The sequence below is a fragment of the Seriola dumerili genome, unplaced genomic scaffold (assembly GCF_002260705.1).
Source record: "Seriola dumerili isolate Sdu_G_001 unplaced genomic scaffold, Sdu_1.0 BDQW01000226.1, whole genome shotgun sequence".
In the NCBI taxonomy this organism is placed as follows: Eukaryota; Metazoa; Chordata; class Actinopteri; order Carangiformes; family Carangidae; genus Seriola; species Seriola dumerili.
Genome location: NW_019174481.1, coordinates 3150528 through 3214383, shown reverse-complemented (window position 1 = coordinate 3214383; position 63856 = coordinate 3150528). Strand labels below are relative to the sequence as shown.

At 40.9% G+C, this 63856-nt stretch overlaps 2 protein-coding genes across 2 annotated transcripts in view; both read left to right on the top strand.

Moving 5' to 3' along the window:
- The first annotated feature begins 6929 nt into the window (after positions 1-6929).
- Positions 6930-42286, top strand: LOC111229061 (CMP-N-acetylneuraminate-beta-1,4-galactoside alpha-2,3-sialyltransferase-like). Its single transcript, XM_022755222.1, has 13 exons — positions 6930-7149; positions 8932-9079; positions 14035-14097; positions 14591-14632; positions 16429-16471; positions 17851-17943; positions 21428-21522; positions 27328-27391; positions 27481-27576; positions 27725-27911; positions 37884-38030; positions 39516-39662; positions 42197-42286. Exons 2-13 carry the CDS (start codon positions 8971-8973, stop codon positions 42284-42286), a joined length of 1176 nt encoding a protein of 391 aa, XP_022610943.1. The 5' UTR covers positions 6930-7149; positions 8932-8970.
- Positions 42287-53286: 11000 nt separating this feature from the next.
- Positions 53287-63856, top strand: part of LOC111229091 — an 18330-nt gene continuing 7760 nt past the window's right edge. The window contains exon 1 of the mRNA XM_022755264.1: positions 53287-53599. Within this exon, the coding sequence (XP_022610985.1) occupies positions 53479-53599 (121 nt within the window). The 5' untranslated portion in view covers positions 53287-53478. The remainder of the gene's footprint in view (positions 53600-63856) is intronic.

Here is a 63856-nt window from a genome sequence, read left to right as displayed (position 1 = left end):
TATATTTCAAGTATTTCTGCTCATCTCACACCACCTTGCTTGCTGCTTATGATGCTGATATCAAAGTGATGGATTTTAAGTATCCTTCCTGTTTGAAAAAAAAAAAAACTGTGCCTAGCCATACAGATGCCATTTCTGTACAAACTATGCTGCATGAACTGAGCTGCTATTGAGATCATGTACAGCACTATTTCTGTTATATTCTAATGGGACTCCCTCTTGTTGCCACCTCATTAAGCAGCAGACAGCAACAATCTAAGCCTATAGGTTTCCTTAAGGCTCTACTTTGGCCCCACGCTCTCACATGATGATCGAGCCCATAATCGTCAAAGCAATCTTGTGTCTGCAAGCACGCAATCTTTCCCTGTTTCTAGCACAAATGAAACACCAAAATTGCCTTGTTTTTAAGAAAGAGAAAGAGACAATGTTACAAGGAGTTTTCAGTCAGCAATCCTAAATCGATGTAGAAACCCTCTGTGGTTAATGTGTGGTCTGCATGACCCAGGTATTTTGACCTTATGCATGCTGTTGTGTGTTGTGGTCTGTGGCTTTATGGCTGGGAGGTAAATTATTTGCCATTTTATAATTGGCATAAGAACCAACATAGTGTTCTTGCTGCAACAAACATTAATTTTCATTGCAGAGGGACTTTAGACGAATAAATTATAGGTAATAATGGCTAGAGGTGGTAACCAAGAACACAGGAGTCACATAGAGCTTTTTATAATCTTTATATGATAATTAATTGATTAACTATTATTAAATAATAGATGCAAATGTGTTATGTTTTTTCACAAAATCCTGTTGTTTAGACAAATGTCCGAATAATTTGGAAAAGATCCAAGTCCCACAAAATACCTTTCACAATATAAGCTGATTTAAACAAGCTTTCAGTTTGCTTGCTACCTTCTGGTACAAAGGTCAAACCAAATTTCCCCTTTTATCTGGACCCAAGATAAGTTTAAAATAATACTTTATAGCCAAATAACAGCTATTTCTTTACATGACGTGTCAAAAATAGCCTGCTGTATTTTTATGGTGTAACTCACCACATAGATTTTGCTACCCATCTTGTTACTGGGCAACAAGTGTTTGCATACAGAGATACTGTACTGTGCTGCATTTATTTAATTGGAATAATCTGGGGCACCATTGTTTTGCTATTCAAATCCCCCCTGTTAATGGTACATTGATATTAGATGAAAGGGCACTATGTGAGTGTTTGATCGTTTAGTCATTCACTGCTCGTGCTCGTCTGTGTGATACTTTGGATTAAGAACTTTAGAACTGCATCTGAAAAGGTATTGTCTGTTTATACCTAAGTTAAAAAATAGAGGCAAGGTTGTTTAGCCACAAAATTTCAAAACCAAAATATGTTACACAACTTAATATTTAAAAGCAAATCAATATCTATGTTAAAAGAAGTTAACTGTAAGTCACATCCATACTGCAGAGGCCCCATTCGGCTGATAGTATGGATAACATGCACTGTCATGCATGATTATGGTGAGACAATTTTAGCAGCCTAAATGTTTTTATATCATCCAAATATGTAATATTTGTTTCTCTCTTTATGTGGTAATGTTTTTTCCCACAGATACAGTATCTGCACTGGCATAGATAGAGGCTCGAAACAAAAACAGGAATTATTCGTGGGTCAAGGATGAATTCATGACCTTGGCCTCGTTGGGCTTAAAATAAACTCTGGTTCACTCCAGGAAGGTAGAAGTGATGCTGTAAGCAGCGCAGTCGATAAAAAAGCCATGTATATTCTACTCATTTAGCATGTTCAATATGCAGATTATATATTTCACAGTTTTTAATTTTTTAGCTTTCTACCCATTTCTAGTCTTCATGCTAAGCTAAGAATACCATCTCCCGGCAGTAGCTTCATATTTAACACAGACAGGAGAGTGGTAACGATCTTTTCATCTAACAAACAAACAAACAAACCATGAAGCCGATTTTCCAAAATGATGAACTATTTGTTTTAAAATGGTTGTATTTTCCGATGATTAACTATCTGGACATGGCACAGAATCCTAAATCAAAGCTCAATATGGCTGTTTCTGAATTTATTTTATCTGCTCAGTCATTACTGAATAACCAGAACCCTTGCTTTCTTGTGTTTATTTGAATTGGAAACTTGAATAAGCACATTACATGTGTTTAATGAAGTCATGCATGGGAGAGAGAGATAAAATTCAAGTGCCTGAATGGGAGAAAATAGATAATCTATGAGACAGATAAACAGAGAGAGAGAGGAAAGAATGTGAACGAGATCACTGCCAGGCTCTACTTTTTTAAGTGTTTACTGGAATGGTGACTACTGCTTTGCACATCACCTCACACTCTCATCTCTTTGACTGCCATTTTTAGGTGCCTTTACATATTTCATTAGATGCGAATCATTAGTCCAAAGAAATCAGGACACATGCGGCATAGTGTTTTACTGTCTGGTGTATGAGATAATGCTGACTCAGTCAACTGCCACTGAAATAGTGCAGCAAGAAGGAATGAAAGGTAACTCAACCCAAACGCAGACAACTAAAGGTGGTAGGTGCAAAGAAGGAGTTTTAAATAATACAAAAGTCCAAAAATGTACAGGATGCTGGTGTAAAAATTGAAGTACATGCAGGAACACAAAACCCAGAAAATCCAAACGATAGGCAAAACTAAAGAGCAATCACGGGAACATGAGGAAACATCAGGGAAACTCAACAGACAAACTGACAAAGACAACTGGGAGCACGGAGAGTGAATACACAAGGGAGGCTGGGATAATAGGACACAGGTGAAACACATTATGGTGGGATGGACAATCACAAAAGTGTGAAAAGAAAACAAAGCGAGGAAGTAAAACAACCATGAGGCCCACAAGGTAAGTGATTTCAAAGTAAAACAGGAAATAAACAAAAGTCCAAATATAAAGATAATAGAGGCAGATCACAACATTTTTTCCTTATTTTCCCCTATTTTCTGTAACTTTTTTTGCTATATTGTTCTGTCATTCTATTAGGTGCTCCTGTTATTACAGCACCAGTCATTCAGTCAACATTTTGAGAAATATGCCCGTTCCTTTTCCCATTCCCTCTCATGTCTGTACGCTAAATACGAAGCTACAGCCTAGAGCTTATTAGCTTAGCTTAGCCCAGAGACTGCAATCAGTGGAAAACAGCTAGCCTGGCTCTGTCCAATTATTTTTTTTTTAAAATCTCCTTACCAGCACTTCAAAATTTCACTTTGACGACATGTTGATTTGATCTGTATGAAAACTGAAAAGTAAAAACCTTAAGTTGTAGTTATATGTGGGAGGTATGCCCTGGAGCTACTACACAAAACCCAAAATTTGTCTTTTTGCTGCTGCTAACTGCTTGCTAAGATAAGCTAACCACCTCTAGGTTCATATTTCCCATACAGACATGGTCATTTAACTTTTGGCAAGAAAGCGAATACGCATATATACCAAATTGTCAACTTTTCCTTTGAGCACTAGACAGCAGCTGTACACACTGTAATTTCTGTGTCTAAATTAGTTTAATTTGCAGTTCCAATCCTGACAAAATATTTTCAATTGCTGTTGTGTAAAGGCAGTCCAAGTTTCTAGACATGACAGTCACTGATAATAATGACTGTACTTATGGAACTTTCATTCCCACAAAAAAGATTATAATTTTTGTGTGATTTTAGCGTAGCGACACTGTCTGCTTACATTAATGACTTGGATGAAGCTCAGATTGCATTTTATGATTAGTGAGTTAATGAGTAGAACCAATGAGAAAACCAATGAATTCCAATTGGTTCACATACTTCTCTTGCCACTGTGAATAAGTAGCTGCAGTCAAGATGGTTCGTAGCATGGTAAATAAATAAAACAAATGAGAAGCAAGAGTGTTGTTCATTCAGACACAGCCACTCTAGACTTATCATTTTCCTAAGGGATCTATTAGAATGCCATTAGCGCTTTCATTTCCTGCTGTCTGCCCATTACAGCAAAAGCCACGCCATTAAGCAGGTGGTTAATCTATACTTCAGATGATACAACAATCAATTATTTATTTTGCCACATTAAAGTTTGGCTCTACTCATGTTGGAATTTCAATAATTAGTGATTCTATTGAGCAGTGAGTACATTGTAAATGCTTTTCTTTTTTCTTTTAACGAAAAATACAGTTGTTAATGGTATGGCTCACTAGATTTTGGTGATTTACAGTAGTTTGCAACAGAGTTGAAGGAAAAGAACACAGATTAAGGTCCTTTGAAAGGGTATTCATTACTCAGGAAATTAGGAGTTAGATGTTACAGTGAACACAGATTTTGTGATAAGGTTCACAATATCTGATGAGCTTCTTCTTTGAGGTTGAGCTTTTGCACAGCTGCTACCTCCCACTATTATCAGTTACATGTAAACTATACGGTATTATTAAATGACTCAACCTGATTTCACTGTTTCCATCACCCACTGATCTTTTGTACCTTTAAGCCCTTGGAGTGGGTTTAAATGTGAGCTTGTGCACAGTGGAAACTGTCTGACTACACACAAAGAAGATAAAATGTTAATTCCAGTGATGGACCTCATGGTATCGTTGCTAGTGGCACTGATTCTGCAATATGCACTGACTGAAAGATTTGATTTTTAGTGTGTATTTTCATTATCATGACATGTCACTCAAGACTAAACTTATCTGTTACTTATACCCTTGCCAGTTTGACAATAATTAGAGTAATGGAGCATGACAGAGTAGAAGGAGGAAAACCACATTGTGAAATTACTGAATCACGTTTTGAGGCCTGGAGGATCTAATTGTTTTGATGTGGCTACATCTTGGCAGCTAGACTTATGATTTACCGTGAAGTAAATGCATTACAGTCTGTGGATGTATAAAACAAACAGTGCTTTCCCCTTCAGGAATATGGCTGTATATCCTGGCGGACAAATAGATAACAGTGCCCTTCCCAGGCAGGATCAGAGAATGGAAACTGCCATTGTTTTCTCTGGCCATTGATCATTCCCTCTTGTAAGTGTGATGTAAACAAATGGTCCGTGTGCCAAAGGCCATGAAAGTGCTGCCAACTCACCAGGAGTCCCACTAGCCTCCGACTTCTACAGGCTACGTGTGTGTGTGTGGTTGTAGTTGCTTGTGTATATATCTTATTCTCCCAGCTCCTGCTAATCCCCTGACCCCAGATGGAGAACAGTGGGTGAGCAGATTGTATTTCCTGCTTGATTCAATATTAATAGATTGGTATGCTACTCTGCCACAATCTTTGCAGGGCAAAAGCAGAATAAACCCCCCCACCCACACACATCCTCAGCCACTCTCTCTTACCTTGGCTCTCAGCCCAGCAACTGCTTATGTAGGATATGAGGCCTTATAAATGTCAGGGCATAAATAAGATGCACGTTCTGAGAGGAAAACTGAATTAACAGAGTAAACTGAGCAGGTGTGAAGGACAGGACTATGGATCTGCTGCTATATAACAATCTGATGTGAGCAGACACATGATTGGGTAAAAGCCCAACTGGGATGGTGGATGACATACAAAGTCTGCAGGGCCCATGTTTCTAAAGCATCTTAGTAGAGCAGAGTTTAAGTTCCTCACCTTTTCAAATCAGTACTCCTGTTTTTAGAAACTTGAGAAACAAAACGGTCAGTTCACATTTATGGGAACATCAGTGTGTAAATCTCTCACACTCTCTTCACATTCAGTTTACAAGATTGACAGCCAGTGTTTAGGACTGCTTTACACGGGTAGAGACAACTGAAGCTGAGTTTGACTGGACATGTGTGCACAGAAACATGAGTTGACAGAATGTTGCCTTATTCTCCCTTAAAATATTATCTGTGATGGCAGACTGTGGTTTAATTTGGTCCGGCAACAATCTTTATAAAATGTCAGGTTCCATTAATAACAGAAAATTAGAGAAAGAGAAAAAACATCTAAGTATTTATAATTTACCCAAAAGGAATATGGGTTAAAGTATCTGAAAATGTGGCTGATGACTGGTTTTCTAGTATAAATGGTGAGCCCTCAGTGATTATGGCTCCTCTAGATGTATGGTTCTTTTCCAGTATTATCTTGGATCAGTCATACCTAACACAACTTTTGGGTTTTTTTTTTGTCACACCTTTAAAAATCACATTTTTCAACCGAAATTCATTACATCTGCCACAAACACTCTCTTGGACTCAAAAGTGAAGTGATTTGAATTTGGTGGTCAAAGGTCATTGTGACCTCACCAAACGACTTTATAGGTGCTTATTGTTCATAGACAGGAACATTATCATACTGGCAGATACCAGAATGAATCATAAAGCACATGGTCTACCAGGAAGTAATCATTTACTTATGAATAATAAGAAATATTTCCCTAACTTTCAAACAGAGGCATACAAAAAAGGATTCAACCTAGACTAAGCTGTCTTACTTAAAATGCATCAGACTGCAACACCACTTTTACAGCACTAACAGCCCATTAGGTCTTTGGATTTCAGCAAATTCAACCATGACTGTGGGACGAAAACGTGCTTTCTCACCTGTACAGTCAATCACAAAATAGTGCTGGCCAAGCACATACCACTGTAGTGTGGGGCAGCCAGTTCAACAAGCGCCATACATTATTCCATCTCTGTTATTGCTGCTGAGCAAGGACTGTTACAACTCGGTGGCGGGGTGGGGGGGTTGATGTGTCTGTTGGCTATAAATACAAAAACAAATCCAGTTACAATGGGATGTTAACAGCTGACGAGCAGACAGCAGCACCACGTGAGGAACCAGATGAAAAGGTGCATTCATTTTAGCTCTGCTAAAACAGGAGGGGGCATCGTAATTCACAGAGATATCTCATGTGACTGTCCGTGGCAGACCTGGTTTCTGTAGACCAGCAAGCTGCCGCTGCAGATGATTGTGTTGATGGAGGGGGTGCCTATTCCTTCTGCCAGTCTTGATACGAACTGGAGCTGGTGAAACAGTAGGGGAAACACACAGTCAGGCTGGTGGTCTTGCTCTTACAGACCCAGGGACTTTCACGCATTTTATCAAGATCACTTGGAGAGAGAGGAGCACACGGTCGTTTTATCGACCAATCCATTATTTAAACTAAGGCTGGCATTGTTTCTGACCCAAAGACTCAGGAGAAAAGAACAGGTAATGTCTACAATTATCTCTATTAATTGGAAATGGCAAAACGTTACTACGTCGTGTTTACCTCGATAGAGATTTTGTGGTTCATTTTTTGGCGAACCGTTGGTCTCGGATTCTCCAACATCAGTCGGATTACCTCAGTATTGTTCTCATCAGACTTTGCTACCCTCGCTGTTGTTACATGCCATTATTTACCCTACATGTGTGGACAGCGCCGGCCACCTATTCTGCTTGCTGTGGTACTTAAGCCCATGTCTGGCCACATAATTTCCAAACCAGTGCTGTGTTGTTCCAGTGCTGCAGGCCTGCCGACGGGGATCAAGGAAAACTCTCCAGTATGCCAACGTAGCGTTGTTAGCATAGCGACTGGCTAGCATAAGCTAACATTAATGGTATATTCTCTGCGTTTTTCCTACAGTGCTTATTTAAACTGTTTCCAAGTGTCCGGTAACCGTTAGTCGTGTTCGTTGTATCGTTTTAAAACTTAGGGCGTAAACGGAGCCTTTAAAGCAAGACGAACCCCAGGTTGTCTTTTAAGTAGCCATTGTATTTAGACAAACTGTGACATAGCGTTGAATTACGTGACCATAAAGTTCCGTTATGTTTGTTTTGCTAACTAGCTGCTGAACTTCGTTTGCAGTAAAGGAGTCACACAGCTCGACAGGTAAAATTCACGGCGTAGGAATGAAAATAAACACCTAACCTTCGACATAGCCTGAAATACAAAGCTTTTGTAACGGTGTAATGTGAGGTGACGGTCACTGCTTCTGCTCAAAACCGTTAAATATGATGTAGCAAGCCTCGCCTTGGTACAACCAACGGTTAGGATGTAACATGTTTCTGTTGCAAAATTGTATTGTTTAATATTTTTTTCTGTCATTAATATAGCCTGATAAACTCCCTTTACTTATAAAATGTAATGTCACAAGTAATCCAGAAATGCTACGTATAGCGGGCAGTTAACTATGCTAATGGATGTTATGTTCTATATGTTATGTTACTAGACTCATAAAAGTTGCACTTGTATAGGCCACACTGTATTATACAGTACATGCTGTTGAATTTATTGTACAGGTGTCTGCTTTTCATGTGAGTTACTGTCTCCAAGTCTGGAGTGATCAATCTAACCACCTGGCTGTTTGTCAGGTAACTTTTATAGTACCAATTTGAAGTTTGTATTTAACCTATAGAACTACACATTGCGTTTAATGTTAGATATGTCATAGAGTATCAACAAGTTGCATTTTCAACGAAAACATTCTATGTAGCTAAGTCAATATGCATGTTTTTGCAGAGGTATTAGCCCTCAGCATGAAATAAAGATGCCCCATTTATTTTTAAATCACAAAGGGAGAAATTCTGCACACTGCACATCATGTTGTCTTCTAACTGGGTTTATTTTTAATGAAATCTGTGGATTATGCCAAGATTTTGGGGATGAAAAAACTACACTTGCGTTTGTCATTATCATGTCATGTTTTCTGTTGGAGTGAGGGTGTGTTTATCTGTGAACTACTGAAAAACAATTTGGACAATTGATATCTGTGTAGCAGTTATAACTACTCAGTGTTGTGTCCACTGATTAAATGGTCACAAATAGACTATTTGCTTCTCCTTTCTGCTTTAACAGGGTTACAAAAAAATAGGGGAAAATGTGTTCCTCTCTGCTCTTGCTGTATGTTATTACATCATTGGTGTTTTAATTTTGTATTTCAGCTACTGTAAGATCAATTTGTCTTTGGGGATGTGTAAATGTAGCGTCCCTCTCCCCTCTTGTCATTTCAGGTGATGACCTGGATGGTGCCATGTGAATGACTCAAGACCATGAAGCCCACACACAAGCTGCTGTTCGTCCTGTGCCCCATGCTGGTCCTGGGTTTTATTTATTACTCCTCTGGGAAGCTACATCTACACGTATGGGGCCAGAAGCCTCGTAAGTGACATCTCCAGTTTGACTGTAACATTTATTCATCACCTGATCATCCATTTGTTTTTATTGAGCAAGTCTGTTTGACATCTGTGTCTGTTTTGCTGATTGCCTCCCTGTGCTGACTGCCAGTTACTTGTGTGTCTATTTCAGTGTGTTTTTTTGTCTTCAATTTTATTTTATAGTCTCTCTTCTGAACCGTTAGGATATCAGCCTATGTGTTGATGTCGCAAGAACTGCCTGTGCTCTATATTAAATGTGTTTTTCTTCCACTTAACCAGACCACCGGATGTTGTGGGGAGAGTCTAATCAGATGTTCTCATACACCAGACATTTGTTCCTTGATCTCTGCCACTTCAAATTAGTGCATGCACTTTTGTAGATCTTGACACCCCTACCTAGGGAACTGGAACAAAACTTGTCTTAAACATCCTACTTATTCTCTTATCTGCTTTTGTAGATAGGAAATGGTATTTTGAGATTTCCATACTTAGACTTACACAAAACTGAAAAATTAAAATTCCTCTTTACATTTAAAAATACCTGTGGTATGTATGGGTGTAGTTTATAACTCAGTGTCCCTAGTAATGTTGAATATACTATATACTATTGAGTTTTTGAGTCAAATTTTTGAAATGTAGTGATGAGAGACCTGGATATTTTTACACTGTTTCTATTTGGCTCAATAGGAAATACTTCTTTCGGTAAAAAGTGTAGTCAGAATCAGCATACACATGCTGATGATGGTGGAGGGGGGCAATTATGACACTGTATGGGTTCCCTGAAATAGCTAATAAAATCCAGCAGAGGGGGCTAGAAGATTTCTCTTAAAAAAATTGAAACTTCTTTGCTTGTGCTTCCTACAGAGTGTATTTTCTGGGAAAACATTCTCAGGGAGCAACATTTGGCACAGAAAACACAAATGTCTCTGTTTTGAAACGGACTGAGAGCCTAGCTAGAAGGACAACTCACTGTCGAAAGTGTTTTTTTTTTTTCTTCTACTTATATACAGACTTAACCAGTTTGGATTAGTCTTATTCTGAAAGAGTAATGCACCCCCTCCTGGCAAGTCCACTCTTCCCAATTGCTGCCCGTGTGAAGCAAAAAATACATAAATGTGTAGCACTGATCTTAAGTAGAAGAATTATTTTTCTGGTTGGCAATACGTGGATTTAGGATGGCTTGTTGATGCCAGGACTGATGCTCTGGTGTAGGCCCACCAGTTAGCACCACCTTATCCTCAGTGTTAGTTATCAGCAGCTGACTCTACTTTAACTATTGTTAGCAGGAATATTTGTCGTAAGCTCCCTTCAGACTTTGACCTCACTCTTTAAATGTTCAAGTCATGGTGAAAAACATTATCTTTCAAAATAACAAAATTTGTGACTTGGCCTGTGAGAGAACTGAGAATGTTCTTCTTCCTTGGTGTCTCATCACTGTTGTTCAGCATTGCTCTCACTGTGAGGGGATAAAGGTCTGCAGATTTCCACTGTCTTATGTGCCATGTGTCAGTGGTGCAAGCATTGGTTTTCTGTCTGAAGAAGTATTCTGTTACATTTGAAAATGGAGCTCTACCATAACAGAGACCTGTGTAAAAGCCAAAATACATAAACAAATAGAATCTATCAATGTTATTGTCTGAAAGGGCCATCAAGCCAGCACAAATTCAGCTTTAAATGTATGTGATGTCTATATATGTTTACTTTCAGGTTCTCAATGCACTATAACTTAATTCCTAACCATGCCCACCATTTAGATTATTATGTTATTTATAACATTATATATCTTTTAACCCAACAATGCCTGTTCTTGGTCTTGTGGACATTGTCCTGTCCATTGTGCACAAATCTCAGTCAAGTTTAGCATTTAAAACTGTCTGTATAGCCGCACTTGACCTTGCTCTGCCCTTTACACTATGTGATGTACTGTTGCACTTTTTCCATTTTTTTTGTGGTCGCTGTGGCAAACTGCCTGATCAAAATTAGTTTAAGTGTTGAGTAAGTTTATATATACATTATAGATTGTAGACTTCCTACCATAACTGAACTAAACAGTTTTCTTAAAAATTGCTTAAAAAACTTTTTCTTTTTGTGTGTTCATCACTAACAGAGCAACTGATTGACAAATGACCTTGGCTGTGGTCCATAGTACAATGGTTTATGATGACAAGACTCCCTTATCTCTGAAGTCAGCATTAGCATTAGCATTCACAATTCTAAATCAGGGAAGTAAAATGCATTCAATCTTGTACTGTCACCTGCACTGGATTGAAATGATATGCAATCAGTTTATTTTAATAGCTGCATGATACCCTTTGATGTGAAGAGAGCCAAAAGAATGTGACTTATTTTCTCCTCAGCGCACGGTTCAGCAGCACAAAAAGGAGAGGAGCTTTGATTGCAGTGAGAAATATTGGCTTTCTGCAGTGCTGTGGAGCCAGATGTTTGGCTTAAAGAGGGTCAAAGGGGGAAGATGAGCATGTGGACGGTCTCTCCTGCCCTCCTCCCTGGTCAGCTAAGCTGTGCTGTCTCACTGAGAGGATCAAATCTGGATAATCTCTCTTCCTCGTTCTTGATTTATAGTGCTAGAGAACAAGTCACTGCTGCAAGGACAAACTGAGCATATAGAGGCTTATACCCTGCTCATTATATACATCAGTATCCCTGTAGTTATGTTGTACCTTTTTTTTTTTTTACTACCAAGCATTCATTGCTTGATAGTGCTAGTGTGTGCTTATTTACTGTATTGGGTTCTTTGTTTCTGTCTGCTTGCAACAGAAAACACAGGCTTGGGATTCACCGGGATATAAAATCCATGTGAAAAATCTGTTTACTTAGTGATGAGCCATATCAATACCGAATCAGAGCCTTTCTGATCTTGTGTTACTACCATTTTCAACAAGCCCTTGCCCTGACATGCTGGTTTCTTGTAGAAAGTGTGTGATTGGTGCTTATAAAAGTGGGCTGTGACAGGAGCCACCAGATGGTCACCACATCCAGAAGGTTGCGCCCTGTCCTACTCTTCTTACTAACCCCAATTTAATGATTAATCCGGACATGTTTTAGGAGTGCCTGCAGTTATTGATCAGATCAGTGCTGAACTCTGTTCCCTTTTTGTTGATTTTTTTTATTTTTTTATTATTATTATTTATTTTTTTTTTTTCTTGTGGTGGATTTTTGTCTTTTTGTAATCAATGGCCAGAGGCAGCATTTCTTGTGCCCATTTGTTTTACACTCTCTTTTCACTCTGCCTTGGTACCCCAGAGTGTCAATTTCAGAGCAGGTTCATGTGACCATTGTCATTCATTTGTTAGCTGGAGTGGTCGTTTGACAGAAACCCATGTCCACTTAAGTTGTACTCATTGTCGCTGCTCCAGTAGAGCTCTCAGTTAACATGGTTGAGAATTGCTATGGCTGACACACAAGGGGCCTGTAACCTGCCACTTGTTTCTCTAGCTGTTGTTTTTGGTCTCATTCAACTCTGAAACCACAATTGAAACCTGGTCACCCACCTTGAAATCAATTCACACAGTCTGCTGTATCACTGCGTTAAAGTGAGGAAATAGGCTTTTCATGCAGCTGTATAAGTAATGCAGTGATGTGTGCCTGCCGAATCAGAATGATCAGGAACTCTGGTTGTTAATGAAGCTTTCTTCTATCACCTCCAGCTCTCTCTGTAATTGCCCGTTGTGGATGCCAATATATTCCATTATTACAATACAGCCATTGTCATTGATCTGTACACATTTTGTGAACCAATGAGAATGCGGGGGGGGGGGCTGATTTCCCTCTTTAGCTGTTTTTTCGGCCTTCCCAACATCATATTCCTTTATAATTTGTTTGCTCTGGTGCTACTAACAGAATCACCACCTCTGGGTGTTAAATCACACTTCAAATTAACACCTGTAGGGTGAGAAAAGAATGTGTGCCACCATCCAAGCTGCTAATATTTCTTTTCTATACATAGTAGCCAACAAGACTCAACTTTTAAACCTTTCGATTTCACCCGTAAACAACTTTTGTAAAATAAAACATGGAAGTAGCTCATAAAAATGTTGTCGTTGATAACTCTGCGCGTTTGCTAAGAGTGATTCTCTGTGTCATTTTTCAAAAATAGATATTGATACAAATGGTTTTTATACTTTCTTTTAATTCTGTTCTTACACCTATAACTATGATCCTTCAAAATGGGATTCTCCTTCCTCCTGTCCTTTTCAGTGCTTCTTTAGTAGTGTGATCAGCAGCTGCTCAAAGAGCGTGCTCTAAATATTCATGACCACCGCTTGGTTTTCAACATGGGGGATTTTCTTTTCTTGTCTCGGAGGTGTTGTGTTACACCTTTACAGAATCAACAGAAGCAGTTTGAGGTTTACTAATTGGGGAAATATGATCTGCCAGTAGCCCTCACATGGAGAGACTGTGTTGTGCTTGCAGACTATTATAATAAAGACACTTTTGTACAACAATTTGCAGAATTTTGCTGTCTTTTTCTCAGAAGGAGAACCTTTTGTCCTTGCTCTGTTTTGAAGAGGGTTTTGTGGTTTTGTTGAGCTTATTCGTCAGCATTCTGGTGAAGTGAAACTGCAGCTGTCCTATGATTATATAGTTGACACATTTTTTTTTATTTAAAGGAAATTCTAATGATTCAAAAAGGGGAAGTAGAAAGGTGTACTACACAGTAGTTCCCAAAATCTGAGCATAATGAACACGGCTTTAAGCATGTTCAGATATGATATATTGGTATATTTGGTTTGTTTTTGTCTGTGTTTGCCGATTGTTTGTGTGCATCTGTACCTGTGCGCAGCCACTGTCTGTCTTTTGCTGAAGCTGCTGTTGAAAACATTTTTTTTAATATTCTGAGCACTTTGGACTTGTTTAACAGTTGTATGATTAATAGTTGCTTCCACAGTTCTACAGTGATGATGGTCTTACTTCAGTGTCTTAACCCCCTTTTGTTTACAGAGAGTGATGCAGAAGAGACAACTGTAGTCCTGACTAAAGGGGCTGAAGTGAAAAGAATTACAGGTAGAGGCAATGGGACTCTGCCTTTATACTGGGTGACTGTAGTGAAGCGGGTGATTTTAAACTGGGCTGTAGGGCTTTGTTTTTTTTATGGAATATAAATCTCTGCTAACTCAACAATGAAAGCTTTCCATTTTTACCACTTTCACCTAGCTATCGTAATTTTTACATTTGTTTTACTATCAAAAATGTTTGTGCTCATTCACTCATTGAGTCCTCATCAGTAACCCCATATACCACCATATTAATCGCAAAAACACAATGGGGGTGTTCTGCTCTTAATTTTCCACTTCATTGGGCTATTCATCTTTGAATAATGATTGAAACGCGGAATTATAATTCAACCTACTGGGATTAAGCCTACTAACCTCTCCTCCTCTGCTTCCTCTTCTCACTCTGTAAAGTCTGGCATTTGCAGTTGGCTTTATATTTAAGTCCAATGCTCCCATTATCAGACTGACCTCAAATGGTGCTAACTGACCCTTTTGTGTTTCAGAGGTGGAACCAGAAATCAGCGTGGGACGAATAGTAGGCTCAGGTACAACTGAAGCCCCACCAACCTAACCCGTCCGCATCTTTGGCCCTGTTGAGACCTGGCATTAACATGCGCCTCGAGTGATCCGATCACAAGTATATCAGTTCACACCTGGCATTAGAATGCGTCTCCACATGCGTCTCAAGTGACCACTTGTGATCAGTTCTCACTACCCGGCTTCATATGCAAATAAACACGTACATCATTTCTGTTTGCAAAGACCAAATACGTTATTTTTAACTGGTGGGAGGAATGTGCCTCCCATGCCTGGTCTGCTGGAAATTAGAGAAAGAAGAAGAAATCAATACAATACAGACTGGGTCTATTCCTGGGTGTGTTCCAGGCAAACCAAATTGGCCAAGATGTTTGACACACTCATCGTATATCTCTATGAGCTTTTCTAGAATTTAACAGTGTGGTTCAATGTGGCCCAAGACACCTTTTAATATACACACTGCTAAAAGAAGGTGCACATATGCGGCCCAGACCAACTCTGAATGTGGTCTGAGTGATCAGATCTCAACGTGTCCTTAGTGGGTCTTAGGTTCACACCTTTACTCACCCAAGATGTATGTCAATGCCAGATATGATCATGGCCTTTTTTGTCCCTCTGCCATTTAAAAGAACATTTTAGAACTTTTTAAAACCCTGCAATACTGAAGCCTCATTTGCAGTTGGAGGAAAAAGTAGCTTTATGAACCAGGTCTTTTACTAACAGGAAAAGCAAGCTTTTCAGGTTTTCAAAGTAAATTCAAGTAGTTATAGTTATAAAATTGAAAATTTGACAAATAGGGATGAGTTGAACATCTACTCAGTCATCATCCTCCTCATGAAGGTGCAGTGTGATACAACACTGCCCTCTGTTGTCTCAGGTTGATAACAAATGGTTATCAAGTGAAGCAGTCTGCAGGAGTTTTGGTGCATAACACTGAAGGGTTCCAGAAACCAACATTTGTCTTACTGCTTGGACCTTAGCCCCTTTAATTTCTCCCAAGCTGTTTCCTTTGATTCGGCCCTCTGGCTGCCTTATGCTTCAACAGAAACATAATGCACACACACACACACACGCTCATTTTGGCTGCTATCGCAAAATCCCCATCCTCCAGGGCAGTGCTTGGATCCCTCCTAACCAGCCGTCACGCATTCCCATCTTTCTCCTGCAGCTTCTCTGTGAAGACAAGATCCGCAACCACAGGAGTAATACTGCGCTTTTCTTACTTTCAACTAATGCTCATGTTAAACCTAGTCATGCTAATGCAATTACAGCAGTTTACAGACAGAACTTAATATAATATGTCAAGTGTTTTCATAGAGCCTGTATGCATTATTATAAAATATAATACTGCAGTAGATGCTTAAATGACATCATCAAATAAAGTTCTCATTTCACCATAAATATTTATCTCTTAATTTTCTGTGCTTCTCTGTCTTCTACCTCAATGCTTCACCAGGCACCTATTGGCTGCCCCTTTGGTTGTCCATAGGTGATCTCTTAACTTTTTTTCTAACTTTATTTTAAACTCAACAGATTGTTTTGGCTGGCTTCTCCCTAACCTCGCTTGTCTTGTTTGTCACAAGTTCTAATGCTTTTACTTTTACATTTGCCATTTTGGTTTCCCTGTGCAAGATACACCGATTTGTTAACTACAGCTAATGAGCTGATAGTTGAAATTACGTAGACTGGATGACCCGTGCTCATGATCCAGCTCTATATGGTTTTCACCCCAAAGATTTTCTTCTATCTACATCCTTTGTAGACCTATGTGGTAATGGTTTTTTATGTCTGTTTTCTTTTCCAGTGTATGATAAGCAGGGCTTTCTGCTGCAGTTGGACACAAAACTGTGAGTACATCTCTTTCTAGTAAATACTTCTGACATTTAATTTAGCACATTTTGCGATTTTCCATCATGTACTGCGTGGGATATTCCTAACTTGTTATAATTAACCAAGCTGAATTCCCAGTTAGACTTGAACTCCCATTAGTTTAGATATGTTTTACAGCTTATTTCACTGAATACTTTATAGCCATACAGATCCTGGTTGATCAATGGGAAAACATGAAATGTGAAAATGTAAACTTTCAGCCAATTAATCTCACTTGATTTATTTTTTCTTTTTTAAATAAACACACAGCATCTCTTTGGTGTTATAACCAAAACCTGGTGACAAATACACAAATTTGATACATGGTCTGAGTAATAAATTTAGAAATTAGTCTGAATTGAGATGTAGTTAGTGTTTCAGTGTTTGCTCCAGAGCGGCTGTGGTTTGTCAGGGTGAGAACATGCTACCTTGAGTCATTATGCAGCTGTCATTGTGTCAGCGTGTCTGTTGATATGTGTATAATTCGATGAATTGGTTTGACACTCTTGCTCTAAACTGCAATGATAAGACCCTTTCTTTGCCCCCCACCCTCTATTACCATGTAGGCCATAATCATATGCTGCCATCATCACCCTGGCTCTCACAGGGCATGTCTGTCCTCACTCTGCACACACTGTAAGCACTATGTCAGCACATACTTTAAGGTGGTTTTCACATGGGTTGAGTTTGTCTAATACAGCTCCTTACATTGTATCTACAGTGTCATTAATTACACCAGTAGAGCACATGCATATAATAGTGCAATTCATCTTAAGCCAGTAGTTAGTTTTGTGACAGGTTATTTATTCCCACTGGTCGTCTCCCTGATAGAAAAGTGCCCCATAGATTTCTGTCTCACCAAATCACTTATCAGTGTGAAACCAGTTACGGTTGAGCTGCAAGGGAACAACATTCTAGCAGGATTGAAATGTATTATATCAACACAAAAGAGCTTCAAATTGTGCACAAGCAGGCCCCAGTCGAGCCTCTTCTCCTGATTTTGGGCCTCACATAGTGCTAAGACACGGGCTTCTCTCCCATCTCCCTGTTTATTTGAACTAGATTCATGGCATTCATCAGGTTATTAATGATCGTGCTAGTAATCGGGAGGTTCTAGTTTTAGCACTGCCAGTGTGATTATTTGAACAAGGCCTCTCTGCTTTGTCTCGCCACACACACAGGTGATATTCTGAGCTGTTGCTGAGTTCTCCAACTTCCTAAGCAACCCGTTTCCCTATCTCTCAAGCAGATTGTTTGACAAGCTCAGCTTTGAGGCTTTGAAATGTGTCAGTATAATTGATATTCAGTTATCATGATGTGTCTGATTAATCTCTCCCTCTGTTCTGTTAATGTATAGTCCACTGGAGTTGGCATACAAGTATGGCAACCTCACCGAAGGAGTGTGCAAGCCAGGATACGCAGCAGCCAAGATGACAACCATCTATCCTAAGTGAGGAGGATTGCCTTTTCTTAAACACGTAACTTCAGATAAACAGGGTGGAAAAGCGTTGGTGTCCTCGAGTGTACTTTATCTAAACTTGGAAGCCTTTTTAAACCTTAAGAACTTCACATGCACAATCAGGAGCTTCAGAAACAAATCATTTTAATTGAATGTCAGCACAAGAAAAGTCAAAACTTTTACTCGAGCATACCAAGATGCATGATGTCACTCCTCAAACCAACTTGGCCTTAAGGGGTTTCAGTCAGAAACAGAGAAGCCGCTACATTCCTGTACAATCTCCCCCACTTTCAATCATGTGTCTATCATCTTCTCCACCACCACAAAAACTCAACTGTGTCCTTGTGATCCCCCCATCATACAAAAGAACCTTTGTCACCCGAATACAAGGTCTCCCATCTTTCCCCAACCATATCCTAGAGCCTTAGAGGCGTCCTCTATGAACGACACCAACCAACTTCCTGTCCTGACTCACCATGGGCTTCCTGGTACCAAGCCCACACTGTCCACACAATCCTCCATGGCCTTCTCTGATGGCTCTTTTGATTTTCCTCTGCGCCTCTATTTGCTGCCCATCTCATTTCAATCTATAGGACATTGTCTCATTAGCATTCTTGGAGCTAAGCTAATAGTGGGACAATTTTCCACATTGCTGAATAATAGCCAGTGGCACTTGAATAGAGTTCTTGACTTAGTTTTGGGGACAAATTTGCGATTCCATTTTCAAGCATAAGTATTGAATCTGATTTTCCCCGAAGATACAAAGTTTAGATGAGGAAAAAAAAGTTTAACAATAAATTCCAATATATTACTCTTAACTTTAATTTACATATGTGACGTACAGTATTTATTGGATGACTTGACTGACTGTTCATTCTTACACACAAACATCATCCGCAATGTTGGCTGTGAACTGCAGCGCTACTTCACAAGACAGACGAAGCAGTTTTGTGCAACTGCCCTCTGCCCATCTGAGTGGCTACGTGTTAACAATGTCCTCCCTCATAATGACTTCCTCTAATCAGCCGCACGTGTCGGATCAAAGTTCTGTGCAACACAGAGCCCCCACTTGGAGCCCTGTGATTACTACCACCTTCAACCCACTCACACACGTCAATGAGCAAAATTAATGCTGTGCTTTGTGTAAGTTTGTGCACATGTATGTGTTTGTATGCATGAGTGTGTGGTTGAATGTACACAACTGTGCTGTATGTAGTGTGTTTGTGTACTATGTGAAAGTGAGTCAAACAATTAACATCTTGTTTTTCTTTATCTCAGCCTGCTCCGTATGTTTATCAGGCGAAAACAAATCAATTTAAATGTTCTTGTTAGCATTTTGTCTAAATAGGAGTGGCCTACAGTTCAGCTGTTAGAGAAAACCTACTTAACCTCTAGCAGTGAGGTCCTGTGGCTTTCCCTCTAATCATCTCCTGCTTCCTCCATGTTTGTCTTCTCTAAAGCCCCTTGCCCTTGCAGAGTCCAATTCATTTTCCACACCTCCCCTCCCTCTGCTTTACCCAAAACTGTTTGCATTGGAGCCTTAAATCAAGTGTTGGCAGTGAACTTCAAGCAGCACGGTTATGAAAATATTGCCAATGAGAGATGGACCCAGCAAAGGAAGCAAGCACAATGCATCCCTGCCTGTTGGCTGTTTTGGGAGTCCTCACTTTTAATTTAACAACAAGCAGCCCCCTGTCTCTCTGCTTTGTCAGGATGTCAGTGACTGACTGTCGGTCAGGGTTCAGTGACTCGCAGTGATCCTGTGTTATTTATAGCCCTTTATGGCCTCAAAAGTCTTGGGTTTAATGAATCTCCATTTGTTTTGGCAGGACAGAAGTCTGTGAGTATGTGTGCCCCTGTCAGTTGATGTGAGAAGGCGAGAGAGCCATACATAACTGCCTCTCCTCTTGAGTCTCTGGTCTCATGCTTTAAAGCTGGAGGATAATGAGGGTATCAAAGACCGATTAGGGTGCTTAAGAGAGGTTGAAGCTATTCGGAAGGCCTCCCAATAATGTCAGCCATGTTTGGTCATTGTGCCTCAGAGCTCCACATATTTCTTGTGAACCCACAGCAGTGTTATGGTAACAAGCCATCCCAGACTCCTGCTGAGAAACGCGGGAGTGTGATCGTACTTGTGTGTCCTCTCTTGATTCCAAAGTTTAAAATGCCTTTTCTAGTTAGTTTGGTCTGTCAGCTGTTGGACCCATAATTTATGGATGGTGATGGAGAACAATCATTTTTTGTGAATGTGTGTGTATGTGTAGGGCAGCCAACCATCAGCCACTCGGCAAGATGCAGGAGTTATGTTGCTGGTGGTCTGGTTCCAGTTAATGAGACAGTACAACAATCCCTGTAGCTGTCTTCTGTCATAAACAAAATAATACACACCAGCTCTATACATCTCTCCACAGCGCCCAGCGTTGTCTTTTCTGTCCTGACTGATTATTTCAGTCCAACATTAAAGTTGTAGCAGTATGTCCAGGGTGCTCCGTGCATGTTAACGCTAGAAAAGAGACAACTCTCTCGTGTCCCCCCAGCTTGACAGCAGGTCATAAAAACACACATCCATCCTGAAGCCACACTCGCACAAGTGGCACGTAGCCTAGCACTCGGGTCGCAGGCGTGACTAAGAGGAAATGGCTTCTTTTGATTTTAGTGCTGCAATTAATCAAAGGGGGACCCACACACATACTTCTACAGGCACACAGGATAAGGAAGAGGCGATGCTGGAAGCAGCAGTTCATGGGGCATTAAAACATGGATCACAGGCGTATTTTTGAAAATCAGTTTGTTCTTTAATGGGGCACGATGACTGGCTTCTGGCTTGAGTAGTTGAAACTGTGTTCTCTGTCATGGGCAAACAAAGGCATTTTAAATTTTAGTCTGAAGTCTCTGAGAAAGTTCTTGTTAGAGAACAACTTCCTCCACTCTAATTCACTTTGTACAAACACTATTGCCCCAGATCTTTTGAGGAAAAGCGTTCTGGCACGAGTAAATTGTCTCGACAGATTTATCAAAACTCTGTGTCATCTGTGATTTAGACTTGGGTGGAGAGGTTATGTTGATGGGTTATGCACTGCAGCTGCCTTCTGTGTCTCTTTGTATTATCTTGTATTACCCACTTAGTTTTTTACCTTGCTAATGTCTGTGCTTGTTTTGGGAAGATTTGGCAGTGCACAGGAGGTGCGGATGTTATTAGATTAATTACAGTGGAACAAGTGAATTTGTTTATCACTTAGTGGCTTAAACTTTGCCCAGGACATTAACACTATGATCACAGGTGGAGCAGAGTCTATGAAGAGGAGAAAAGATGTGGCCGGGGAATGCACAAAAGAATAAATAATTCTTAATGACAGAAAAGGTTTACCAGGGAAAAGTCATAATTGCAACATGATGCATTTCGTTCTTTGTATCTGCTGATGAAAACTCTTTCTGTCTTTCACCTTCTTATTTTCATCCTTTCTTCCCTTTGCAGGTTCATGAAACCAGCGCCCATGTTTCTTGATCGGAACTTCAAACGTCTAGCAAAAGTCAGCAATTACTTGCCTCCATTTGGTTTTAAAACACAAGGTAAGAAATATTCAATACATCAGTTACCCTCCACTAATGATATTAACTGAACATTACTTAAATCATTTGTGCTCTCAAGGCTGGTGTCTATACAAACGTAAGATAATGACTTCTTTTTGATTTAGTATATGTAGGCATGTTTGTGTTAAAGGTGTATTCCAACAGTGAATATTGCATTCTTTAATTGGGGGGATTCAGAAGACACATTAAAAAAAAAAGTCAAATCAAAGCAGCAGAAGCTGAGATATCCTGACTTTTAGTCCTTAGTGTGGTTCAAGCTCCAACACTGCCGATTACTACATTTCCCCTAATGCAATTTCACTGCATCTTTTGTTAAACCTTTTGCCTCCTAAATACCTTCTTCTTTCCAACTCCGCATCTTTGGTTTTTTGTGCAGTTTTGTGGTAAATATTTGCCTCCAGCTTAAGTCAAGATAACCCTGATGATATCACCAGAGTTATTTTCTCACTCTTAGAAAAGCTCCCTCCAGAGCCACAGAGGATTTTTATACAACTGTTGTCACAGGTTGAGTAGTATTTTTCATGATTAGTAAACTGAACTTCATGTGTAAAATCCGTGTAGTGTTCCTTTAAAGCCAGTACTGAGCCTGTGTTTACGGTTTAGATGCTGTGTTGGAGCGTGACAGTTGCTGCATGGTACAGTACTTTGGGCCTGTGGTGCCTGGTATCTTAAAGTAATAAACCATCTGATTGTGTTGGTATCAAGCTCAGCTTCGCATGTTTTCAATATTGCTCTGATTTTTTTTTTTTACGCTTTTGTTTCACGTTGCCAGCATTACACTACAGTCAGTGGAGGTGATGAAAGGAAAAGTAAGGGCTGCCAACCATCTTCTCTTATCAGCAGGCATCAGTTGGCTTCTCATACTGTATCTACTTATCCGATCTAGGTCAATCAACAAACTGTCAACATCTCTTATGAGACAAGTTATTTTATAGAATCGCCATTTGGTTTTCCATTTTGAAAGATATCTGGGATGTGGGCAGTGGTTCAGATGTATGAAACCAATCTGCTTATTTTGTCCGAATACCTGCTTGTTTCAGCCCTTTTCATCATCAAGGTTTCACTCTGATGGTTCAGCAGAAGAGAATGCCAAAGTTCTGCCACTTTGCACTTTTCGTCATTTTTCATTGTTGCAAGGCTGGTGTTTTTGGCAGAATACATTTTTCCTCAGGCTTGTTACTGTGTCCTATCCTGAGTTAAGACAAGGTGAGAGGGCTAATCCATCACAGTGCACACTTAGTTACCATTAGTTTTTTCCAAACTTGTGTTATCATGAAAAAGTGATGCAAACGAAGTCGGTTTCTGAAAACTGTTACTATTGTATTATTCATGGACTGTCCAACATTTATGGCAGTTCCCAAACATCAGCTTTTTTAATGTAAGCAATAATCAAATCTCTATCTTGCATCTTCCATGCTTGGTCATTTTTTGACTTCTGAGTTTTGTTTGCAGAAATTTCAGCTCATAATGCTCTTTCACAACAGATTCCACAACAGAGGATTTTTCAGGTAGGACATTTGCTAGTGGCTGTGTCAAAATTGGCATTCCTGACATTCTGTATCAGTAACTGGCAAAATGCCATGAAAGTAACCTGCTGTATGGTAGGTTATGTTTTTTAAATCCCCGGCCAGTTTTCAGCCTTGAATTCTGCCTCAGCCAGTGTTATAACCCTCTGTCCAGGCTGTAACAAGACATTTGGCAGTCCATTCATGATACTCGTACTGTTCCGTGCCTGTAAGTTAGATCGTATGAATATTTATTTTTATCTAGAATCCATGCACTGGCGTCTGCATTTGTCATAATAACAAGCTTTTAAATGATGAGCCTTTGTTTGCTCGATGAGTTCTGTCTTAGGGCCAGCAAACTCTTATGTTTCCACACACTGTGCTTGTTCTGTGACCTTAACACACTTCAGCACTGCAGATATCAAACCAGTACATAATATCATGGGAAGTGAAGAGATAACATTAACCTGGATTCGGTGACATGCTCTGTCACATATTTTCCAGTACTTAGAAGCTGAAGGTACACTGAATGTTACCTTTGTGCTCCAGCAAGTTCTCCGCTGTCATACTAACACGCACACACGCACACACGCAGCCTCAATCACTATCAAAAGAGCACTCCCTGTGTGAGTGTCACACCTGGTTTCTGTTTTTTCCATGGACTGCGACGGCAGTGGGGTTTCCCTTTTAGTGGTACCCATGTGGAGAGATGATACGTGTGGATCTTGAATAGAACGCCACAAAGGATTCCAAATTGGGAACACGAAGAGGTGGTGGTGGGCGGGAGTTTTATTTTTACTTTTTCTCCTGCCAGGAGGTATCTTTTGGCACACATCAACCATAGCCTGAGAACAGTAAAGCTGTGTTGATTTGGTCTCAGAGCTGGTCAAAGCTGCTGTCAGGATGCCAGTCAGACACTGAACGGTCAACATGTGTTACTGGTTAAATTTTGCATTAATTGTGAAAAGCTGCAGATAGGATTTATTTCGAAAGAATAACATTTAATTTGGGGTGCAGTCTAAAGTGAACTTAGTGAAGCTGTTTGCATGATGTTGTTCGGTTAAAGAGCTATTTTTCAAAACTCACTCAGTTCTCTTTGGCACATTTTCACAAATATAGAAAATTTAGATAAAAAGACAAAACAATTCTGCTTAATAATGCTTAAATGTTCTAGTAGTGTTTAGTTGTATTTTCCTTTAGCATCCTCCTGTTCCATTTCAGTTAGGCTGACAGTTATGTGCGTCATCTTACCACCTACTGCAACTTATGTTGATAAACTGAACTGTTGATAGTGAGTGTGCCAGGGTGTGAAGAATAAGCTCTTCATGTGCTATATTCAGGAAACCTGAAGGGAGGAAAGACACAAATTGCTGAAGACACAAGTTTAAAACTGAGTTGTTTCAGCTGCTTTGTTTGATACGTCTCCATGCTGGTGTGTCTTCAGTTCCCCTAATGTCTGGAGAGACGGTTGTGTGTAATGCCAGGAAGCCATGCGCAATATTGAATTATCATCCAGTTTGGTGTACACAAGATTATAGAAGTTTATGTATACTTGCAAAAGCTGATGTTGACTGTTAAAATAACCAGAGTACCAGCACTGCATGATGTGTCCACTACTGCACAGGGCTTTGCAGCACTCATATTTAATAGATACAGATGGAATGACCACCTTTGTTGGCCAAAGACATAGAGATAATTGAAAGAGGCCTTCATACAGTATTTCCCACGAGAAGATGTTGATCAGTCAGTCAAACTTTACTTGTTTAGCACCTCTTACAGGTTAGTACGATTCAGGAGCTTTACAGATGACTGACAAGCTGATAATAAGACAGTTCAAATGCAAACAGTAAAACAATATGAGACTAATGCACATAAGAATGAAAATAGCGAGATTTAAAAAAGATAAAAAAAATTATGAGAAATAGATAAACTAAAGTGTAACAATGACAAATAAAATAATTGAGAAATGATGAAATTCTATTAAGTAATCGAATCCGCTCTTGATTTAGCTTAATACTGATGTTTCATTTGCTTGCACATGCACATAAACATAATTTTGATGTGCAAGTTTGAGGTGTAATTCCCTGCTTTATCTTTGTAACATGAGACAACAGCAGGTGAACAAGTTTATATTTATCTTAGAAATTACATTCCCACTTTTGCCTTTATTGACCAGGGCAAGAAAAATATTTTGGTAAAATATAACATCTATAGGTAATTTTATCTTTGCTTGTAGCGTCATAACCATTGCTGACCTATAATGAACATCAGGGTCTCACAAATCCTTGCCAGTTGAGACAGGTGTGTAAAACCTCCTTGTATTTTCTAGTTGTAACTATTTCAGCAAATCAATGACTTTGTCCTCACCTGCTAATTCAGGCGTTTGATTGTCGTCTGATAAGTGATATCACTGTGTCATTGGGTGTTTTCAGTCTCAGCATCCCCACCAAAAGAAGACGCACAGGCTGTCACACAACTTGACACATAGTTAAGATGAAACATGATTCAGCCAGAAAGTCATTGTGAACTGGTGCCAAAGATTTGACCACACCTCGGATTTACAGTCTACACGCAGCATAATTTTTTCTTTTTGACCAAGGCAGCCGATGTTGAGTATAAGGCCTACTTAAGTGAAGGCCTAACAAATACCACTCTCTAATCACATGATTCTTTATATTGTTTAGGCTACGCTCTTCCCAACAATGTCTCTGTGTTTATGTGTTATGCGACGCTTCCGCCGTTCCTCTATGTTGCCAGTAAAGATTTTTGTCATTGCAAGAGTTCCATGTTGGACTAATGTCTGAACCTACAGCCATTTGTCTCTGGCTCTACCACGAGACATACTTTGCTGAAATGTTTACCCCGCGTACTTATAACAATTAGCTTCCATGTCGTCCTCTGGAAGAGAGTCCTGCCCATTGTGATTTTTCACATTTCACTCGCTTGGATCCAGGTGTGGTCCACGGTCTTGTGTTTATGTTGCTCGGGGTGATGCTTGACGCCAGACATCGACACCACATCCAAACAATGGGCTGTTTCTCTGCTCGCCTCTCCTCAGCAGGTTAATCATTAGGATCGTTAGCCAGGGTGAATGGGGCTGTAATATGTCTTACAAACTGCTTTGAGGCCCCAGTCTTAACTTTCCTCTTCTCGCTCTTCCCTTAACTCTCACTTTTGCTATTTCTCTTGGCCCCCCTTTGCAGACAGAGGGCAATGAAAATTCCACTCATTTTTTAACAATGCCTTTTCATGTGGTATGCAAATAAAGGAAAGGTAGTCATAGTATCATAGTAGTATAATCCATGTTGTCCTTCTATGGTGCTTCCGCATTACTACAATTGTATTGGATTAAAGATAGCGACTGTAATGGAATCTGCACATTTGGGATGTTATGTTTTACAAGTATGAGAGGCCTAAGATGGTCAAGAGGAAAGAGAAATAATTGTAATATCTAACACTAGAAGCATGACTCTAGTAGAATGCCCTGTAGAACATGGCAGGAATGCGCGCTATGGCTAAACATCCCCGTTTCTCGCCCTGCGATCAGAGGGGTGCTGGCCACGCAGGGAGACAAGCTCAACATCGCCCACTTAACCAGGAGAATGTGCTTGTTTGAAAACAGCATTCCTCTCTGAGTGCTTTTATGGGAGAGTTTCTACATACACACGCATACCATGCTGAACCCTGTATGTCTGTTTCTCCCAGATTCACTCCTCTCCATTTTCTCCCATCACCATTATTCCTGTGGGTTGATTGGTCACTCCTTATCTGTGACTGAATAAACGGACAGAGGCGTTCTCTTCTCCAACTGTCTTAAGACCACCTAGATTGCTATATCTCTAGTGGTATGTTGGAGCTTTCGTCAGTTTATACATCTTCTAAAGGAACAGGGTCCCTCAGTCCTGGCTTTTCAAATATATAATTTTCACTTAAGAAAACATCTAATCTGTGATGTTACTCTGCTGTCCTGCTCCATAAGGGGAGTGAGCGCATAATATGACTAACCTTGAGGATAACAGTATATTTTTTGATCCTAGATTATGTGATACAGTACTTTGGATGGAGAGAATTTGACACTAGAGATATGAAGCCACTGTCCTTTCATTGCCAAGAAAGCATTTGTAAACCAGCGTATTTATACACAAACTGTTCCAGGGAATAAAATACACAATATGCTCAAGTACAAAGTGATTTTTTTAATATAATGTACTGCAGTGCAGTGTAGGTGATCACCTTAATTGTCCTCTTCATGGTGATTGTTTCTTCTTTTCCTCTGCAGAAAGAATCATAGACAGCATTTTAACTGCCACGAAAAATTATGGACTTGGAGAGGAGCTGGACAGGTAATTACTCACCCACGTCCACATGAAGTCCTGTTTTGCCTGTCCATCACTTCTTGATATTACTAACCTCTGTCCCTCCCGCCTTCCAGTCTCAGCTGTAAAAGATGCATCATCGTGGGCAACGGGGGCATCCTGTTCAACAAGTCTCTGGGGTCCCGCATAGATGAGTACGATATTGTAGTGAGGTGAGACGACTCCTTCAATTCAGTGCATAGTCTGTAGTTGGTTAAGTATAAATGACAACATCTCAAATACTTAACTTCCTGTGTCATGGACCTTATTGGCTCTTTGAAGAATGAATTCCTCCCACTAAGACAATTTTTGTGCTGGCAGGTTGAATTCGGCACCAGTAAGTGGTTATGACAAAGACGTAGGGACCAAAACCACCATGAGGATTACCTATCCAGAGGGGGCTATCCAGATACCTGAAAACTATGAAAAAGACTCACTTTTTGTTTTCTCTGCTTTCAAACCACTGGATTTCAAGTGGTTCCGGCAGATGGTCTTCAAGGAGAAACTGGTGAGCTTGTATTTAAATCATTGTTAAGTAATGAAAGTGAAAATCTTGAACTTATTTAACTCACACACAAACACACACATCCACAAGATAATGGAATGACGACTCACAGCAGAAAAATCTGAGACACATTGAGTGGGTGTTCAAATATAAAAGGGTCCAAAATGAGAGGAGTGTCTGCTGCACAACAAAACTCAGCTCTAGCACCACTTAGCAGTAGAATTTTTAATGCTCTGTGTGTTTAAATGTGTCTGAGTTATGTTTTTTTTTTTTTTATATAGCGCATAGCAGTCTAACCTCTGATCACATTCTGTACATTCCTTTCTGTGGAAATGTAAGCCATTCTAGTAAAGGGGTTTAGAGGACAACATTAATCTATAGTGTGGATGTTTTAGATGCTTTGAATGGTTTAAATGCTTAATGTGGAAAGGACAGTTGAGAAAAACCAATGACTATTACACATGTTCATTTTTCTTCTGTCTGTCTCTGGCAAGAGATGGATTTTTTTTTTTTTTTTTTTTTTCACGTTACATTGCCATTTTCTCCTGAATTACGAGGCTCTACTGTTCTCTCATGTTTGGATGTTGCCACACTAATAATTATGAATTAATTCACCACACAATAAATCTTTTGAGTGTCCTTTGAAACATTGTGATTGCCACGCTTAAGTGATGGGCTGTGAATTGGCCTCTTAATCACAAGGGTCAGACTGAATGACAGAACAGGCTCTCCCTTATCTCTTAATGCATTACAAAAAGCATTCATTTTTAATGGCCCCTGTGTCCCCTACGTTAAAACCTTTGTCACTGAAAAAAAGCTCTCATAAGCACTTTCATTCAGTTCTTCTTGAAGAGTCTCTAGTATCGCTGTGAGATTTTTCTGAGCCTATTCAACTCCAGGACAATGGGAGCACTTATTAAAAGCTCATCATAGAGTCAGTAAAATAAAGGTAGTGGTATTTAAAGAACCATACCATTATTTTTTACATGATTTAGACCATTTATTAACAATTATAATTACTTGACATCATTGTGGAACATTTTCCAAAGCATGCAGTATTAAAGATTTGTGAAAAAATACATTAATACATTAATAATATTAATAATATTAATAATTTAATCTCAGACAGTATTTTCAGGCACAGCGATAGGGTTTCTCCAATTTACTGTGAAATAACATTAAAATGTTGCAAATGTAATTATATGAAAAACTTAAGTTGTAGCAAGTGGGCTAAACCTTGCATAAGAAGCTGTACAATCCTTAAATGTATGTTCTACCCAGGCAGAAAAGCTAAACTCCCCTCATTATTTTGGTGGGGATGCTTCTGTCTAACCGGGCAATCCAGAATCAGGCATACCAACTTTATTTTCCACCACAGCTGTGTGACTTTCAGGGACCAGAGGACATTAGTCATGAGTGAGAAAATGGGGATAAAAAATAAGGAGAAAAGGACAATACATTTATAGTAGAGAATGGAAAGGGCATAGAATGGCAAGATGAAACTGATGGTGTGACGTTGGATTAAAGGATGAGAGAATAGAGGAAAGATAGATGGAAAGGATAAAGTTAAATAGAGTAAAAGGATAATAGCTGGGGAAAAGAAAATGAGCAGTGGAAGGTAACGGTAAAGTAAAATGGAGGAAAATAGTTTGCTTGGCTGGCTGATGGCCCCTTCAGCCTTTGATAGGGCCCAGATTTTTCTGGTGTGTCAGAGGAAGAGGACAGTGGAAATGGCTGCTTGGGATAATTGATCTGGCCCCTGGCATCTGACTCAGCCGTCTTTGATCTACTGAGGAAGGAAGAATGTTTCCCATGGGTTAAAAATCAGGGAACAAAAAGAGAAAATCATCAGTGTCCATTGGTCCGAGCCTTGATGATAATATGGAAGAAGAGAACTGACAGATGTGCATAGACCTGTGTTTGACCTCTGAATTGTCTTTAGTCTTAAGTCTGTTTTATACATCTGCAATAGTTGATTTTCTATCATGTAAATACTGTATATCACGCTATGTAAATGTTTCATGGGCAGTTTATTACTTTAATGGGAGACTGAGGTCACTGGAATTAGTTTTTTGGCATTGAAGGTAAGCTCAGTTCAGTGTCAGCAATATTATACATTAACACACATCAATGTAACAAAAAACAATAGTGTATGGACTTAGATTCCAAGAAGATCCTAAAGCAATTTAACCTTACTATTAAGAGTCTGGGAGTCCGACTGTTGTTAGATGTTATGAGAGAAAGTTGGTGTGTCCAGAAGGTTTTCGACCCACTGTATGTCTCCCTCTGTCATTTGACAGTATGTGTATATAAAGTCATTACATAAATGATAATTAGAATTTAGTCATTTAAATTGGTGTAGCATTTATGTGCTTATTTCACATCACATGAAAAGGATCACTTTATTCTCATTACAATGAGTGGTGTGTGGGTTTGAACATACAGTTGGCTACCTTGTGTTTTCAGAGCAACAATATCTATTTACTAGTGGATTTTAAGTCTTAGCAACGACATTAAAGGAACTGAAGACTTGTTAAAACGCTGTTATACTAGCTTCATTGCATCTGACTCACACCCACATTAGACTAATGCAGTGGAAACATAAACATGGAGTGGTGTTTGTGCCACCAGTGAACTTAGGGACACATTTCCAAAAACACTAACACATAAATGTTTTCTTTTAATTTTTACCAATTTTCCATTATTACCAGATAACCAGTATCTGAATCAATGAAATGCAACTATCAGAGACATTTGGTTCAGAGAGTGATACTGCACACTTAAGGATAATGCAGCAGGACATTCTCACCAAGTAGCAGCAAGCTTCCCTCTCTTTGCTCTGTCCATTTAGTCCATCCCAGAGCGAGACGTAATGTAACTATGGACAGCTGTCCTTTGGGAGCTTTTACATCTGTTGGCGGAGAAGGGGATTTCTTTGTGTAACCTGCATACTCACAGCTGGAAGGGATGCAAAACCTTTTCACTCCCCTTCTGCGGTTATGAAAGCAAGTGTCTTTCTTCGCCGTCTTCTTTTAAAGGTTAGTGGGCGGTACACACTTGTAGTGCAGCCGCGAGTGACTCATCCAGCTGGTGGTCAGCGTGCTTCACTTTCTTGCACTATTGTGGCTTTTCAAACGCCTACAGCGCAGTCTTGGATGGCTGAACAGAATACAAATTAGTGAGGCAATTTCACAATCTGTTATTTAGTGTTTTGTACACTTTCACAAACACAGACACACACATACACATAACCTCCCACTCACTCACACACGCACAGAGTCATAAACTTCAGGGCAACATTCAGACCAAGTCTAGATTTGAAAACTTGACCTTGTACCTGATCAGATCTTCAGTTTGCAGATACGGTTTTCTCTCTGATTGTGTCTCGTATTTGAGCTCAGTGAAGCCCTGTACTACATGTACAATTACAGAGCTGCAGCATCACAAGGTTTCCAACGTCCGTAATCCCTCATTACCGCAGGCATACGTGATTACCTCTCAACTTTGTCACTGCTTGAAAGTCTGACCCCACATATGCAGCAGCCTGGTTGATTGTCCGGTTACATGCTGTTTGCAACTGTGCTCAAACATGATATCCACGATTGTTGATATTTCCTTTTTTCCTATGTGTCTAGTTTTGATTTTTGCCCTCATGCACAGCGCGCACTCACGGTTCATGCACACACAGCCGCAGTTGTTTGTATATGCGGGGATCTTTTCAAACAGAGCCAGTGAAGGATATACAGCCGGTGGTAAACACGGGGTTCGAAGGTGGAGTGTCGGTGTTCTATCTCTCTTACTTGTTTACAGGAGCTTTCCCTGCCTCTCTTCAGGCCAGAGAGATAAATGATGGATGGAGACAATTTGAGGAAGAGAGTACTTCTCCTTTAATAGAAATACAGCCAGGGGTTCTTACTCAGAAGTATCAAAATATTGTAGTGAAGCCAATATTTTAAAAACATTGCACATCTTGTGTTCCAGAAATCGAGTGTGCGAGGAATTACTAAAATAGCTTGTTGCTTCATATCATGACCAAATTTCCAAATCAACTCCATCCGGCTGGAGTATCACTAGGAGGTATTTCCTATTGTTACAGTTTATGTAATGCCCAGGTTTTTCAGTTTATAGACATTCCATTTTAGCCAAAAAAGTTTATTGTAACTCGAACACACTGTGGGACAAAAATAACAGCTATATGGTTCTTTTTTAAGCCCAAACATCTGTGCAGAAGCCCAAAGTAGCATGCATACATGCATTCATAAACATTTACATACTTGTAAACATGGATTCTGAACATGAACCAAGTGACTAACATAGTGTCCGGATGTCACTGATTACCATGAGTGTTGTGTTTCAAAAATGAGTCACCTACCTAGCCTGCAATGATTAACACTCAAACCTGGACACTGGGTTTCTTTGTAGTATGTTGTTATCTGATGGATGTTGGGTAATTGAGTATTTATGCAAGTTTAAGGAGGACTTTGACATTTCAAAATGGTCAAAAGAAAGACTAATTTGTTTTCTAGTCAGATACGAACAGATCCTGCCACTAGCGATAACTGTGTGAGTCTCCCAAGATGTCACCTGCTAGTAGCCAGAGGCCACGCTGAACATTCAAGTCTTGAGAGTCGCGTTGTTGTCAAGTGTTGTGGAGACAAGGGTTTAAAACGGTGGGAAACAGAAACCACTGTGACCTCATTGATGGCAGAGGTTGTGGTACGCGTCAAGAAAAGCAAAGGCAAAAAAACAAATAAAATAACTAAAGCGGTCCAGAGTTTTCTCTCTGTGGATGTAAGAAACCGTAATCCCCTACTGTGCACCTCACCATTTACCACCTACTCTCTCCCTTTCAAACATTCTTTCTGAAACAGTTGCTCTTCAGTGGAGCACTTATGTGGTGAGACACTGCAACTTGTAAACTTAAAGGTCCGACATGTATACAGTGCTAATGACCTCCAGACAACCTTAATTGTGATTGTTAGCAGTTTGGTGGCTGCTGTTTTTGCTTCTAAATTGCTAAAGTCTACTTTCCGGAATCCGGTCAACCTCGTTTGAGTCGTCCTCACCATAAACATCAAACATAACCACATCCTCACACAGCAATTTACGGGACTGAAGAGTCCAGATAGAGCCATTTGTATGATAGCTGCCTATCAAGAAATGAAGGACGTGTCATTCCAGTTGTATTATGAGATTATTGTGGACAATACTCAACATGCATTGTATGTTGTGAGAGGATGGTCTGGCTTCGCTATGTTTGTGTCTGTTTACACTGAGGGGCTTTAAAGCCACCTGTAGTAACCAAGCAGATGTGAAACATTTTGTTCTTCCCTTTCCCCTCCTCTTATTACACTCCCATTCAGTGCTTCGCATTTCTCCACATTTCATTCAGTCCTTCGGGGGCTATAAACCGAGCTATCTGCTTCATTCAACACAGAGAAACCTGTTATTTTAAAGGTGAGTAAGGTTCATTGGTTTGTGCTTAAAGCCACACTGAAACCAAACCACACTGAAAACTATAAATGCAAGGCTCTAAACCAAGCTGTTTCTTATTTGGACATTTTTACATTTGTGCAGTGAAGTGCAACTGAGGTGTATTTTCTGTTTTATGCAAATGGAAAAGGATTCATGTCATCGTGTTTATAGCCAGTCAAATTTAAGTATTTTACTAGCCAATTGTTAGTTTGCTGATATTTTTATTGATTTTGTACATCATCTTTATTATGTCTGCATGTTTTGAAAACAGATGCATAAGTGTCTAACATAGTTATATTGACATATTTAGAATGTTGTACATTTTCCATTTCAGCACACCTTTTGTCATTGTTCTGAACAATATCTCTCAGTCTACATCACTTTTTCCATCTGTTTGATCCGTCACTTCTCTTGGCTTACAGTAGCTCCTCTCACCCTCTGACATTGTCTTCCTCTAATCCTGTGCTTTAAGCTCCTTTGGTGTTGATTTGTATAGCTGGGTTTTTTCCTACGGCTGTAAAAATTACAAGACAAATACATTTAGCCCTTACAAAGCTTCTGGTGTAGTCGGCAACACTGACATGAAGACAGTGTTGTTATGGTATTAGTCTGTTATTAGTGGGAAATATGTTAATGGTACTGCCTTAAGTTATACAGTTATAGAGTAATACATTTTGCACTTGCTTCAGTATCTCCTCTTTCAGACTCCCCAGTACTTAAGATCTGTTCACACATTACATTCAAGTACAAGTACAGGTATACAACCCAACTTCCCAGCTTGTTGTGGTGTGTTGGAAACCATGTTTACTTAAGTTAGTAATGTAGCAGATTGCTACTAACCCCTCAGATATCGAGTAAATGTACTATTAGTTGTACACATTTGGCTTCCATTCCACTTCCACTTCCATGCTCTCAGGCAGCCTGAACTTCAGCTTCTCTGAGGCTGACTTGTTCTATGAGCCTTGTGTTATGTGCTTTGATGATTCAGTGGTGTGGGACCTTTTCTTGGACAATACAGTCACCTCCACATAGTTTTGCTCATGTTGCCTACCTGGTTTGGTCAGGCTCTGTTAAATGTCTAAATGTGAAGCAAAGGACTGTGACTGTTCTTTTCTTGTGCCGTGTCATTCATCAGAACTATTTTTCCTCCTCATTGACTTATAATCTCAGAAGCACTGCCAAGAACTGTCAGTATCTTGACAATACCAGGCTCTTATTACTGGTGCCTGCAACAGACTTATCTCCAGTACAACTCTTAACCCCCAAAATCAAGATGCCCATTAAAAAAGTAACCTCTGATAGTCAATAAGTGCTTTTCCATCCACCTGTTTTATTTTTAAAGATTATCATTAGATGTTTTTGCTGTTATTTCACAGTTAATTGTGAAGATGCGGACAGGAAACATGGCGGACAGTTACCAAAGTACTCCCATCCACCCGTTTTTATGAGCATTCCCAATTAGTGTATAAAACGCTGGAAATTCAAGAAAGAAGTTAAAATATTGCAAAAAATGTTTTACACTTGATTGACGTATCAACTAAAACAAAGTGCGACAAAGTGCAACAGATAAATGCATCAGATATGTGTGAGGAATGATGAGGAAACTGTAACCTTCCTCAGATTAATACATAAAACACCATGTTTTCCACATTGTTTCCTGCCGTTTCGAGGTTTGACTGGCACTCAAATTATACTGTGCCCTCTTCTGCTGCAATGATTCAATGGCAAATTGATGCCACAAACTGTTTTTCTGGATGTGAATGAAAATGTGCATAAATTTTCACTTTCTTTTGCTAATTTTCTGGAAATTTGTGTGTTTTGCTAAAGGTGAACAGAAACTGTGCTAATGTCAACACAAGTGGAACTGTTACGCCCCACTTTACCTTCTTACGACTAAGTGATGTTGACCTCTCTGTCTCCTCTCCTTGCATTGCAATACAATTAATTCTCCAAGTTCAAGATTGTTTTAACAGGTGCTTTATTGGAGCACACAGCCTTGTGCACACACTTAAATCTAATAATCTAACCATAAAGCTGTCGCAGGAGAAGGGAAACAGCCATTTCCTCTCTGACCACAGCCCAGCGACAGCCTAACCAGCCAAGCTACACACTTGTGTTCACCTTTGAGCATGTGTGTGTCAGGGCTCGGTGAGTAAGTGGTGTAGGACCACTCTGCCGCTTCCTGTTCTGTCCGTGTTCAAATGCTACTGGCACAGTGCTGCTTCTCTTGACAAACCAATACACACTCACGCAGAGGTTAGCGGTCAGTCCACAGTGAAAGTCACATCCTGTTCCCTGGAGGTTTTTTGCGAGAGGTTTCAGTACTGCTGCTGCAGTGTTCACCACTGATAGTGTAGTGATTTTCAGCAGTAATTGAACAGTCTAAGTTTAATCTTTATTTACCCACATGAGGCTTGACTTCTTATTAAAACTCACCTTGTATCACAGTCATATTTTAATATTCACATCCAGTAACAACCCACAAATGCAGCCTTCATTGCTTTGACTGTTCAGCTCCTCTGGAGGTTGACAGCTAAATGTGCTGTCTAAGAAGGGTTGAGTGTTATCATTAACTTTCCCTGACCATCCTAACTGCTGGAGGTTTGAGTTTGAGACCTTTTTTTAATGTAGGCAACTTCTGACATTCCTAGACTCATAACAGCACCCGCCACCCCTTCCCTCCCACCAGACCTGAATCTGTACATACTAATTGCCCGTACATTTGTCAAAGCCACCTGTACTTGTCTGAATATCTTCAAAGAGATCCCCACCCCGTGACATTTATGTCTATGTACATGTCAGGTCATAGCTGTGTAAAGCAAGGGGTGTGTGTTGTGTGTCATTAGCTTCTCTCCTTCCTAGAAGAAAGAAAAAAATGCATCACTCTCTTTATTCAGCGTACACAGACGTGCACACATCCAAACAGCGCTGCTAAATAGATTCCTGGCAAACACAAGCTGTGTTGACAGGAGAGATGAGCTGCTGTTCCTGTTGCAGCTTGCCGAAGGCACAGAGCTGGGCCCATGTTCAAAAAGAGCCGCCACCGTTGAAGCCACAAAGCCAGCAGACTTGTTGCTACTGCCTCTGCCAACACACACAAACACCCACAAACACACACACACACACACACACACACACACACACACACACACAGACGCATGCATTGCTGTATCAAAGGCAGCCCTGGCGGGTGCTTGACTATTTGAACAGGTGATTCCCATTTACATTTGCTGACCCTATTGGCTTCATGCCTCTTAGGAAGTCACACTGTCAGGCAAGTAAATCACGCACTGCTAGTTCATTGCATTTTTATTGGGTTTATCATTTTAATGACCACTTGCATTATTGACCATTATTGATATTTTGACCCTGAAATATTGAAGGGTACTTTTTTGATTTTGCGTCTCAGTATCTTACTATTCAGTGGCTCTTCTGCTATGACTAAGTTGAGCAAGTGTGTTTCATTAGAGTTACATAATTTTGTTCAGGTGGTGCTGCAGGCCTGTCTGACAGGTTGCCCTGGCGACTGATGATGATTGCCCTGTGTAAAAAAAACCTGAGGTCTCGCAGAACACCCTCAGGTCAAGGTGTGATTTGAACCATTTCCTGTCAAATGCCATATTTAACCTCAGATGTTGGCTAGCAAAACCGTTTTGGGGTTTGTGATTTACCAACTACATGTCTGATAACAAATCAGTGTTGACTTTACCGCCATTCCTCTGCAAATATCATGTAATTCAGTAATATACTAATGCAAACAACTCCATCAAACCTAACCATTAATACCATGTGCAACTTTTGCTCTCTATAACAATCAAGGAGTAGTAAGTTTTGATAGGGAAGTTGGAGAGAAATCTTATCAGAACATATGAGGGAAAAAGTAGGAAAGATCAACTCAGCAATGGAAAGGAAAATCCTGTTCCTGAGTCAGTGTGTGTAAACATGAACTTCCTAAATGTCCATCACCAGAATCGTGGTCATAATTGTCATTTTTCTCCGTTTTCTGGTTTTAGAAGAAGGAAAAGAGCTTGTAAAGTAGTAACATTGTAATTTTTAATTTCCTTTAAATAAAAGTAAAATAGAATGAATTGAGAGAAATAATACAAAATGTGCGTGGAAGCAGTACCCTCTCAACAATCCAGGGTGGCTGCACCCCTCACCCACCACTCTCCTCCTACAAGGGGTCGTAATTACTGATGTCCTGCGAGCCCCTCACCCTGACTTCATCCATTAAAGGCCCAAAAGCCATTTCCCTAATCAGTGCTAGTAGGGGTCTGGCCTCTGGTTGGCTTCTGTGTTTTATGTCAGTGTTACAGAGGATAAGCTTGCTTTCATGTTGGTGGTAAGTCACGGTTGGCTGTCCACAATGGAGGCGTCATCATGTGAATGTGAGATCTGCTTTTTATGTGCATGACTGTGACCTTGCAGAGAAAAAATAACAGACCAGTATTTATAACTAATTTACAATTTTCTTCCCTTCTTTTCTGTCTGTTTCCTCAGAGGGGTACAGAGGGTTTTTGGAAGTCGGTGGCTCACTATGTGCCTCGGGAGCCGGCTGAGATGAGAATCCTGAATCCCTACTTCGTCCAGGAGGCTGCCTTCCAGTTCATCGGCCTGCCCTTCAACAATGGCCTCATGGGCAAAGGGGTAAGACTCATATACAGGAGCTTTGATTAGAGAACAGTTGTACCAAAGATTTGGGTTCCTTTTTGTTAAGATGGTAGGTTTCTTCGGAGATGTAAGAGAGGAAGCTTTCTGGGAGGTTCTTAACCTCAGGAAGACCGCCTACTGCCACCATTTTCACTATATAAAGAGAGAGCAAGGGAGAGAGGAAATACCAAAAATTTCTCATCGCTGACATTGCCAAGGTGCTGAATACCTGCTGCAATCCTGGTTCAGTTTAAATTCCACAGTATGTGTTAGATGTTGATGTATGTACTTTGCTCATGAATCATGTTTGTCTGGACCTGAGACTGCTGTATCGAGAGAGCAGAGAAATTATCACAGAAATAAAGATTTTAGTCAGTGGCCATCAAACGGGGTATGGAGCAGAAAAATATAAACTAAACACCAGAAAGCATTTGAACTTTAATGCTGGTGTGTATGTGTATATGGTTGCGTATACACATATTGTTTGTGTGATCTGCTGGTACCTGGAGAGGGAATATTGTTACATTGAGGAGTGTATCACTGTTGCTCTGCCCTCTGGGGCCACCACAGCACCCCTGCATGAACTCCCATCTGCAACATGTGTTCAACATGTGGGCATCTGGCCCCTGTGTGTGTGCGAGAGGGAGAGAGAGAGAGAGAGGGAGTGCATGGTCATTTGTGTCTATGTCTGGGTGTTTGCTGTGCTATCCCATACAATACAAGCTACAGAGTTGTATGAGTTGGCGCATTATTTCCCTAGAACACTCTACTGTCTGTCTTTTGACTATCAGAGTGTATGTTTATGTACGTGAAAATTAATGAGGAGGCCTATTTGTTGTACGAGTGTTTATGTTGAATGTGTGTGCGAGTGTGTGTGTAAATTAATCTATATTAGAAGAAGCAGTAGGGGGTTGGCCAGCTGCTAGTTCAGCTCCACCGACCCTGAGGGCTGCAAATCAGTGTAATGGTTTAAATGGGGCCTCCCTCCACTCTTTCTTCTGGACCTGCTTTTTTCCCCCAATACCCACACTCTTTTTTTCCACCTCTCTTGTTCTCCAACATCCACACACACACACACACACATACACACACAGACATACACACACACACAGCCCAGATACCCCCCAGATCTCCAGCAGCCCAGGGCAGTTAGGAAGCACACTGCAACCCTGTAGATCACTGTTTCATAGCAGGGGTCTGCAGGGGTCGTGTCTTAAAGGTAATAGTTAATCACCAAGTGTTCAAAGTCAGTTAGCAGCAGTGGGGCAGAACAAAGACAGAGGTATAAAGGAGGGAAGACAGATACATGAGAGGGAGTGGACATCTGTCTCTGAACTAGTGTTTCAGAATTGGCTGGAAATAATGTTAATAATAATAAAATAATACTGCACGTTTTTAGTCTATATTAATCCTTGTGTTACTCAAAGTACATTTTTATTGACAAATGCTCCTGGTATTTGTGTCTCTCTGCTTTCACTACAGAACATTCCAACTTTGGGAACAGTAGCTATTACGATGGCACTGCATAACTGTGATGAAGTGGCGGTTGCAGGTTTCGGCTATGACATGAACACTCCCCACGCCCCCATGCACTACTATGAGACTGTCAAGATGTCCGCCATTAAAGAGGTGAGTGTTGCTGAAAACAGCACTTATTTCACTACTTTTCAAATAATCAAGGCGCTCTTAAGTGACCAGATCTTTAAATGAAATCTGGTGCATCCCAATGAGAATGAGATATTATGGCTTCTCCCTACTCACTGTGGCCACTGAAGAATAAGTGAAGAAACAAATAACTGTAATGTTTGATGAGGAGGGACCACCAGTCCTGTGGAGGTTGAGGGGAAGTTGAAATGGCTTATGGCCAAAATACATTCACTACAAAGCATTCGCTATTTGGGGTGATGGTAATATTAGTCCATATATTAGTTGTGCACAAATTCAATTTCTCTCAGGTTTTGCATTTACATCCAAAGATATTTCAGTACTTGAAACATTCCTGTTCAGTAACCCTGGAGATTTTCTCTGTGCTACTTGCTTAACACACAATTTATATCTAAAGGAGGCACATAGTGTTGAGGACAAATACACATGTGAACTTCAGCTCTATCCGTCTGCCTTAAAAGTACTTAAGACATGTGGGTATGGGGGGGGGGGCTATCAAACAAATATTAAATTAAAACTAGAAAGAGTCAAACTGAAACAAATTAAAAATGTGTTTTTTACCCCATGTAATAAAAACTAAAACTTTTAACGCACCTTAAAACTCTTAATAAAACTAGACTGAATGTGATTATAAAAGAGGAAATTAATAAAAGAATAAAACATTAAAGCTGTAATGACCCTGGATTGAAGTGCCACTAGGCTTTCATCAGTCACTGTACCAACATGACAGACCTCTATCGTCTCCATCAGTCAAGTCTTCCTCTCTGTGTTTACACTGAAACCCAGTGGAATCAAAGATGTCACCCATGTGCTGACGGGTGTAAACCATGAGCTCAGTATGACGATAACCTTTGTCTAAACTCCCAGTGAACCACTGGCATTTATTATCATCATCTTCATCAACGTTGTCATCATCAGCCACACATGGCTAATTAATGGGAATACTTTTGGCTTTTTTGTTTGGAACACTTTAACCGCTGCCAGTCCCTGGGGTTGTTTGATTTTCTGGAACCACAAGGCCACTGAGCAGTGAAATCATCCACGTATTATTCCACTGCTTTGGAGAAACAGATTGTTTCCTATCTATCAAAATAAACAAAAATTGATTATAAAATGTCACATACGTCACTTTAGACTGTGTGGTGCTATTGAGGTCACTTTCTTTGCTATACAAGACGCTGCTCTTTTATCTGATCCTGAGTTCTGTTATCCCAGAGTTAATCAAGTTTAGAATTGATTTAGTTAAAGCTGCTGTGTTTGATATTTTTTATATGATCAAATGGCCTCTTGCGTGTGAAAGGGGTTGCTTGTGGTGACAGACAAACAAGGATTTATCACGTTACTGTGCAGTTTCCCGCAGCTCTTGACACCTTTTAATTCACAACCTGCAACTTTAATGTTTTGATTCACTCTCACCGCTCTGTCAGCTAAAATGATCTGAAAACCCACTGTTAACTACCTGTCCAGCTCCAAATAGCAGATGGACAATGTTGGTAACCAGCTGGTGAATATAGTTTAGCACTTACCAGATGAAGAGCTTTTTTAGCTAATACGTCCTTCTCTTCTACAAACAAGGACACACAGCTAGTGTTGCACATCGGCTTTTTGAACAAGCTACCAAACCAGCATCCACCAGGGGAAAAGTGCACTACTAACGACATCTTGCAGGCTAGCTAGCTACTTAGCTAGCCAGTTGTAGCATTTCAAAAAGCGCTTAAAAACGTAACTGCAAATGTGCTTAATGGTACTAGTCTTCATTCTTCAACACCACTGCTAACAACACTCCTCTGTCACTGACATGTAAGTTATTGACCAGCACTCAGTTGTTGACATTGTGTCAATCAAACACTTAACCTGGCCTGTCCATTCAGAGGCTTTGGAGATGTATGTGTCTTTTTGACTGCAAATGGATTTCAGTTGGACTTAAACATTGCAGCCCTGTTTATGCTAATTTCTAATAAGCTGTAGCTCATTGTTCCTTGTGGTCCCGGTGTGACCCATCACACAATGATAGGAGGTTTGACTTAGACTGGCCCAGAGACTGCAGAAAAGTCTTACACTGAGTCTGAGTTCTGTAGGGCCTGGTTGAGCTTCACACTTTATTTTCTTCCTCCTATTCCCTCCTGCATGTTTCCTCCTCCACCCTCTTCCTCGTTCAATTGCTCTCTGGCCGATTCTTCGTTTCTCCATCCCAAAGCACCACACAGGAACCAGCAGCTCTGGTTACATGTTGACCCATAGGACTGAATCCTCATAGCACAGCAGGGAGGAAAACTGACCCAGCGTGGCTGTACATATATAAATGCACACATGTACACCCACACGTATAGACACAGGGAATATGAAAATCCCAAACTAACACACAGGCTTGTGGGCTCACTGCATATAACAATGGTTTTGTTATAAGTGCTGTTGAATATGGCCTGTGCGGTTTTCTTCCTACTTCAGCTGTGATGTTGTATGACTCTGAATCTGTCTTTTCTCTGGATCTGTCGCAGTCATGGACACACAACATACCCAAGGAGAAGGAGTTCCTCCGCAAACTGGTGAAGGCCAATGTCATCACAGACCTGACCAATGGTATCTGAGTTTACAACCCACCCACAGTTTCCCTCTGCCTTTCCCAAAGGACTACAAAACAGGAAACTGGGAAATGGATCGACCTGGGGAGAAAGAATCTTTTGAATCCGGGTGGCCTGCACACTGCCGGGGTTTTTATATCAAAGGAGATTATTTAAAATAAAAAAAAAGATACAGGAGGGTTTCTGTGGAGAGATGCACACATGTGCCTTCTGAACCAAAGACTCCTGCTGATTGAAGCGGGGGTGGCGAGGGGCCCTGGGGAGGACTGGATCTGCCTGGTTCCTGTCTTATCATAAGGCAGTCGCAGAAAAGCTCCACCGGCTCCACGCTCAAACGTTTACCACTTCAAACACCCGAATATCACATGATTTAATAGTAAGAGCAGAGGTGGCATGTCGACATGCAGATTTCAGATGATGAAGGGACAGAAGAGAGAAGAGAGAGAAATGAAAAGAGATTGTGCGGGGATGGGTTGAGTATTAGCAGTGCCAAACGTACCTCGTACAGGGGAGAGGTCGCCCGCCTCTCCTTTTGCTGCCTGAATGTATTCACTTTCCTCAGTGTAAATATCAAAGATTTTTACTGTGCTTTTTAACAAGCTGCAGCAGCCCCCGCCCCGTCAACCCCACCCTGTCCCCCACCTGCCATTTGTCCATTCATTCATTCACTTTTTTTACTACTGCTACTCTGTCCAGGGTCCAAACTAAACACTTGCCAGATGACAGCAGATAAATCAGTGAGGTTCACCTGCCACACAGCCGGGTGTCACTTGAAGACACTACCATTCAAGCGTTTAATTAATATACAGACTTCAGTTTTTGAAGTTTTCTCTGTAAAGTCTCTGTAGAGGAATTGTGTTACTGACTCAAACACCAGGTGCTTTTTACACTGACTCTGCACAGTGTGTGTTTTTCTGAAGTCTGAATGGTTGGTCATCCCTGTGTTGCTGCTCACATCAAGTGACAGGACACAAAAAAACAAAACATTAAAGACTAATACAGATAAATTATTTCAAAGAGTCAATTGAGTTCAAGTTCAGTTCAATTAAAACTGTGTTTGGTGTTTTTAGTTACAATTTTATCTTTTAAAATTCTCTACACTACACTGCATTGAAAGCACACATTACCACCAAAGTTAATTATTTTTGGTCAATCTTTTGACAAGTTAACCAGCTCTGGCAGGTGAGCCCTGAAGAAAAATTTGGACACTGCATCTCTCTCCTTCTCCTCTCTGTCTGTTTGCAAATCCTTCGTCCTCTTGGTTCATTCATGCCCCATGGTACTGTCTTCATCACTTCAGCTGTGAGCCTTCAGGCTGCAGCAGAGACATACAGGTCAAGGAGAGCAGAGACTGTATGTTGGTTCCCTTTCCCAACCTCCTGTTGCTGCAGACTTTCTTACTCTATGGTAAATGTTGAAAGCTCGGATTGTAGAATATAAATATATATTTTTTTGTTTTTAGGTTAATTTTAATAATTTATTTTGTTACAAAGTCCCAATGTTTTGCTCACAGGCAGGCCTGCTTTCCATTGTTTTTGTTCAGAGTAGGGATGTCACGAGAACCGATACTTCGGTACCAAGTCGATGCCAAAATTCTGAAAATCTGACGGTACTACTTGTTTTCTACAGTACTGTATGAACCAAAGGTACTGTAAATGTCGTAGGTGCTGGAGATGACTGGCGAGAGCAGTACAAAAAACCTAAGTGTTCTAGTCTGACAACAAACTTCAGGAGAAGAAGGCAGGCTCTGTAAACTGTAACGACATGTGGAATGGCAGCAGGTATGAGTACAGCAACAGGTCCACCACCACTTGTGGGAAATTTACACCAGGGCCGGAGCACGGAGATATTTTGTGTTTGACGCGGATCAGCAGGGACAAGTTACAGACAACCTACAATTGCGACAGCTGGCATCTGTTGTAGCGACGCTCCACACACAATGTTCCCAAAGCTAACGTTAGCTTGTTTATGCTAAAGTAGCAACAGCTAATAACATGAGCTGGGTGCTCACACAATTATTAGGGTACAGTCATTATTGTTTAGTCTGTTTAAAATATAACACTGTTTTTTTTTTTTAAATGAATATTTTCACACCATGGGTCTGTTACTATGTTTGTTGATTTTAACTGCTGCTTGCACACTGACTATATAGAGATATTTGCATGTGCGTGAGCACACTGTGTGTGCAGCAGCTTCTGTTTGGTGGTTTGGTGGTTTTTGCTGTGGTATCAAATTTGGTACCAAGAATCCTGGAATTTCATTGGTATTGGTACCGGCTACCAAATGTCTGGTATCGTGACATCCCTAGTTCAGAGAAAACAAAAGTTTGAATTTGTGTTTTGATTTCACCACCATGTGCTTCCTCAGAGACTGCATCTTTTAATTTAGTGGCAGAAGCAGTGTTGTGACTGAGTCTGTTTAGAACTGGCTTAGTGTTAAATGTAAGCAGCCCTTTATTTTTGTCTGTTGTGCAGTTTACATAAACATCATTTCTTAATCTAGGAGGTGGTAATTGCCAAACTAACTTGTAAATTAACATCACATGTGCTGAAGATCTTGCCACATGCTTTTCAGTATTTATATACTGTGTTAACATACATTAGAAAGTGTTCAGTATTATACAAGCAAAGAGTTTGCTTCTCCTCCTCTTACTTCCCTCATTTCCTTATAATTTATAATTAATTAATTATCACATTAATGCGAAAATCAGCTTTATATGGTGAAGGTGCATTTTAACTTCTTTTTTTCTTTTTTCTTTATTTCTTTTCTTTTTTTTTAAAATTTAAACAACAATTCAAACGGGGTTTTCACCTATTTTCTGTTCCTACTTTTACTGTTACTCTCAATCAATAAGCTGCTGTTGTTACTGTCCATTACATTTCTCCATCATGTGGTACTCTCCATGATTAAGTTTCCAGAAACACTGCTGGGATCGTGCCACCGTGTTTTCTACCCAGTTCTTTCAGAGCAGTTCCATTAGGTTTGAAGGAATGGATCATCATTTTGGAAAACTAGGCCCTGTTTGGATATTGTTGTTGTTTTTTTCTTTCTTTTTTTTTTCTAAGCATAGTGTACAGGGAACAGTTGACCATTGCACTATCATGAGGCGCTGTCAGTGCCTTACACCTCATAACCTGGAAACTGTAGCGAGGAGTTTGACACAAGGAAGTAACAGCAGCTGATTCAGTATGTAGGGTCAGCTCCAGGTCAGGACAGGTCAATTCCTCACTCATGTCATCTGGGACCAGTTCATTTCATATCTGTACTGTATGTACATTATATACAGTGTAGGGAGATTTAAGCCCCACACTGGTGGCTCTGTATGTTTTAGCCCATAAACTACATACTGTATATATTCATATGTGTATTTTAAATGTTGGCTGCTAAACGGTAACAATTTTAATTCAAGATTTGACCAGATTCACTTTTCACTTCATGTGTTATTGCTTATTGTTTGTCTGCAGAATAGCTCATCACTTGGGAGCTGAGTAGAAAGGGGCACTCTGCTGATTTTACACAAGTTTACTACAGTTTAGTAATCATGAGCAGTTGTATTATATTGTTCTAGGGGAAGTTTTCCAAAGTTTGAAAGAGATAACCCTGATGATTTCATCAAGGGGAGGTGTTTTTAGAAATTAATCCATACTACGGACTAAAACTCAGCCTCTGCTGCGCTGAGTACGATCAATATTTTTTTTTATCTGTCTTGTCACCTCCCAGCTTTATGGAGGTGCAATGATAGATCACTGGAATACTGTTTCAACGCTTGAATGTTACAACATCCTTGAATGCACCAGCAAGGAGAGTTTGAAAGTGTTCCCTGCTGACTGCCACAGCACCATATCACAAACAAGTTAGACAAAACCAGTGACGGCTTGGAAGGCCGATAATAAATCTAAAATCTTTATAGGTTGTCGTAGAAATGGTTATTAATAATGTAAAATATGTGCAATGTGTGCTCAGCAGGCTAAAACATGCCAAGCCACCAGTATGGTCTTTAAGGCTTTGAGACTAAGCAGATCCTGATTACAAGAGGACCCATTTTTCTTTTTCATTTGTTTTTTTTTTTTTTCCCTTCAGTAGGTTCTGAATTTTTGCGAATGCTTGAGGAGTTCAAATGGATTGGACTCGAATTGCGTCTTCTAATAACCTTTTCATAACAAAGCAGAATGTATTAGCTCAACATATTTATAAAATTTTTGATTGTTTTTTTTTTTTTTTGGTTTTTCAACATCATCAGTGGGAAGTCAAAGTGATCAATAGTATTGTTTTTATATATAAATATATATATATATATATATATAAATGGCTTTCTGCATCTCAATAAATCAGTTTGTAATGGATATTTGCCTGTGCATGTTTGCATTGTTTGATTCTGTGGAGCAACTGGATATATTTTTTCCCAACAGCTCAACAGTGATTTTTCTTTTTGTATTTGTTTTGTTGTATAAACATATTTCTGTACACTGTGAATTTTCAGTATATATAGTAAATATTTTTGATGTATTTAGTCTACTTTCTGTTTTATCTCAACTTATGGGCTTTTCATCCTCACTTTTGTTAAAATTTGACAGTGGCAAGATGATGATGATCTTCAGATGATGTCAAAGCAGTGTGGCCGGGGGGCTCACGTTACGCAGCTCAGCTTACATCAGGTATTCTACAGTCTGTGTGTCACTTTCAGAGGTTACAAACTGCAGGAAGCTCACACTAAAGATGAAGGAGGGACTGAGTGGAGAAGCGTGGAGAAGGGGATTTCCTCTGCTGCTCTGTACTCTGTATCTCCTACCTGCAGAGCCAGAGGAAATCATTTTTCAATCCTCCATCCACCGGACTTCCTCCCTAATGTACTCTCCTTTTCTCTTGTGTGTTTATGTCTGTCCCACTCGGTGTCCCTCTCCGATTCTCACTTTTCTCCCCTCACCTTCTCCTCCTGCTTCCCTCATTCTTTCTGTTTTGCCTCCGTGTATTTCTTTCTCTTCACCTGCTCGAGTCTGAGGTGGATCTTGTTTCATTGCTGTAGCCGTAAGGGACTCATTCAAAAGCCTGTTGCACACGCACACACGCACGCAGCCTAACACACAGACTATTCAGCTGTGAAACTTTCACTCACTTTGACACACCGCAACATCACTATAAACCAGAGGAGTGTTGCTGAGAATGAGCGAGAGCTGGCCGTCCAGCTGTGGGCTGCTCTTAAGCCGGTGCTGGTGTGAGGTGAAAGAGGACAAGACGCTGTGGGCCCTTAAAGCGCCACTGGACCGTCCCATCCTGCTGTTAATGGGGTGCCAGAAACTTTTCAGCTCCCACAAGTCACGCCTCACCGGTCGCCAAAACCTCCGAACTCTGGCTACTCTGACTCGACAGATTTCCTGACCTCCACAGGGTGGGATCGAATGCTCATTCCCCTCGGCAGGAGGATATTTGCCACCAGGGATCTCCCCTCAAGGCAGCTGGCTGCCTGGAGGCGGTCGTTCCTGTTTGTCCGGCAGACAGGGGCATGAGCATGCCTGCACCTCTTCAGCCGATGGGCCTTTTATTCTCGGCGACAGGTTCCCCTCCCCACCTCCTCTCAGTAGGTTTGGAACGGAGAGGCCACGACCTCCGGGCCTGAAATTTAAACTCCTCGTAAAAAGAGTTGGAATGGGGAGAGAAAACACCCATTTTTTTCAGTGTTTACTTAATGCCGGGTCAGCTGAGATGAGGGAAAACAACATTCCCTTCTCCGCACTGCGTCCCACATTCTGTCAGTCTACCTTTGTCTGGGGATGGGTCACACCTACAGGGCTGTCATGGACCTGTATCATTAGAGTGTTTCTTCTTGTACTGTCAGACTCTGAACTTGCACTCTGCACTGATCAGTAGTTAATCAACAAAGATAATTTCAGAATGACACAAAACATTTCAAAGAATTGTTAATTGTTCTGATTGTTTCTCTGAACGCACAAAAACAGTTCCCAGACACAAGAAGCAAGTCAGAAACATCTGTTAAAAAAAACGCTTTACTCAGTCATTTTGTGGTTTTTAAGATGAAATACAAGGAGGAGACAAATACACTTTTCAACAACTTTGGCATAGTGCTTTTTGTAACACCTTGCTCATAGAAAAGAAAATGCTGCATCTATCATAGTCACAGTCCTTTACAGCAGAGGATGTAACCCGAATTTTTAGCCAGGTAAAAAATAATTTTAGTGCCTCCAACTGCTACTTTTATTTTGGATTCATCCGTCTTTCCCAGAGGACGAGGTTTTGGTTGACAAAATAAAATCACCACAAGGTCCACTGAGTGGCTGTTCAGGAGTTTTTAGTCATGTCACATAGTCTTCATCAGCAGGCGGATTTTGCTCTGTAAAACTTTGTGTTCAGATTCCACTTTGGAGGACTTGTTCAAATTCATTCTTTATTTTAGAAGTTGCTGTTATGGAGCTCTCAATGAAATCAGATGAACTTCATCAGTGGCTGCAGTTTACCACTAAACTGACCCTGTGGTGAACTTTATATCTCAATGTTCAAACCAACATGGATGAGAAATTTGAAGTTCTACAACTCCATGAAAAGTGGACAGACTCCATCCTGCTGATGAAGATCATGTGATGATGAATGATCCTTTGGTGAGATTAAAATGTTGTTTCTGACATCAAGTGTGGTTCTCAACCAGAAATATTCCATTTTAATTGATGTATAACAACAAAAAGTCCCACATTCACACACTGGAGAAACTGAAACCAGTGAATCTTTGATATTTCTAGCTAACAGCGATGTCCGTCTCTAGCACTGTCACGAGGTTCACATTTGTGGTTTGGAGTCTTGATTTAATGACTTTAGTGATGCCTTCACTTTAATATCTCCATCGTCACGTCACAGTTTTAATTTGTTGCGACACTGGTGTGTGGAAAACCAGCAGCCTGAGCTGTACTTTGTGCTAAGTAGCGAACATTAGCATGGCAACATGCTAAACTAGGATAGTAACATGATAAACATTATATCTGCTAAACATTGTCTCTGTGAGCATGTTAGCGTTCAGCTAAAAGCAATGCTGTGCCTAATTACAGCCTCACATAGCTGCTAGCATGACTGAAGACCCTTAGTCTTGTTGCTTAATAAATAATTGAAATGAATAATTGATTATAGAAATAGTCCGTTTATTTTTTTATTATTCTTTTGATCATTTCTGATGTACGTCCTTCAGATAAGATTGAGGCCAGAGTGATGCTCTGAAGTCTCACCACTGCTTTCTTCTGTAGTGCCCGTGTCATGTTCTGTGGTTATACATCCTCGTAATAACACCTCTAATCAGGCCATATGCTGACTCTTTGCTTTATCATTTGTTTGTATGAACAGTGATACAACAAACCTGGAGGACGCCTGAAGGAATGCAGCTCTGATGAGGCGTAGATTACTGCAGATTTATTTGTGCTATATTTGTTGAGTGAATGTGGAAACGCGTTGTTATGGAGTTCACTGTTTTGCTCTTCCAGCTACAGTACGACTTTGTCCCACAGACTTGGCCTGGGGGCTTTGGACAGGGTGCTGGATGAGGGGAGTTCCCACTTGAAAAAATGAAAACAAACTTAAAAGCTGGAAGAGGCCCAAGAAAAGAAAGTCACCTTTTGGATGGAGAGAGCACAAAGAAAACAGAGAGGAAGGACAAGCGCTGAGGGCAGTGACCTGTGCCTCCAGAAGAAACTGGAGAAACTTTGGAAGGAATAAAAAAAAATACCCTTTAACTGTCCTTCACATCTGGAACAGGCGCTCTTCTTTTTCTGCCTCCCTTCAGTATCACCACCCAAAATCCAAACCACCCACCCTCTTCCGCATCCGGTCCTGAACTCGGATGTGCTCATGACAGCTACAAAGGACCAGACCAGCACCCTGTATCCATGGTAACCAGTGTACACATCCCAAAGGGACAACATTACTTTTTGGAGAATAGTCAGTCGACTTTGGCAGGACACAAATGATAAAAATCAAAAAAATCTCATATCTTCACGTAAAAAATTGCTCTCCTCATAACTTCAGTTTTATATTCTTGCAAGGAAATGAAAAATTCCACAACAGCCATCATGTTCCTGTGGCTTGCCAGAGACTAAACCTGTGTGTTGGGTGTCTGTGTGTGTGTGTGTGTGTGTGTGTGTGTGTGTGTGTGTGTGTGTGTGTGTGTGTGTGTGTGTGTGTGTGTGTGTGTGTGTGTGTGTGTGTGTGTGTGTGTGTGTGCGGAAGATATATGTGTGTTGTGCTTGCATGGGGTTTAACTGTGGGTGTACAAACAGTGTCATGCTGCAAATCCCTCTCACAAAGCCGAACAAGTTCATCGCCATGGCTCACTGTGATGGATGATGTAGACACACTTCTGGAAAGCATGCGCACTCTTTAAATTTGTGGTGCCCTCTGCTGAATCTCTGCCACCTGCCTGCTGACTTTTAGTTTACACGATGATTCATTTTACTGTAGACTGTAGATGTCTCACCCCGGAGGTTATTATCCCATTATCTTTTCATCATCTCATCACAATCATTTCAAGAGGTGCATTATTTGGAGTTAGTTTGATGTGTGCCGTAATGTTTGAAGTATGTTTCCAGGAGTGAAATCAGACCTGTGTTTTGGGTAATATTAGTTAATATTATTTTATAAAGTCTATGTTGTCATCTTGTTTTATTCATTTATGTCACAAACATTAGCTGTTTATGGGCCCAGCGGATCTATTTCCCCTCCTGTTGTTATTGAGTTCATCCTCATTATCTGACGGTACATTCCTTCATGTCATGCACCTCAGCTGTGTGCATTGTTGCCTTGTTGGTCGCTACTATAAATAGCGCCGTGGCAGCGACCAGGATCCTCCCTGCATTTGTCTCTGCCTCGGTGCAGAAAGTGGGCCCGGAGAAGAAAGCTAAGGAGCTGTTTACCCAGCCTTTGTGCTCAGCAGGCCTCAGTGTTTGCCCTGCAGGGAGTGCCTCAGCTGGAGGGCTGGAGGGTGGAGTGGAGTGGGGTGGCAGGAAAGAACGGGACGAACCTGCAAGTCGAAGGGTGGAGAAGGTCCAGGAGCTCCACCGGTAGAGGGTGTGTGGTCTGTGGTGCAGTGAGCTGGGGTATGTGGCGCGTCCATCCTTCAGGCTTGTGACAGCAGGTGACACAGTCTGCTGAAGAGGCCAGGGCAGGACTGACGGAGCAAACACATGAAGCAGGGTAGCAAACAATAATGGCCAGGTGTGCTCACTCAATCATGCATGTGTGCATGGAGGGATTATTTAACTGGCCTACTGGGCACAGGCCCAGCGACCTGAGGGGTCAGGAGGCCCTGGGTCAGAGCCTGTGACTGTTAACATTTCTTGTCGCAAAAACAAAGGGATGAAAAAAGACGAGAAAGTGACTGAAAACAACTTCAAAGACTCAAAATGACATGAATGACTACAAAGAGTGCAAAGAGAGACGAACCATGACCATAATGAGAAAACCTCTTCCACTCTGGGTGTCTTGCTCTTATGTAGCGGGGGTGGGGGGCGTCTGTGCCCAGGGACCCATTGTCTCACAGTCCATTCGTGCCTGCACTGCCTGTGTGTGCACGTACAGGCGGAATATAGTGAAACACTGGACACTGATGAGTCTGTCAGTGACTGAAGGACAGATGTCACTTGGCGGATTCTTCCACTGGAACACTTTTCCAGAAATGCTCCATGCCCGTCCTCTATGACAATCACTCCCCCTCCTTCCCTCCCTCCCTCCCTCCCTCCTCCCAGCGCAGGAACAAAAACGACATCTGAGCTATGTGGATGGGGAAGAGAAATCACAGCACTTTGTAGCGCGGCCACCGCGCTCCGATTTCACAAAAGTCTCTGACAGGCGGAGCGGCGCGCTGTTTTTACGCATAGCCTCCAGTCCTGCGGGGCATTGTAGACATTGTTTAGTAGCTGTGTAGTAGACTCCTGAGAAGACACCGGAGCGGAACACTCTCTGACAACCTGGATACCTGAGTCCAAAGTAAGAGAGTGTTTTTTTTGTTTGTTTTTTTTAGAGAAACGAGAGAAGCGCTGGCTTGGAGACGCAGACTGTAGCTGCGTAAAGGCGTGACGCGTGGACTTGTAATGTTAAAGAAACATAATTTGACCGATAGAACCGCGTTGTTGTTGTTTTTTTTTTCTTCAGTTGAACTTCACGTTTAAATCCGCTGAAGATCAACTGACACGCAAAAGAAGCAGAAAACAAGGCGTCATAAATGAGCCCGCGCAGAGTCTCTCCTTGGAGGTTTTGATAACGTGTCGACCTTGACTTCACTTTAAAGAGACGCAGAACGTGTTGTGAGAAATTTCCTGCGGTGTTATTTACTCTTTAACTATACAGGCTGTTTGGAGGCAAGACTGAACAGGTTAGTGAAGGTAAGGAGAGGGGAGCCATGCCTGAAAAACTGGCTTCATTTCATTAATCGATGCTTGGATGTGAGTCAGAGCAGAGACAGCACGAGTAGCGAATTGAGGACAAGCATTTCTTACTCTCTGACTGTTTGGCCGTGGTGGACTGTTTGTGTCACCCCAAACAAACCCCTACCTAATTAGATTTTATATAGTCTTTACAGTGCCTGCACCAGTCAGCTGTAAAGTTTATGACCTGGATAGCTTTGCAGTCTGCAAAATGTCCAACTCAACATGTCATTTGGTCTTAAAATACACGGGTTCATCCAACTAACGATGTGTTTTAGAAAACTTCACTTGTTTCCAGAAGAATTTGACCTTTTTATTTTTGAAGAGATTTCTACAAACAAGCTTTTGAAACAAGACAGGATGTGACTGATGCAGAAAATTGGCAGCTGCTCTTATAAAACACTTAGCTCAGGAAATCAAACAAAACATTTGTGATAAAAAATGATCACGTCCAGTGGTGATATATCACTCAAACTTTAAATCTAACTTTAAGACCCATAATAAAACTTTAGGATGAAATGATTTTAGCTCACATGGTGAACAGTCTGTGCTCACTATCTCCACCTTCTCTGTTCTTGTTCAGGGTGCTGAGACACGGCAAGGAGCCGTGACAGGACACCGGCCAGAGAGAGAAGAGTTTGGCCGCGAAAAAAAGAAAGAAAAAAGAAAAGCGAGAAGGAGGCGCCTCTCGCGTTGAAGTTGAGCCGCTTTTAGATGGATTCTTCATGTTTGCTCCAGCCTCAGGGGAGTCAGCCTGCGAGTCACCGTGACAGTAAGGTGTAAAACATGACACATCGCAGCGTATGGATTGCCAAACCCATGAGTTGCACGCAGCGTGGAAGAAGAAGCGGCTCTCCCGTCCTCTCCGGTGCGCACTGGGAGCGGAAGGTTGCGCACAGGACAGCTGGTAAGGCGCACTTCAGATTCTCTAAACTTGCCTATGTACTTGTCGTTTAAAAGATTCCCGCGGCCATTTAGCAGAATATTATTGGATATATTTGTGCGTGTACTGCTGCTGTGAAAGCAGAGCTGCGCTCTTGTCTTCGTGTTTGCTGTGACAACACTGTTTGATGTTTGATTTCTTTTCACATCAGTGGCTTTTTTGCTGAGCTCCAAACATCCCTGCACGCACCTGCCAGCTGTTTTAAGCTCCTAGGGTCGCCGTGACCTGGATTCATTGTTGGATTTAATTTGGTGTTTATTGGCAGTGTTTGGTGGAGGATGGTGGAGGTGTTTGTTCTCTGCGTTTTATGAAGAAAAGTTTTTTGGATTTATGGTCTGAAGCGTTTACAAGGTGCAAGAAGGTGAGTCTGAGCTGAGGAGAAATATGAATCAAAATGACTGTGATAGTCTTTGTGTGTGTGTGTGTGTGTGTGTGTGTGTGTGTGTTCTTATTGCTAAGGGGGAAACAGTGGCAGTCAGGAAGTCTTCTAGTGTGACCCTCCTCTGTGGTGGGCTGCACATCTAAATATCAAAGTACTTGTCACACACACACACACACACACACACACAGCTGCATCCATTTCCCTCCTCTCCAGTGACTCTGAGGGGATCAGGGGCAGATGAAGTCTTTTAAGCTTCAGGTGTTTTGACGTGCTGGAAGTCAAGCTTGTTTCTTCTCAGTCTCAGATGAAACTGTGTTGATCGCTTCGGCCTCGTGCGCTGGTGGCAGGGACGCTGTTTCAGGCGCTTCTCTTCAACAGTGTTTTTCCCTCATCAAACTCGGTGTCTTTCCATCTCGAACTGTGCGACTCGTCAGGGTTTGTCCATTCAGAGATGTAGAAGAAATTACACGATGCGTCACTGACTCCCACATTGGTAGATGAACTTACATACTTGCTCACTGACTCAGTGACCCACTGACTCACACATTCATGTACATACGATGTCCTTCAACACGCAGACGAGGCTCAGTCGGAGGCCTCAGATGTTCACATTTGGATCTTGCTTTGGTGTTTTATCTATATTTTTTTCTCTTCTCCTCCCTGCTTTTCAAAGCTGTTGTACTTGATGAATCTGTGTGTACAAGAGCTTTGGCATCACCTGAGACATGTCACACATCCCCAGCAGGCGTCCCCCACTGAATGCCTGTAAAATGTGTGAAAACATGTCGTGAAACAACCTTGTTTTTCTTTGCTCGTGTCTTTTCAAAATCTCAGGTTTGTTCTCAGGCCGAACGTGAGAGTATCGCCTCTGCTTCAGGCATCTCACACTCCCCCGTCATGCTGCCACGGCTTTCACTTCCTCCAGTCAAAGGTCAAAAGGTCAGCGGCTCCATCGAGGGTCAGGTACTGTGGGCCAGCGTGTTCTCTTTACCAGCAGCCTCCTGATGTGTGGTCTGGTTTGTTTTAACTGGCATGTGGCTTTACGAGAGCTAGCGTGCCGTTTGTTGGTGTTATGGGTTTAACTCTTTTCTTGCTCTGATGCTGTTCTGTGTTGCACCTTGATTTCACAGAATTCCAGTTAAACACTCGTAATTAAAAGGACAATAAATTATTATTATTACCACTCCTTCATGTAGAAGCATCCTCATAAATATATTTGGAGCCACTGTGGCTGCAAACGGGCTCTAAAAGTTTGTATCCTCTCCCAGTGGTCTTCAACTCACTAAGCTTTCAGAAACACAGCCAGATATTTCAAATATTACTTCTATGTATTTCATTTAGGCCGCTCCTCTGGGATGTGTTGAGGATAAACCCCCTAATTTACAGAAAATGTAATTTTCCAAGATATTCTTTATGATCAGGTTTGCCAAGAAAAACATAACAGTCTACTTCACCTGCCATCCAAGGGGAATAAACAGGAAAAAGCATAACTAATTGAACAAACTTTTGGAGCTCAATAAATATTTAATTTTTTCTCAAAACAAACAAACAAAAAAAAGAATCACAATGATGGTTGAAATTCTTGATTTCACCAACGTCAGCCATGTAATTTAAAATAATATCTCTTTGCTATGGAAACATTACACCCGAAAGAAAAATAAAAAACAAAAACGATATATCATAGACTCAGTACGAAAAATATTAATTTCATGCGACGGGAAGAGATGTAGCTATTTACCAGATTTAGCTAGTAGCTAATTAGCCACCAGCCAAATTTAGCTGGTAGGCTGCGCTAATTTTCACCAGTACATCACGTACAGGCGGTAAAAAGACCATTCGCTCTAACGTTCACGTCTCCACTGTTCTCTTAACTTTTTCTACCCAGTGAAGCATTCAAATAACTATAGATAAGCACTGAGTATTCAACCAAAACCTACACGTTTTAACACCTTAATAGCATGTCTGGATTAGCTTCAGATGCTATAGTTTGATAACTACTGTAAATGACATTTTTTACCTATGTGAGCCTCCATATCCTTACAGTTCAGAGCTAGCGAGCGTGAGAAAAATACAATTTCATCCATGTTTTGAAAAATATATTGTTTTACTGAAAATGAACAGTTTAATAATGTCATGTGTAGGCTAAATAATATTACTTACCAACACCTTTACATGTTGTAATCGATTTGTTTACTTTGAAGTCACTCTTTAAAAATACAAGCAAAATGTGCATGTACAGTGTAATTTGTTGGCTCAGCTTGAGTTTGGTCTTTTTCATCCAGTAGGTTATGTGTGTATTATGGCATTTTAAGAATAATATGTTTCAACTAATTAACCTAAATTATGAATCACGATGATGGTTGAAATTCTTTTCAGGATTAGGATTCTTAGTCTTGCATCGCTGGTAAGACTTGCTGCTAAGTTATTAAAATGGCATTCAGGCGGAGTTAGCAGTGTGTAGTGTAGGTTTTTCTGCTCACCATTAATCCAGTGCACAATAATACTGGATTTAATGAGCTGATAATGCATCTTATTGTAAATGCCCAGGATCAGTCGTTCTGATAACATTTTATAGATTGTTAGGAGAAAAAAAAATCAGATACAGCCCTGGGTTTTGTGATATAACTTTAATTGTTTAGAAAAATTATCCAGAAAAGAATGATTTTAAAAAAAAATACAATACAAGACAAGAGATGAAATGTGCTGACTGCTCAGTGGGCGCACAGCTAAGGTGCATAGAAAGCGTCATCAAACACAGTGACAGGCTTCAACTCTTCCAGCAACAGCTTCAACCTTTTTGCTCCTTCCGTTGCAACATTGATGCAGTGAAATATTCAACCTCTAAACTGGGGCGCAATCATTTCACATTAGTGGAAATCTGTCATTAAAAGATGGATGTGTGCTCTGCGCAGGGAGCCCTGTCTTCAGCCGTGTCTCAGCCTCAGTGTGTAACGTTACTCTGGTTGTTTTGTCCCAGCGCTAATGGAGAGAGTGCACTGAGAGAGATTGATTATGCAACCTGAAGTGCCGCAGGGCAACTTCAATCTGGAAGTGCTTAAAGTACGCAGCGAACCACAGTGATTCCTTCAGGGCAAATTGAAGGAGGCATGATCTGACAAAAAGGAATTTCAATTTGTTAGATGTATTCTTTCAGACAAATGCTTCCCATGCAACTTCTGTTTTCTGGGTCCTTGCTTTTGTGGCAGTGGACAATCTTGTGTAAGTACGCTGGGGGAATTATTTCTTTCTCTGATCTTGAATTGTTTTGTTGTTGTTGAGCACTTCGACTTCTTCAAGTTCAAACAGCTTAAATTATTTAGAACAAAGCAGCAGTTAATACTTTTGGAGCCGCTGATGAAACATAAAGCTAACTCCTGTCCTTATCGCAAAATCTCCCTCCTTAAAACAACTTTTTCTCAAAATACAGAAGAATGTTAACTAGCCCAGCGTTTGTGTCTGTGAGAGTGTTTTTTGATACAATAAGCTGTATTCTTCTGAAATTAGCAGGTCCGATTCATTAATCATAGCATCTGAGGGCTGCTTTGAACTATCAGGCCAGGTCATTAAACCCAGTCTGTCTGGGGCGCGAGCGGGCGACACGGAAACACTTTGGATAGAGCTGGTTCACCCAGACACAAGACACACTATTAATGGCCAGTGTGTGTGTATGTGTATGTGTATGTGTGTGTGTGTGTGTGTGTGTCTGTGTGTGTCACTGATGGCCACTTTTCAGAGTGTTACTCTCAGGCTCAGTGTGGGCTTAATTTGGAGAAATAACAACATGAGATGGGGAGCAAGAAAAGGTCATGAGTGTGGGGGGTGGGGGGGTGGGGGGATGGGGGGTGGGGATTTCAGAGAGTGTGTGTGGCTTTTTATGAAAGGTGAGGGGTTCTGTCTGCGTATGTGTGTGTATAAAGCCAGTTTTTGGTGGAAATGTCCAGATACTGATACAGAGCATGTTTGAGAGAAAATAGGCCATGAAGGGAAAGAAAGACGCAGAAACTGAGAGACGTCCTGTGTTAAATGTATGTGTGTGTTTTCTGTCTATTCCTCTTCACCCTTCTCTCTTCCTTCCCTCTGTACTTTTTGCGGCCTTTTTAAGCGCCGCCGTCCTCACAAACACCGGAAAGTGAAATCCTACCCTCTGATCATCGCTCCAACACGGCTAAAATGTGTTCCCATTTAAGGTGAGGCTCACCCAACCGCTCTCTGTGTGGCTTCCTTTTAAAACCAACTTAATCAGGCAGGAATTTGGGTTATTAGGGTCAGGGACACTGGGAAGTTGCCTTAGTGAGAAACAAAGTGAAGGGGAGCGAGAAGGTGAGGACACAGATGTGTCGCATCAGGAGGCTGTCTGTATCTCAGCGCTCATGGGAAAAACAGGCCCGGAGCCGCGGATGATGTTGTCCCATCTAATTTACCTGATCGGGTCACAAGACACTTATAAGTCTGTTGCATTGTGGGTTTCTGTGTGGGTAATTAGTGCTAACTGCACATTAGCTAAACTTTCCAGTGACCCTGCACGGTTAATCTTGTAGATGCCGTTCATCCACATCGTGGAAGTTACAGCTGATGTGGAAAATCCTACAGGAGGTTTGTTGCACTGCCTTACTGTACTAGAAAAAAATCTCTCTCTGCTACAAAGAGGCAACAAACACAAGCATTCAGACCGTAACACAGTTTTTAAAGCGGCATTTAATGAATTTTTTATTTTTTTTTGGCCACTTGCAAGTAGCAGAACAAGCTGTAACCAATGACACAGTTGTTGAAGGAAACATGTAAGGAAAAATTTGCCTACAAATCCAGCCGATGCAAAGCAACATTAGATTTCAGTTTCCATATGAAAAAAGCAAGTCCAGTATTCGCTCTCTTGTCGGCCCTGTCTTTTGTCCACCAGCTCCTCAAGGAAATATCCATGTCTTTAGCTGATAAATGCTACAATATGTTCACCGGCTAGATGCTAACTTTGTCTGCTGTATAGTGCTGAGCAGGTAGTGTACAGTGGGTTTATCAGAGTTTAACTGAAAACAGCTGCCGCCTGCGTCTGAAACCGAGGCTGACGAGAGTGTTGAGAATGAAACAAAACAGTAAAGCTGTGGGCCCCAAAACCAAAACAGCCTGACAAAAGACACTAAAACGGTCCATGCAGCTGAGGGACCAATGCATACGGATTTATCTTTTACATTACACATAGTCATTTGATCCGTGGTTAACATTAAAATATTTGATTAGTGCAGCTTTAAACCAGATCCCAAAGCTTGTTACACTTATAGGAAAACAGTAGAATTATTTGTATTCGTTAAGCATCCATCAAAGTGTACAGACTGACTAGCTGTAGGTTTTTGTCCACACAGTTCTCCTGTACAATAATAAATTATCAACATTTCAGGTGCTGTCTGTTTTGGTTTACGATAGATCAGATAGGGTGAACTGTTGGTTTGCTAAAACCTGTGTCATCGCGTGTGTTTCTTGCTGTTTCCGTAAACCTCAAAAAAATTATGCCTCAAATTACAAAAATAAGTTGCATAAACCCTAGTTCTCCTCTAATTGTTGTTTACACTGTATTACAACACATATCCATTTCTTATTGTTCCTTACAAATCAGTAGATGTTGACAAATAATCCACTTAGGTGGTTTCTTTCATTTCACATTTCCTCCCTACTGGTGTCAGTGATACTTGACGTGACTCTTAACCACTATTGGGAAAGTGAAGGTTTTTTTTTTCTTTTCTCATAATCAAATGTCATTGACAGATTAATTGTAACTGTGACGTGATGAGACGGAAGCCAGAGATCTTGGCAGGAGTTCACAGGATGCCTACCAACAACAATAACAGCTATTATACGTCACATTTACCACATAAACAGTAAAACATGTAGAGGACCTGAAAAGGAAGAGTTTGATTTGCATATTTGAAACTTGTTAGGTGGAAACACCAAGGGAGTGTCTGAGCAGCTTAACCTACATATTGTTCGTCTCTCCTGCTGTGCACTCTATTACAGCCTCAGCTTCCTTCCATGGAGTCAGGTGTCTTCGGTGGTTAAGATGCTGACAGCGGCTCTTTCTTTCTCTCTGTCCGTCGTAACAATGCCATCAGGGCCGCAGCTCCGGGTTAATGCGCTGGTCACGGATGACGCTTTTATGTCCCGTGGAAGCGTGCATTTTATCATGCTTGTTGTGACCCAGTCATCCCAGCACTCTGATGACCTGCAGTAACTCTCCACAGCACCTTTGGCAACTTGAACCTGCACATGTGAGGGCGTTAATCCAGAACTGTTCCTCTTCAAACACATTGTTCTCAACTAAAAGTGCTTCATTTATCCCACTAGAGAACCATTAGACACGTTTCTCTGTAGTTCTCTTTGGTGTGGAGAGAAGGCTCCAGGGTCAGTGAGGTAAATCACTAATCACTCAGGTTTGTCATCAGGAAACCAATAAGTTTTCCTCTAATAAGGTCTTCTAATGAGGTCCAGGTTGTACTGTCTAACCCTACAGGCAAGGCTGGAAAGAAGTACTGTTCTCCATAATAGTTAACCCTGCACAGGCTGATAATAATCACCATGATACCGAAGATGTATCTTAATCATTTCTCTTTTATGATCATGTTGTACAGTTGATGTGGCGGACATGTTAGGAAACAGTTGACCATTTATACAACCAGCAGATAAATAACATCAGCATTCATTTGGAGTCATGTCCATGGAGTCACTGGTCTTCATCTTTTCTTAAGCTGCTAAATGCTCCACTATTTAAGCTAGTTGCTTAACTCTGCTGAGCAGGTAGTGAACAGTATGCTTATTAGGGAAAAAATTAGAAAAAAGCTTCTGCAGCTGACAACAAGACTGAGAGAGAGTGAACCAACACATTAAAGTGTTATTGAAAACAAAACAATGAGCTAAAAGATGCTAAAATGCTCCGGTGACCTGAGGGGAAGAGTCACGTGATAATTCTTTACACATGTCTTTTGATCAATTATTGGGGGAAAAAATGAATTAGAGCAACTTCAAATGCAGCTGGACAAAGACATACAAATGATTCATAACTCAATATTCCTGGCTTCTATATAAAACACTATATTGTACTTCATTTTGGTTCAACTAAAAAATATCAGAAACTAGTGAAAAATGGTCTTTATCATTCCAAAAATCCAAGCCATCTGAGCAACCTCACCCTGCTCCTGACAGATTATTCCCCTGAGCCCACCAGAGTTTCTCTCTCCTGCTTTACTGTCTGTTGCTGGCCTGAAAGAGTCTCAGACACCTACAGGTTCAGATGTTGTCAGTCGTTTAATAAAACCTCCTGGTGGGAGAAACGCAGAGAGAGGAGAGAGGGGAGGTCGTGCAGATTCACTCCTCTCTTCACCATCCTCCCCCAGGCTCTGTAGTGTCCACACCTCTGATTACCCCCCGTGTGTGCATGTGTGTGTGCATGTGTGTGTGTGTTTGTGCGCGCGTGCATGTGTGTGTGTGTGTGTGTACGCGCTCTGGAGAGTGTGAGAAATTGAGGAAGATAGGGTGTATATTTGTGGGTTTTTGTAGCAGAGAAAGGATTATGAGAATGACTGTGTGGCCGCAGCAGTGTATGTGTGTGTGTGTGTGTGTCTGTGTGTGTGTGTGTGTGTGTGTGTGTGTGTGTGCGCACATATGTGTATGTGTTTCAGGGGGGGTTTAGGTAGGGGGCCTACCTACCTATCTGAACCGAGGCATGGGACCTGCTATCTGTTTCTCATTTTCGGCGGCGCTCTGTGGTTTTCTAGCAGTGACAGGCCTCAGAGTGGAAACTGGCACTAACGAGCAATTACATCCTGCCTGCCTGCCAGGGATTATGGGATTACGGACTGACTGGGCTTCAGTCTGCGCTCCCTTTCTGCACTCTCATTTTGTCATTCCCTCTCTTCCCTGTGTTCACCTTGTCTCTGCTTTCAGGCTTCTGCCATTCAGTGCTTCAATTATCTTTTTCTCATTTGTCTTTCCCCTGGACAATAACCCATTCTCTATTTTTAATTCTCCTTACTTTTATCATGTGATTTCTTTTATTATTATCTCATTCCCTCTATCGCTCCTCCTCTAGCTTTTTTCTCCTTTGACTTTGTGGCTGCCGTGCATACTTAAGACATGCTGTCATTAACTGCTGAAGAGTGAAATTGGTTTAGTCGTAAAGGGGAGGATAGCTCATTTAGAGAAAAAGACATTTAATGTGTATGAAACATTAAATGAAGCATGATGAAAATGAGAAACAGGGGGAGGAGAGGAGGATAAAGGATAAAGGTGCAGTAAACCATGACTCCTTGACATCCTATTAATATCTAAAGAAGTTAAATAACATCTTTTTATAGCTTCAAATCACAAGTTTGCCCTGCAGGACTTTTCTTAGACTTGGTTCAGATGAGGGCAAAAACATTCAACCAGTCTGAATCTGAAGGCTTGGTGTTACACCCTGAGGCCCCTTGACTGACACATTGAAAACGTATTAAAACTCTGTCAACAGAACGCTACAAGCAAGATTAAAGCAATGTCACACAACCAGTTTCCACACTGCTCTGGATGCATATATGCAGAGCTGTGGGGCTCATGCATGTACAGCAGATATCAGCATGCCTCGTTTTGTGGGACCTCCACCGATTTTTTCGATGTCTGGTAGTGATCAGACGGCTCTCCTGGTGTTCTGCCTCTCTCTCCTGCATCTTCTCTTACACTGCAGGTGTCTTTTATTGAGCCAGCGGTGATTTACTGTACTCTTGTTTTTCTCCTCGCTCCTGCAATCAGGCACCGTGTTAGTGACAGGTTAAAGCTGGAGGTCAGAACATTTCACGTACGTGCACGCACTTACAGCGGAGAGCAGAGTGCGTTTCTAATAGGAGGTCATTATCAGAGAGGTTTGGCTTTTAGAGGGAGGCCAAACAACAGGAGAGCTCGGAGCTTTCTTTTTCTTTTTTTCTTTTTTTTTTACAAGGTGAGAGGTTTGTGGAGGCTCTGTGGGCAAAACTCAAGTCTGAGGGTGTAATAGTATACAGTAGGCACATAGATGACTAATCAGAAACACATTTACGCTATGTTACCCTGCTTCCTTTCTGTGTCTCTGCTGGAAATGGCAATAATAAAAATCTTTATAACATCATTGAAAGTAATAAAGACAGAATTACTCTTATCATTTATATTTATATGTGTGAGTTTGAGAGTGACGTTTGAAGACTCTTAGCCAAATGTTTGACAGATATATGTAAGTTGGGACTTTAACTAAATACTTTAAATATGTGATTTAAATGTAGCTTAACCTCATTAAATCAAGTGAATTTCACTGGAGTCAGAAGCTGCAGGGACGGAAGCTACTGCTACTCTGCTAAGCTAGGCTACTTAGCTGTTAGCAGGACTAGTTTAACTGGTGTTACGATTCGTCCATTATGATTAGATTTAGCTACTGTCTCATGCATGTGGCTTAAAAACCCCAATAAGTAAGATGTTGGAGCTTCAAATTTTATTTCACAATTACAGGAAAGAAAGTAACTTTGCTTTAGCTAAGGCTAACTCACCAGCTAGCCTTAACTAGCCACACTTCAGGGTTTACGTCTGTGTTTTTTGCAGTTAAGATTCTGTTTTTCCCCCAAAGAAATTCACAGATTTCTTTGCCATAATAGTTTTCATGTTGTAAGATGTTCAAATATCTGATTCAGGTCTTCACTCAGTTTTGAGTTGACTGTGTTTTGGCTTTAGGGCTGTATAGTCATAACGATAATATCAGATGATGGTTGTAAGGTGAAGGTCTGAATGCTGACAATAACATATATAAAAACTCTCAGAATATCCCTGCTGTAGAACATGTACGCCTGTTTAGTGTACAT

Bases quoted from the DNA above. Each gene is read 5' to 3' on its own strand.
- LOC111229061 (XM_022755222.1), top strand. From the start codon at position 8,971: ATGAAGCCCACACACAAGCTGCTGTTCGTCCTGTGCCCCATGCTGGTC. The intron at 21,523-27,327 runs GTAAGAAATATT...TTTCCTCTGCAG, and splicing joins ATTTGGTTTTAAAACACAAG to AAAGAATCATAGACAGCATT. The intron at 39,663-42,196 runs GTGAGTGTTGCT...GATCTGTCGCAG, and splicing joins AGATGTCCGCCATTAAAGAG to TCATGGACACACAACATACC.